General features: G+C 43.1%; 1 protein-coding gene across 1 annotated transcript; it reads left to right on the top strand.

The window, feature by feature from the left end:
• Positions 1-13450: 13450 nt before the first annotated feature.
• TRABD (TraB domain containing) lies at positions 13451-49301 on the top strand. Its single transcript, XM_082256748.1, has 9 exons — positions 13451-13501; positions 16662-16737; positions 19120-19286; positions 20172-20312; positions 26434-26544; positions 44043-44182; positions 44292-44464; positions 44643-44754; positions 48860-49301. Exons 1-9 carry the CDS (start codon positions 13478-13480, stop codon positions 49038-49040), a joined length of 1125 nt encoding a protein of 374 aa, XP_082112874.1. The 5' UTR covers positions 13451-13477; the 3' UTR covers positions 49041-49301.
• The last annotated feature ends 22788 nt before the right edge of the window (positions 49302-72089 follow it).

The following is a 72089-nucleotide window of genomic DNA, read 5'->3' on the forward strand; positions in this document are numbered from 1 at the left end:
TAAGCATCATATAGTTAATATATAACAGAACGTTGATGTCTCGGGCAATGAGACCTCTGCAGAACGATGGTAAGGATCAGAAAAGGGGGACAAAGAGGGAAGAAAGAGAGAGGAAAAAAAGGGGGGGGGGGGCGGGAAAGGGAAGGGAGAAGAGTGGGAGGTAGTCTGAGATCCAGGCGTTGTTAATGGGGAATATTTTGCGCAGTCTGAAAAGAAGGGGATTAGGAGTAATTATTGTACCAATAAGGTCATAGATAGGAAATCAATTTAGGGGAACATCGAAAGTGATGTCAGACTGTCCAGGACACATATATTCATCAATTTTGCCCAAAAGACCTCTTTTTGGAATGTAGACAGTCCAAGATATTTAGTAAGAGGCATCGCAAGTTTTTTGATATTGTAATTATTTTGTCACAATTTTCTTATGAAAATTAAGGAATCAAATAAATTTTTTTTTTTTTTTCACATTTTCTTTTCTTTTAACCAGTCACCGTTCGCCATATTGCAGTTTTACTGCTACAGGGTGGCATCTGTGTGCCCGATTACGTGCGTGTGTATATACGTGATTCCGGACTACCGCTTGCAGATGGTGCGCTGCTTCTGATGTAATAATTCACATGTCCTCTGGCACCCTCCTACCGTCAGTAAAACAAAGAACTGAGATACGCAAACGAGGCTTATCTAATTTTTTTGATCGGGGAAGGGATGTATCTGTGCCAAATACCAACAAAAGAAAGCTCTATTTGTGGGGAAAAAAGACGTTTTTTTTTTTTTTTTGTTTTTTTTGGGGTACGGTGTGGCCTGGTCATGAAGGGGGGTAAATCTTCTGTCAAAACTGTCACCAGTGCAGAGTGTGGTGATTAGGGATACTGACTGTTGACAGTGTTTTAGAATATTATTTTACAATTCTTATTTATTTTTTTTTTTTTTAATGGGCAACATCATCAGAGTAGTTTCAGAATCACCATAGCACCACTATGCTCATCACTGTGATTGCTTGTTACAGGGATGATCACTGTTACACTGATTGTTGGAATTGTCATGAACGGCTTTTGTTAATGACTCATTGTTTACTGTTGTGATGCTGTGATTGGCCCACCGCTATAACATTGTACAGGGTGCTGTGATTGTACCATGTGATCACTGGTGCCCAATCACAGATCACACACAGCTGTAAACGGTAATGTCATGAATGGTTTCCATTCATGATTATTGTTTACTAGTTACCATGTGAGCGCACAGCATTAACGTGATGTGTTGATTGCTCATAAAGGGCCCATACCGAGCACCACAGTCTACTGTGTCTGGTGGACACAGCAGTTGCAGATTGCACCACAGTGTGTCCTAGGGGGCGTGTGCACCGCGACATACGGGTATGTTGCGATGCCTGGGGAAGCCGCCCACCAGCAGTAAATGTACTGCTGGTGGTCGGCAAGTGGTTAAAAAAATAGCCGTTGTCTGTGATGCATATATAGGCTTAATTTGTAAAGCGAACGCACCAGGATAAGGACACTAAAAGTGGGTTCATTTAAGTCCAGTGAGATCTTAAACTTGGTCACATGCCAGAAAATAGATTGCACTAAAGAAGTATGGCCATCACTCTTTTGGTCCTACTTCTGTAGGTCACAGGAGTATACTTAGTTCTGGACTCCTGTATATAGCCGACAGCAGGCTAAAGCCCAGGCTCTGAAGAGATCCCGACTTTAATGTCAGGCTCCACCTAGATGCCTGGACCAGCAGCTGGCTCGGCATCTCAGAGCACCTTCCCCTCCACAGTTCACTGGAGGTGCAGAGCACAGAGTCACTGACAGTCACTGCTCATTTCTTGGTCTTCAAAGAGCCAATCAGCTCTTGGCCTAGAGGCAGCTGGGGACAGAAGCACTAGCGGATTAATGCTGCATCCACCTAGGTCAGTATAAATGTTTTTTTATCCCACAATTTTTCTTATAAGCTGGCCATACATGGATCGAAATTTGGCCAGTCCTTGCTGATCCATGTGTTGCCTCTTTGGTTGAACAGTCAGTCTAGGCCTTTAGTGCTTTCTATTTTGACACCTTTGTAAATGTTTAGGATTGGTAACTATTGGAAATCATATCAAGCAGAAATACTAATTGCTCACAACATAGTAATTCTTTCTACAAAATGCCTTTATCTTAAAACCTACATTTCCAGCCTACTGGTCATTTATTGTAGCCAGAGTGCTGCTTTACAGTTAGGTTTACTGGAAAATGAAACAACCAGAATGGGTGGGGATGGCATGTCATGGTCATTTCCATAAAGTTAACCACAAATAATGATAGTTGTTAATATTCTGCTTCACATTTCTTCCCTTTAGCAAGCCTCTGTGAAGCACAGCGGTGTTAAGTTAACCACTTTAGGACTGGAAGGATTTGCCTCTTTAATGACCAGGCCATTTTTTGCGATTCGGCACTACGTTTCTTTAAATGAAAATTGGGCAGTTGTTTCTTGCTGTACCTTAAAAAAAAAAAAAAAAATCGATGTCCTTTTTTTCCCCACAATTAGAGCTTTCTTTTGCTGGTATTTGGTCACCTGTGCGATATATATTTTTCAGAAAAGTGCAACATTTCTGAAAAAAACAATATTTTTCACATTCCTGTGTATATATAACATCCCCACCCCTAAAAAATGTAAAAATCTAAATGTTTCATCCTTTTAGGCCAATTTGTATTCTGCTACATATTTTTGGGGGGAAAAAAAAAATCACAATAAGCGTATTTTAATTGGTTTGCGCAAAAGTTATTGCGTATACAAACTAGGGGAAAGATTTATGTCATTTTTATTTACTGCAACATTGCGGTGGACAGATCAATCCCCTAACTGACATTTTTCACACTTTTGGGGGGGACCAGTGACATTACTACAGTAATCATTGCTAGAAATATGCACTGTTACTGTATTAATGACATTGGCAGGGAAGGGGGTTAACCTAGGGGTGATCAAAGGGTTAAGTGTGAGCCTAGGGGAGTGTTTACTAACAGTATGGGGGATGGGCTTGTGAAACGATCAAAGAAACCTGTGATCCTACATAGCAGGATCACAGGCGCTCTGTGATCATTTAAGAGAGAACCGTGTACAACAGCTGACCATCTTTCTCTCTCTCTCAGCAGGGAGCCGCCGGCCCCATGCATCGGCATCCCCACTCACCCCCCAGCACCATGCGCGCGACCGACGTAGGGCTACGTCGGGTCGCGCAGGAGAGCCAGCCTGACGCAGTCAATTTTGCTATACTTTGGCCAAAGCATGCTGTTGGTTTCCAGCTGTTTGTAAAATAAAAGGAGTTTTCTGATTTGTTACAGTTGACCATAAGGCTCCATTCACATATGCTTCTGCAGGTTTTTACCAGCGTATTACAAGCATTTTACAGCTTCGGGTGGTTTTGTTTAGGCAATAGAAAGCACTAGGGGGAGGAGAGGAAATTAGGGGTGGAGGGCTGCTATTTGAGCAGAAAACACTCGTAAATTGCTTAAGTCAGGTGTTTCTAGGTGTTTCTATTGAAGTCTATGGGACCAAAAACACTTGTAATCTTCCAGAAAGAATGTAATGTACTTTTTGAGTGACAGGTGTTTTGCTTTAGTAGACGGAACACTCCTATGTGAACAGGGGTCATTAAATGAATGAGTTTTGGCTTGTTGAACGTTTTAGAGCTACAAGCTTTAAGCAGAAAATTGCTTAGGTGTGAACGGGACCTAAGATCATTTTATTACCTACTTATGTAAGGTCAGTTGAAGCGGATCTTAAAGCAGGGTTTAAGTTTCGCTCTTCTTTTTTTTTTTTTTGTTTATTAAAAAAAAAGTGTAGCTGCTGACTTAATAAACATGGGCTCACCTGTCCCATGATCCAGTGATGTGGCCTCATTCCTCTCTCTCGCGCCTCTCCCAGGCGCCGGCATCACAAGTGTGGGCACCCGGCTGTGACAGCTTGTGGCTTCACAGCCGGGTGCACACTGTGCATGCGCGAATCGCACTGCGCCTTCATAGTGGCCGTGAAAACGAGCGGAAGTGGAAGCGGGTACCTGTCAAAACTAGGTACCTGCCCCCCCCCCCAAAAAAAATGACATGTCATTTGAGGCACTTTTGCGTGGAACTATGCTTTAAGTCCACAATACTTTACCTCCCCTTCAGTAGTCCAGTGTCTGCAAGGTCCTATGCCAGCGCCTGCATCTTCTGGGTGCCAGGTGTTCGACCATCTCTGTTACGTGAAGTTTATTGGGAAAAGGGTTTTAAACCTTCTCTATGCTATTTAAAGCAAAAAAAATCTTTGGCTTTAAAATGCATTTTTATTTTTAACCACTTGTCTACGGGGTACTTAAACCCCCGTCCTGCCCAGGCCAATTTTCAGCTTTCAGCGCTGTCGCAATTTGAATGACGATTGTGCAACACTGTACCCAAAGGAAATTTGTATCATTTTTTTCACACACATGGCGCTTTCTTTTGGTAATATTTAATCACTACTGGGGGTTTTATTTTTGCTAAACAAAAAAAAAAAGTTTGTTATAAAACTTTATTTCTCTTACGTCCTCCGACAGTCGCCGCCTCTTCATATTCGTCACATATGGGGTATTAGACTTTGCTCCGAAGGAGTAGCTAGGCAACAGAATATGTTAACATTAAAGCGGAGTTCCACCCATTTTTAATAGGTTGGAATACATAGATCTTTGTAATCCCCTTTAAAATGGCTTTTACCAATGGAAACTTTTTTTTTTTTTTTTTGCTAGTAAATACCTTAATTTCGGATTTATTCCTCCTCTCCTCACTTCCTGGTCCGATCGGCGATGACGTCATTCGGCGATCCGCAGTGTCTGCTGGGATGTATTCTATTCCAGAAATCTCAGTAGCTGTATCTGTACTGAGCCGTGCCTGCCCCGCCTCCGCCCCGCCTCCTCTCATTCAGTTGCATTGTATGAATGTATTAAGGCCGTTCTCTGCCCCGCCTCCACCCCGCCTCCTCTCATTGAGTTGTATTGAGAGGAGGCGGGGCGGAGGCTGGGCAGAGAACAGCCTTAATACATTCATACAATGCAATTCATTGAGAGGAGGCGGGGCGGAGGCGGGGCAGGCACGGCTCAGTACAGATACAGCTACTGAGATTTCTGGAATAGAATACATCCCAGCAGACACTGCGGATCGCCGAATGACGTCATCGCCGATCGGACCAGGAAGTGAGGAGAGGAGGAATAAATCCGAAATTAAGGTATTTACTAGCAAAAAAAAAAAAAAAAAGTTTCCATTGGTAAAAGCCATTTTAAAGGGGATTACAAAGATCTAAAGTTCCAAAAATGGGTGGAACTCCACTTTAAAGCTTTTAACATATCCCACCCTCAAGGGGTGGTCCCCTCAGTCAATACCCTCCTACTTCCTGCAACCATATCTCAGTTTCAATGTCTAGCTTGTCAGGAGTGGCTGGCTCTCTCTGTGCTGGGGCTTTGTGCCCCAGACTCTTTCTTCTTTTTTTATTTTTTGTTTGAGTTTTCTCTCTACCTTTACTTAGCTGTTCTTTTTGTCAGCGTTAGTTAGTTCTTCGGATGAAGAGGATCATGCAGGCTGGGTCTCGGGCTGATCCCCCTGGTCGCAGGTCGTGGGTCAGTGGCTTCCCAGCCTGCCATCGAGCGTTCAGCCAGGTAACGCTTCTGGCACAGTGAACGACCCATCCCTGTTCGGTGCAGGGATGATTGGTGAGGTGGCTACCTCACTGGACGCTGTGCGGTTTCTTAACCCCCATTCTGTGCGTCTTGTATGCGACTCTCCCTGCCTCATGTGCAGCGGCTTGTTTGCCTGTGCGGGTCCCCCACGCCATTGTGAGGTAAGTGTATCTATGTGGGGACCTGTCTGTCTGGGGGGGTGTCAGTCTGGGACTGTGTAACCTGCCTCTGTTCACACTGTTTGTCTCCCTATCACTCGGCTGCATGCTGTGGGCTGCAAGGGGGGGGGGGGGAGCTGTGTGACACTGTGTGTGTCAGCCTTGTCAGTGTGAGAAGCTGTGTGCTGTGGGGCATGTTTTGGGCATGTTTGGGCACTATACAGCGATCGCTGCGGCGATCTGACATGTTTTTTTATAATGACATGTGTGCATTACTGTACTGTGGAGCGATGGTTTCGGCGCCAAACGGCGCCATTTTGCCTACACTCGCTCCGGTTGCATGTTCTACATGCATGGCGGCCATTTTCTTGTAGCCTCCCATAGGCTTTCATAGAGCGCCCTGGCAGCATCACTTCCTCTTCTCCAGGAACACCGATCGAGGCAGCAGCAGCGGCGAGGGTCTCCTCAGGTTATATCCTTCCTATCCATTGCCTGTGTCAGTTTTATTGTCCCTGTGGGGGTCTCATTGTGCTTGTGTGTGGTGCGGTGGGCCGCGCTCGCCGGGCAGTTAACCCTTTATTATCCGGCATCTGTAATAGGGGCAATGGATTCTCAGGAGGGCAAATTTCCTACCGCCTTGGTGGAAAGCCAGGGGACCGCTGTTTCCCCCCCAGGGGGGGATTTAGCCACTATTGTGGCTGGCCTTGCTGCTCAGGTGCAGATGCTGGTGGCTGCTCAATCTACTAAAAGACCCAGAGTTTTTCTTTCCTCTGATTCTGAGGGTGAAGGTGATGGGGCTGTTGTGGCGGGGGCCTCCTTATCGGGGTCCCGCTCCTCCCTGGATCTAGTGGGGTCCGAGGTGGAGGCTGAAGTTGAAGGGGTTGATAATTCTCCCCCTGGCTCGCCTGAAGAGCTTGCAATCATGGACGAATTGATTGCTTCCATAAAACAAACGCTGCGTTTGCAGGATGAAGTGTGTCCCCCCGCTGCCTTGGCGGCTTATGGGACGCAGAGAAAACGCAGGACGCCGCAGGTTTTTCCCTGCAATGATTTTCAGCGCGCTGTTAAGGAACAATGGCGCAATCTGCGCAAACCTTTTGCTGTACCAAGTAGGTTCAAGCTGCGTTATCCTTTCTCGCCTTCCACTGATGAAAGGTGGTGTGTGCCACCCCCAGTGGATCACGCAATTGCGGTTTTAAACAAATCCACTGCGATTCCTGCAGAGGATTCCCCTGTGTTCCGTGATGCCACGGATAGGAGATTGGAGTCTCTTGCCCGTCATACTTATTCTGTTACGGGTTCTATGCTTAAGGCTCTGTTTGCCTCTCTCATGGCGGCCCAGGCGGTCGCAAGTTGGACGCAGATGCTTAGGCGCGTCCTAGTGGCCGATTCGGCCTCGCCGGCGACCCTGGATATGGTGGATCAAATCCACCAGGGTGTCATGTATCTGTGTGATGCGGACTTGGACCTAGTCCCGTTGGCTGCACGTGTGCACAGCGTGGCGGTGTTGTCTCGCCGCCTGGTTTGGTGGAAATGTTGGTCGGTGGACCAGTCTTCACGTAAGACCTTAGCCAATCTGCCTTATGATGGGTCTCGCCTTTTTGGGGAGTCCTTGGATGTGTTGATTAAGGGGATCACCGGAGGTAAGAGCACTCTCTTGCCCCATTTCCCCAAGGCTAAGGGGGCTTCTGGGAAGAAGCATGCTAATTTTCGGCCCCCGCAGGGGTCCTTTCGTGCCTTTCGGTCGCACTACAAGGGCAAACCGTTCAAAGGTCAAGGCTCTCAGAAGAAGCCCTGGTCTGGAAAACAGAAGTCCGGTCAATCCGGATCTGCAGCCCATAACAGTGCGGCCTGAAGGGGTGCCCTCACCCAGTTTTGGGGTGGGGGGACGCTTGCTCGGTTTTCTTCAGCCCTGGTTGGCCCGCGTGCGGGACAGATGGGTTCAGGAGATCGTTCGATCTGGTTACAAGATCGAGTTTCTCTCTCGGCCGGAGAGCAGATTTTTTCCCTCAAATCTTCAACTGTCTCCAGAGCGTTTACGGGACCTGCACCTGGCAGTGCGGGACCTGAGGGCTCAGGGAGTGGTAGTTCCGGTGCCTCATCGGGACAGATTTTGGGGGTTTTATTCCAATCTGTTCACCGTGCCCAGAAAGGAGGGCAAGGTTCGTCCAATTCTGGACTTGAAGGCTCTGAACCGCTCTGTGCGGGTTCGCAAGTTCCGCATGGAATCCCTGCGGTCGGTGGTGGCTGCCCTGGTTCCGGGGGAATTCATGGCCTCCATCGATTTGAAGGATGCGTATCTTCACATCCCCATTTTCGAGGGTCACCAGAGGTATCTTCGATTTGCCATTGCGGAGGATCACTACCAGTTCGTGGCGTTGCCTTTTGGTCTCGCCTCGGCTCTGCGGGTCTTCACCAAGGTGCTTGCACCGGTTCTGGCATTATTGAGGGCCCAGGGCATTTCTGTCCTGGGGTATCTGGACGACATTCTGGTTCGGTCTGCGACCAGCCAGGGTCTGGAGAAGGACCTGTCTGTCACGATGCAAACTCTGCAGGAGTTTGGTTGGACGATAAATTTTCCAAAGTCGACACTGAGTCCGTCGGTTCGTCTTCCCTACCTGGGAATGATTCTGGATTCGGTGCAGGCGAAGGTCTTCCTGCCGGAAGACAAACTCAGAACTCTTCAGGAGGAAGTCAGGTCCCTCAGGGACGTTCCGCTCTCGTCTCTGCGGACGTGCATGAGATGTCTGGGATTGATGGTCTCGGCCTCCTGTGGTGGCTCTAGTCCCCGATGGTGTCCGGGGGCAAGTCGTTTCGTCCTATCTTGTGGACGGTGATCACCATGGATGCCAGCCTGTCGGGCTGGGGTGGTGTTCTGGGCGTTCTGTCCGCCCAGGGAACTTGGTAGGAGGGGGAGTCTTCCCTTCCGATCAACATTCTGGAATTGCGTGCTATAAATCTCTGTCTTCATCGCTGGACGGACCGGCTGCAGGGCTGCCCGGTTCGGGTGCAGACGGACAATGCCACGGCGGTGGCCTACATCAACCACCAAGGGGGCACCAGGAGCGCCCGAGCAGCTCGAGAAGTGGCCGACATTCTGTCTTGGGCCGAGACTCATGTCCCGGCGATAACGGCGGTTCACATTCCGGGGGTGGAGAACTGGCAGGCGGACTATCTGAGTCACCAGACCCTGGATCAGGGGGAATGGTCTCTCCACCCGGCTGTCTTCCAGATGTTGTGCGCGAAGTGGGGTCTTCCAGATGTGGACCTGTTTGCGTCTCGTCTCAACTACAAGGTTCGTGGCAAGGACGCGCGACCCTCGGGCAGACGCGTCGGACGCGTTAGTGGCCCCGTGGCATCAGTACAGGCTGATGTACGCGTTTCCACCGATTTAGTTGCTGTCCAGGTTCCTTCGCAGGTTACACTCGGAACGCAGCACGGTGATTCTTGTGGCACCGGACTGGCCTCGCCGGTCCTGGTACGCAGACCTCGTGAATCTGGCGGTCGACGCCTCGTGGCGTCTGCCTCTTCGAGACGATCTCCTGTCTCAAGGACCGATATACCATCCTGCTTTACAGTCGCTGGCTTTGACGGCCTGGCTGTTGAGACCGAGGTCCTGAAGGAGAAGGGTCTCTCCCCAGAGGTCGTTCATACTTTGATCAACGCGAGGAAGTCTTCCTCGGGGAAGGTTTATTACCGTACTTGGAAGGCCTATTTTGCCTGGTGTGAGTCCAGGGGGTTTTCACCCCGCACGTACTCGGTTTCCCGAGTGCTGTCCTTCCTTCAAACGGGTGTCGATCAGCGTTTGGCGCTGGCTACGATAAAGGGTCAGGTGTCTGCGCTGGCCGTTCTGTTTCAACGTCCCGTGGCTTCCAACTCCTTGGTTGGCACTTTTGTTCAGGGAGTGCGGCATCTGGTTCCTCCTAGGAGGGATCCTCTGCCCCCTTGGGACTTGAATCTCGTTCTATCTGTGTTACAACGTGCTCCTTTTGAACAGATCAGGGAGATCTCGTTGTCTATGTTGTCCAAAAAGGTCGCCTTTTTGGTTGCGATCACTTCGGCTCGCAGAGTGTCGGAGCTGGCGGCTTTGTCCTGCAAGTCTCCGTATCTGGTTGTTCATTTGGATAAGGTGGTCTTGCGACCTAATCCTTCTTTTCTTCCGAAGCGAGTTTCGGAATTCCATCTTAATGAGGATATTGTCTTGCCTTCGCTGTGCGCGAAGCCTAAACATCCAAAGGAGGTGAGATTACATTCTTTGGATGTTGTTCGGGCGATAAGGGTTTACCTTAAATCGACTGAGTCTTTTCGAAAGACTGACTCCTTGTTTGTTCTTCCAGAGGGTCCTCGGAAGGGCATGGCAGCGTCGGCCTCTACCATCGCCAAATGGATCAGGCAGACCATTGAACAGGCCTATGCTTTGCAGGGGAAGGTTCCCCCTGTGCCTGTGAAGGCGCACTCTACTAGATCTGAGTACGTCTTGGGCCTGTCGTCATGGGGCTTCTGTAGCCCAGGTGTGTAAGGCGGCGACTTGGTCGACCATGCACACTTTCACAAGATTCTACAAAGTAGATGTTCAGGCATCGGCGGATGCTTCCTTTGGCCGCAAGGTTCTTAGTGCGGCAATTCCCTAGGGTCCCTTGTTGGGGACCTCTGGCTGTTGGGATAAGTTTTTTATCCCCTGGTTATTTGTCTTTTCCTGGGTTGTTGCTCCTGTTGAGCAATTATTTTTCCTGTAGCCCAGTTGGTTTCCTTCCTTTGGTAAGGTTCCTTTCTTTGATGCGGAGACTGCGTTGCCTTTCGGCGCGGATGCGTTTCCCACCCCTCATGTTTGCACTGCTTTGGGACGTCCCCATATGTGACGAATATGAAGAGGCGGCGACTGTCGGAGGACGTAAGAGAAAACAGAATTTTTGTAAAATCTTACCTGTAAAATTCCTTTCTGAGTCCTCCGACAGTCGCCGCCCCCGCCCCTCTTTTGGGGTTTGGTTGTATACTCTACTGCTATTCCACTGAAACTGAGATATGGTTGCAGGAAGTAGGGTATTGACTGAGGGGACCACCCCTTGAGGGTGGGATATGTTAAAAGCTTTAATGTTAACATATTCTGTTGCCTAGCTACTCCTTCGGAGCAAAGTCTAATACTCCATATGTGACGAATATGAAGAGGCGGCGACTGTCGGAGGACTCAGAGAAAGGAATTTTACAGGTAAGATTTTACAAAAATTCTGTTTTTTCTCCTTCATTGATATGCGCTTATGAGGCTGCATTGGTGAGTGGCACTGGTGGGTGCTGATGGGTGGCACTGAAGGATACCAATAGGTGGCACTGATGGGCACTGGTAGGTGACACCTATAGGCGGTACTGATTGACAGCACTGGTAGGCAGCAGTGGTGGACACAGATGAGGTGGCAGTGGTTCTCTCTGTGTTGGAGACTGACGTCACTCTGACAGAAGCTGTTGATCGTCCTTTTTTTTTCTCATGCTGACAAGCCAATTACGGGCTCTGTTTACATCACACGATCAGGTGTCATTGGCTGACAGCTGATCACGTGGTAAGGGGCTGGGATCGGCCCCTTACTCTGATCTATTATCAGCCCAGTCTCGTTCACGGGTGGATGTACATGGACGCCCTCCTGGCAATTTAGGCCCATGCTGTAGCAGTCTTTCGGCTATAGCTTGGGCAGGAAGAAGTTAATAAAATATCTCATATCTCTATTAAAAAGACTGTGTTAAGAATGCCCTTTACATTTGTAATTGCTGGGGAGAATGCCCTTTACATTGGTGGGGAGAATTCCCTTTTATATTGACCTGAGAAGAGAAGAATTGGGGCTGCTCTGTGCAAAACCGTTGCACAAAGAAGGTAAGTAAAACCTATTAATAAAAAATAAACTTTTGGCACAGCAACCTTCATTTCTCTTACTGCAGTGGTTGACAAGCATCATAGGCAATGTAGTGTGTCTTTTATTTATACTTATGTTGAGTTCTTTTCTTTTCCTGCCTCTCCCGTGCAAGGCCTTCTTTTACTGGCACGGGAATATACAACTATTGGGCGCATCACTGTGCAGCCGTCCCACTAATTTCTATTGAGACATGCGACTGCATGGACACATCTGCTGAATCCTAATATAACACGCAGGTGGATGCAGGTCCCAAAACGCACCTTATGTGCCTTCGGGGAACCTCACTCACCCGCATTAAATATTGGGACACTGTGGCTGTGCCCAGACAGGACATATTAGGACACAGCGGCTGTGTGTCCTATTCCTTTATATTATGTCCCAGTAGAAATTAATAGGATGCTGGCAACGAGATGCACGAAACAGCTGTGCATCCCCATGCCGGTATAAGAAGACCCTGCACTGGGGACACGTCTGCACCCCATGTGAATGGGGCCTAAATATGGAATGCAAAATATTTTTAATATTGTATTTACATTTCCTGCCTGCATATGTGGTTCTGAGGTCCTTTTTTATATTTGACTGCTTTGCTAAAAGGAACCTGTATTCTGGGATAAATAGGTTAAATTCATATTGCACTATAGCTGAATGAATCAAAGAACTGACACGTCTCCCTGCCTTCCAATTACAGGTGCATATGGAGATTTATTTAAAGCTGAGCTACAAGAAACCTAAAAAACGATCTCTTGCTAGTGAAGCTGGTTAAATGCTTGAAAATTAATGGCCTGCCTACCACTATAATAAACATGTAATGAGGAAAACATGAAAGGGGGGGGGGCGAATTATACTGATTTTTTTTTTTTTTTTTTGCTTCAAATCACTGAGCCAAAATGAATATATAGATTCCCCCCCCCCCCCCCCCCCCACTGATCCGGGCGCTCACTTTCTGATAAAATATGGGATCCAAGCTGTTTGAAAAAAAAAAAAAAGGCACAGTTACAGCTGTAATGCCAAAAATCGACTGCCTCGCTGTCCCTCTGCAGACTCGCCTGCTCCAAAGGTCTGGTACCTTGTTTTTGGTTGAATGACCACCCCTCTATCTGAATGAGCAGGGCATCATGGGGGGGAGACACACCACATATTGATTTGATTTCGATTTTTTTTTTTTTTTTTTTTCACTCACTTTTGCATTTTTTTATTAATAAAATTAAACCATTAAAAAAAAAAAAAAAAAAAAAAAATATATATATATATATTAGTGTGTGTGTATATATTTCTGAAAGTATTCTTACTTTACATTTTTTCACACCTGCCCAAAGCTTTTGCACAGTACTGTATATAAAATGAATACAATGTGCTCCTACGATACTATGTTTAAATAGTATACTCTATTATGTAATAACAAATTCTAGCGCTCGCTACTTGCTTTTTACACTTTTTCTATCTAACTGAAAATTGGTTGGACTTGATGGAATTTTTTTTTTTTTTTTTTTTTTTTTGTCCAACCTAACTACGTAATTATGAAAATCATAGTGAGTCCTTCCTCTATATCTGTTGGTATTGTGTATATGCTGGAATAGCAAAAGTTCAGATTACACAGACTGTTCACAGCATAGTAGAAAGTTAGCTTGGTGGGAATACGGGAGTAGGCTTGACACAGGACTTTCTAGCTGCGGTAGGTCTGTTAGTCTTTCAAAAGCATTCCACTGACTTTTTTGTTCCTTTAATTCTCCAGGTTTTTTTTTGCTGGAACTAATTCTATAATGCAGGAAGGCCGACCACAGGAGGTAAGAGTCGCGGTGTCTGGAATATGTACAGAATATAGTGTGCACAGTATCGAGCTAAAATGGCCCTGCTAGTAAGGCTCCTGGAACTCTACAGAGACCAAGGCTGATTTGAAGATGAGCAATTACCTTTGGCATGTAGTCATGCCTTGGATTTTAAGAAACACTTGGGTATCTCATTCTGGGAGTACCATTTTGAGATATGCTAGAGAATGGTTATGTTGAGTTTCTTAAAGGCCCCCACCTGACCTTGGAAAGGTCAGAAGTTTGCTCATTAGGCTGGGAATCACCTGTAGGGGAACAGGAATGTGTTTTCCAGGTGTAAAACGCTTCTAGGATTTACTTAAATACTGGCTTCACTAAAAATGAATGATTTGGGCATCTAATGATGAAATAAAGTAAAATGCTCCCATTTGTGCACTTCTACAGGTTTTGTGTTGGAAAATATTAAGAATGATCTGTTCACTGCTGACCATGTCTGCCATTGAATGCCCTAAAATGCTCAGGATAGCAAGTTTCATTTTGCTGGTGAAGAGCTCTTCTCACGTCTTGTCCAAAAATCCAAGCTAATATATGTCAAAGCTTTCTGAAAAAACTGCAGTGCCACTGTACTTCAAACACAGTGGATTCTATTTACCAAAGGATCTTGCATGCCATATTTAGATCTCGTGACTCATTTGACCTAAAATATCTCATGCAATTTTGAAAAAGTAAATTCATTTTTTACTGCCAAAATAACTAACTCACAGTATATGCCACATTAGATGGACATTAAAATCAGGTTACAAAAATGAGCATGTTTGTTAAGTAAGCAGTGGTCTAGCCACATGTTATTTAACCACTTAAGCCCCGGAGGATTTTCCTGCTAAAAGACCAGGGGGTATTTTGCGATTCGGCACTGCGGGACTTTAACGGACAATTGCGCGGTCGTGCGACGCTGTACCTAAACGATTTTGACGTCCTTTTTTTCCCACAAACAGAGCTTTCTTTTGGTGGTATTTGATCACCTGTGCAATTTTTTGATCACGCGCTATAAACAAAAAAAGAGCGACAATATTGCAAAAATAGCAATATTTTTCACATTTTTTTTTATATGAAATTCCCCCCCAAAAAAATGTAAAAATCAAAATTTTTTAACATTTTTGGCCAATTTGTTTTATCCTACCTATGTTTGGTAAAAAAAATCGCAAAAAGCGTATTTTGATTGGTTTGCGCAAAAGTTATCGCGTTTACTAACAAAGGGAAAGATTTTTGTCGGTTTTTTTTTTTTTTAACGCGTAATGGCGGCGATCTGCGATTTTTTTTTTTTTGCGGTACTGCGACATTGCGGCGGACAGATCGGACCCTTGACTGACATTTTTGACACTTTTGGGGTTACCAGTGACATTTCTACAGTAATCAGTGCTATACATATGCACTGTTACTGTAAAAATACACTGGCAGTGAAGGGGTTAACTTTATTTGGGAGGGAGGGGCTGTGTGTGTCCCTAGGGGCGTGATTCTTACTGTGATTGGCTGTGGCTCTAGCTGTAAGGACACTGATCAACGGATCTACATACTAGATCCGTGTGATCAGTGTCTTTACAGCGAGGAGAATGACAGGCAGCTTGTTTACACAAGCTGCCTGACATTCTCCCTCTCCCCCGACGATCGCCGAGTGGCCGGCGGACATCGGGTCCGCTGGTCACACGCGCGGGGGGGGGTCCGTGACCGCGCCTCCGCGGGCACGCGCTCGCTCCCCAGACCCTCCCAGGCTAGTGACGTTAATTAACGTCACTCTGCCTGGCAGGGGCTGACCGTCGCAGTAATTCTACTTGCGGCGGTCGGAAAGCGGTTAAGAAATGTTTAATTTAAGAAATGTTTCAAAGTATTATCGTAATAGCCAGTTTTTAAGGAGCTGGTGTCCTAACAACCATGACTCATCCCTGCTGTCGGAGGATTCCCAGTTGAAAGCATAATGTAGTAAACGAAAGAGCCAACCTTTTAGAAAAAAAAAACAAAACAAAAAGTGTGAGCTCCATACTAGGCCTTTATCCGAGTATGCAGCCTGACAGGCCAGATGGAGAGGGTGTGGGCGAATAAGCATGTGCCCCCCCCCCCCCGTAATGCGGAGGGTGGGGCTTTGCAAAGCCCCTTGTCCCGATTTTGACAAGGACAAGGGCCTTTTCCCCAAAAACTCTGGCCCAGTGGTTGTGGGGGTTCAGGCGGGTGACTTATCAGAATCTGGGATACCACTTTAACAGGGGGACCCCTAGATCCTGGCTGCCCCCATGTAAATTAGTATGTACCCCAAGAATGCAAGACCTTTTTATTAAAAACTTTTTAAAACCATATCCTCCAAAGTACATCCATCGTCAATCATGAACGCCACCTTCCAAAAAAAAGCCCCCTGGAACGACCAATTTGTTGCTTGGCTCCCGCCAACTGACACGCCCTGCCGCTTATGTAAACAAGGAAGCGGGGTCGACTGTCATGAGTGGGCAGAGGCACCTGGTGACATCATTGGCCGCACATTGTCACATCCATATTTGGTCAGTGACTGTGTCAGGTGTCCTCACCTCCTTGTTGCATCATTGAACAAACATAATGCATCTATGCCAGATCAGTGATGTCACCAGGTGGCCCCGCCTACTCGTGATGTCATTGTTCATGCACCTTTGTTTACATAAGTGGCAAGGGATAGTGGCTTGTCAGTTGGAGCCAAGCAACAGACCTGTCATGGTGAAGTGCCCCCCCCCCCCCCTGTCATTCTTTTGTATACATTCTGCTGTCCACTGGGAATCCTTAACTAGAAGTCCTGAGCTGAACTGTCACATTTAGCAGTAGTAGGAATGCCACTGCTAAATGTTTTGCTGTAGGATGCAAAAAACAATGTTCAATACCAAAAAAAATAGAAAATTAGCTGTGTGGTGTGTTTTTTTTTTTTTTAACGCAGATACTTATGCAGTGTTTAACTGTTAAAACAAAAAGTGCAATAAGCCCAATATCTTCTTGTACTAGATATTGTTTTAGTGACATATTGTTTCTGATAACCAGCTTATGGTTTTACTCTTCTTGTAAGTAATTGTTTTGTTGCTGGCATTTTCCATGTTTAGAGTTTTATTTCTGAATGAATTGGTAATTATAATATTTTGATTTTACTGATGACCTTGAATTTTTGCAGGTTGGTACACAACCAATGGCAGAATCTGGTGTATCAGAGGATGGACCGGCTGATTCTTCTGAATCCCCACACATCTGTGAGTAGTAAGATACCTCCATCTGATGATTACTTACTGCTAATGAAGAAATCCCAAATGAGTAGACCTGTGAGGAAAGACAGAAGGAAGCTACTATTGCTGACTTGTATTTAAAAGATTAAGACTTTATGGCTGTTATTGTGATGTTGGCTTCACTACCTGAAGAATCATGGAGCTGGAAAATGAATGAGAATAGGGTGGACCTCTGGCTGCATGCTTGCATCAGAAACAGGGCCATCTTACCAAATGGGCATGCTGGGCAGTTGCCCGGGGGCCCCATTTGCCCAGGGGGCCCCACCTGACCAGCGACCCAGCCCCAGCCAAGCATTAGTCCTGATTCCCGTGTGCATCCCACCGCCAAACTTAGCAGGTGGCAAGCGCCTGTTGGCCCTCCGCTGCTGTCAGGCCACTTGGGCCAATGAGGGAGAGCCCACAACTGCAGCAATGCCTGTCTGCCTCCACGGGAACAGTCACACACAGGACAGTCAAGTCTGACTCCCGTACGTGTGTGTGTTCACCGGACCCAGCCGCCGAACTTGAAACCTGTCATTAGCCTGGCACTGCTGTACCAACACATATAGCCTTATTGATAATTTTCATTTTTATTCTCGTGGGTGATTGTTTAGGCAGGGCCCCAGTGCACTGCATTGCCCGGGGCCCTTTAATGCTCTTAAGATGGCACTGACCAGAACAGTAACTCATTTAGCATCTTTCAAGGACAACTATGGTTATACTTGTAATTTTTGTTTTTCCTCCATACAGCAAAAAAGTCTTTGCACGATAACCAAAACATTTCATTTGATGTAATTTTATGCTGCCAATGTTTCCTATGTTTAATACTTTTGAATACATTCACCAGAAGCAAGTACAGGAAAAATAAATAGTCTAAATTTGATTTTTTTTTTTTTTTTTTTTTTTTTTTTTTTTTTGCGGAATGTTTCAGATATGATATGTTGAAGCCAGGAGGCAATAGGCAATTTTTTTAGGAAGTCTGCAAGCCCTCATATCTCTCATGGCAGGGCACATGAGCGCAGTTTGTTTTTAAAATGGAAAAAAACATGTTTATCTGTTTCTCAAGTATTAAAAAAGAACTCATTCCCTGCCTATTCCCTACATTTCCTCAATATTTAAGTATGTTTGATGTTTTTTTGTTTAAGCTTGTGCATGTAAATAAGGGGCAAATGGATGACATACTAAATAGCGACCCTATGAATGATGGCAAAGTACCCCTGAAACAGCTAGCATATGTGTGAAGCAGGAAGGAGCCAAGTTAAAAGGGTGCTTAAAAGCATTAAATGTAAAGTCCACCTTTTTGTGACCATAGTTCATGTCGCGCCCATATTTAGGTTATAACATAAAACATGGTGACATTCCTTATCCCACAAAACATCCCCCTTCTCCTTCCCCACACTTGCCTGAATCACTGTGTTGTTCTCCTCCAAAACATTATTCTGTTATCTTTTTAGCATAGCTGTGCATACACAGCCTCGTCGTCCAATCACAGATTTTTATTTTTTATTAGCGGTATCTGTGAAAGGAACACTACAAGCCCCATCTTCCACTGTGGCAGAGATACTCGTAGATCTCAATGGGTCATTGGTTACCACACTTCACTGTAGTCCATTGATTATTTTCCTCCAGCTCCATAATGGTAGGCCTATACCTCTGTACGAACCTAGGGTTGGTGGAAGATTCTGCAGGAGCCTTAACGTTGCACATGCAATGCACTGATCTTGTTTGCACTGCTATGCAGGCTCCAATGTGGAAAAAAAGCAAACATTTTTTTCTTTTATTAATGTGGTACATTAAAGGGAAAGAAACCTAGATGGGCTATCCCTTTTTTAAATGCTTTCAAATAAAACTTTGATTAAAAAAATATATCAAGTGGATCAATGGCAAATGTGCAAATAAACAATTTATACCCAAACGCAGCAATTTAGAAGTAATTAATAAAAATTCACAAATTTCAAAAAATCTATGAATACATACTATGCACTCTTAAAGTAAATAATGTGCACAGGTGCATAAATGAAACCTAAATGGAGGTTTGACTATAGTGAAAAGTCTAACCAAAGATTCAAAGTCCACAAATTTTTCCCAATTTTTCCTGCTGCTGTGAAATCCCCTAACACTCCAGTGTAAATCCACATACTCCCCCCCCCCCCCCCCTTCATGTGTACAAACTTGCCAAAGATGGGAGACTCCTGAGCTATAAGAGGTCAACACCGCATAACTGGAGTAAGCTCATGATTTCTGCAACTCCCACCACCAGATGGCTCCAATACTATCCCAAGGCTCAGTAGATATAAACTTTATTAGCCATTTGCTTATTCTACCAAATCCTTTTTGTTTACTCCTTTTGTTTTTCTCATTCTTGCCTAGCGGATGCTGATGCTTTTAGGATTCTGTGGGAGATGAAATTGAAGAAAAGATCGAAATGTCCATCACTTCCAGAAACCGTGACTGAGCTTAGCACAGAGGATGGAAGTAAAGTGTACATTGTAGGCACTGCTCACTTTAGTGACAGCAGCAAGCAAGATGTGGTAAAGGTAATAGCCAAGCCGGCTTTAACATTGTTGGCCCTTATGTAGATTTATCAGAACCATATTGCAGTTTATGATTTAGGAAAAGATATTTGAATGTTCAGAAGTATAATGCAGCTTATGACAAAACAGTGTTAAAGTGTAACTAAAGGCAAAACGTTTTTAGTTTTGGATAGATTGGAGAGGAATTAGAACACTTGTCAGTTTTTATTGCTGTCTGTGCCCTGTTAATGAGATTCACCCTCTCTATTTGTCCTGTTTACCATTATCTTTGAAAGTCAAATTTAAAAGAAAATTTTGGGTTGTCTTCAGAAAAGTAATAGAAGGGAAATCTTCCGTTGGGGGACACCAGTTCTGGTTACCTGAGGGTCCCCAAAGGATACCCTTAACTACTTGTGGACTGCCCACCGTACATATACTGCGGCAGGGCGGCTGCTCTGTGCTAGATCTGACATTTCCGGGTCTGATGCGCCCTGTTCTGGCTATGGCACAGGAAGGTAAATCTCCCCAATTGAGCACAGATGGCAAAAAATAAACCAGCAAGGGATATGAACCTGTCTTAAGCTGGATACACACTATACAACTTTTGTTGGTAGATTTCCTTAACATTTACCATTAACTATGTAGTGCAAGGGCCTGCCTCATTGCATACAAATTGAAAGTGCTTAGGTCTGACCTCCATATTTTATGGTTTTGGTAAGTCTAAAGGAAAAAATCCAAACAAAATTGTATAGTGTATCTATCCAGCTTTACTCTGTCCAATCAAAGGAAATTTTTTTAAAAAAATTGCCTACGGTTCTACTTTTAAGTGTGACTTCTACAGGAGATCATCTGAAATGTGTTAGTTTCCTCAGACTTTAGGTGTGACAAAAGCTTACTTTTCTCTTTTAGACCATTCAGGAAGTACAACCTGATGTTGTTGTGGTTGAGCTTTGCCAGTATAGAGTATCTATGCTAAAGATGGATGAAGAGACATTATTGAAAGAAGCCAAAGAAATTAATTTTGAGAAGCTTCACCAAGCTATTAAACAGGTATCTTTTTGTTTTACTCATTTCACAGTAAAGTATGCCTATAACCCTATGTGTACCACTCAGGAGACCTTTTTTTTTTTTTTTTTTTTTTTTTTCCTTTTAGAAATCCAAAGAAAGCAGATGACCATACATGTTTTTAGAGTCATTTGTTGATATGTGCAGTTATATATTTTTAAATTTATTACGCTTTTTTTTGAAAAATCACTTTTAGCAGCTATTAATCTGTACTAACAGCCCTGAGTCATGTTCTGAATTGAAAAGTAGAAATAGGTTTACGTAAGAAGGCTGATTCAAGACAGTGATGTAGACCTAACCGCATGTACCAGTGACTAGTGTGCAGTATGAGAGGAGCTGTTGAGAAAAAAAAAAAAAGCGGAGGATTTTTTTCTTCCTTTCTGTGAAAACTGAACGATGATTAGTCAGACATCTCTCAACAGATTAGCCATCCAAAATACTAAAACTGTGCCAGCTGCTATCTTTTTAAGGCAAATCTGTTTTCAAAAGGTATAACTTAAGTTACTAGTTGTTTTGTCACCCCCCCCCACCTCTACTAACTAGTTTGAATGGATTCTCTATTATTACACACAACTTTTAATTAATCCTCTGCACAATGCTATACACCCTTAAAGGATAAGTTCTCCTTCGGGAACATGTTGAATGTTCCCGCTCCTACAGCCACTCAGCGATCAAAGCCCTCTGTGTGACAGCAGTATGGGTTGAAGTTCTCCGTATCAGCTGTCACTTTTTGAAGTTCTGTGAATAAATCAACTATAAGTTCGGACAGCCTTTGCAGCTGTTGACTTGTAGTTCTCAATTAACTACTATGGTGCTGCAGAGCGCTCTGGTAGTTCATTGATTATTTCTATCATTGTGAAGAGGTACAGGCAGACAGCTCACACTGACAAATTTGCAGGAGTCCTGCATGGCATCAGTGATCTGCTGATCGCTAGTGCAATGCTTTCCAGGCTCCTTTTAGTAAAAAAAAAAAAAAAAAAAAAAAAAAAACCCCACACAGAATAAGCATTTAACAATTTAGTTAAAAAAAAAATTGTTAAATGCTTATTCTGTGTGGGGGTTTTTTTTTTTCCTTTTAAAAAAGGAAGGGTCCGCTGTGGTACAGATTTTAAGTCCATTGCTCTAATAACTTTCACACTTCATTAATGATCTACTAGGAAGTTCTGTATCAAATATGTGAATATTTACAACTCATTTTGTCTATGCTACAAGATATAGGGAATTTTATGATATCCATAATATCTTCATTGTTTCTTCCACTACTGAAGACAGTCTTTTCCTTTTTTTTGTTTGTTTTTTAATTTGTGCTTTTGAATACAAATTATTTAATAAAAATTGATTATGCAAAAAAAAAAAAAAAAAAAGTACAGGGTTTATTAAACAAAGTGGCAACTTAAAACAGTAAGAGGAAAAAGCACACATATAGGTAACACTGGTGTGGTGAGCCAGTCTGGTCCCGCTGTGGTGGATTTGGAGCAAAGCCCTCGGCTGTGCTGGTGACTCCTGGGGTCCCTAGGGGAGGCGAAAGTGACGACGGCTCCGAAAGAGTAAGTGGTGGGGGGTGGCCTGTGTGCTCCTTTTATCAGGCCATCGCCCACTGCTTCCTATTTCAGTGCTGAGGTCACTTCTGCTGGGTTCACACTAATGCGGTGCAGGAACCACAGCGATTCCTGTTCGGGTTCCTGCACCGCAACAGAATCACAGGGAGTTTACACTGCGCTCTGTGAAAAGCTGGGGGTGTCAATATAAAGTTGACACCCAAAATTGGTTTGCAGAACGCAGTGCGAACTATGGAATCAGTCGCATGGGTCTGAACACCCATGCGATCCAATTCCAGTGGGAAAAGGGTCCTGCGCCTTTTTTTTTTTTTTTTTGCGAAGATCCAGTGCGAATGGAGTCATACAAAATGTATGGCTCAATTTGCACCGCTCTGAATTTGCATGTCATTTGTACAGGAATCCGGTGCAATTCCTGTACAAATGACATGTGATGCAGTACACTGCATCAGTGTGAACTTAGCCTTACTGTTGTAAGTTGCCACTTTGTTGTTTAAGTCAGTACTTTTAGTTGCCACTTTGTTGTTTAAGCCAGTACTTTTATGCTATACTTAGAAGGCACTGTTTCTCTTTTCATTTATACACTCTCATTTTAGTACATCAGCATTGAATTGGCAGTACAATTAATCATTTATATTTACAATCCAATACAAGTAGAGGTGCACTAAATGAAGATTTTGGTACCAAAAATGCAGGATGCACTTTCCCGAAAATTAGTTTTTAAAAAATATGTATTTTTTTTTACATAATAGTATTTACATTTTGACTTTTTAATTAATATAAAGAATTAAATAAATATTTTATAATTGGCACCTTTTTAGCGCAAGAAAAGCTCCAGAAAAATGTATCTCTTTTAAATTCTATGTATGTCCTCACACTGGTCCATTGCGCTTTCGTTGTGGTGTTTAAAAAATCCTGCTTGCTGCATTTTTGGTCAGTTAAAAAAAAAAAAATGGCACCTAAAACACCCTCCCTCTTGTAATGCATCAATAACGCACCCATGTTACGTTTTTGATGCAGTTTTTTTATCACATGACCTATGAAAAATCAGGGCTTGGTAAATATTTGTCACAGAATTCAAGGGAGTAGGCTAGAAATAATTGAAATACATGTGGAAATGAAAATATATGATTTTAAATCTTAACCCCATGTTTAAGTAGAAGCAGCACCATTTATAAGCCTATTCCCATCAGTATAGGTCAGTGATGGAGAACCTTGGCACCCCAAATGTTTTGGAACTACACTTCCCATAATGCTCAACTACACAGAGTGCATGAGCATCATGGGAAATGTAGTTCCCAAAACATCTGGGGTGCCAAGGTTCGATATTGAGAGCTCAACCTCTACGTGTTACGCCACCAACGCACATGGCTTCATCTGGAGGGAAGCCGAGCCGCAGTGGTGGGGTAAGTGTATATGAAAAGGCAATATTAATGGCCATGTATCCACTTCCGGTTCACGCATGCGGAATTGCACAGAAATTCGCAATTGCACGCAAAAATCCACGCATGCGCAATAAAAAATAGAAACGGCAACCTATAAAGTGTAATGCAATACAAATGGCGCACAAGTGCTGTGCACACACAATGCGCTCCTGAGTTAGCGCATACGGGATTGCTAAAAAATAATAGTTACTACTACAAGAAAGGACTACAAGAAAATTCCTACAAAAAAAGGGGAAATCTTGGTAGCTAAACAGATAAGAGACCATACTCCAATCTGGAGACATAAATATAAACAGGCAAATCATGATTAAACAATAATGATGCTAAGAATCAATAGGTAAAATAAATAAAAATCAAGGTAAGGACTAGAGAATTAACAATTTATAGCATAAAAATGAATGTGGTAAAATTATACATGTCTGTGGAGTGAATCCTAAAACCAAGTAATAAAAATACGAATGTATAAAGTATATAATATTTAAACTACTGTTTGTATTATGTAGTCAAGAGGTGACATTCTGGGCAACTAAATAGACTCGCCATAGATCTATACGTAGCTGGAATGCCAAAGAATGTTGGAATAGAAATATTAATACATGAAGATGGAGAACTAGCATGATAAACTATGTGCTGGTAAAATAATTGTGTAGGTTAGGAGTAACCTTTATCCTGATGTATTATGCAGTAATGGCCATGTTCAACTAAATGCTGATAAATGGTCTGTAGGCTGGCAAATATATGCACATTGGTCTAATAATTAATAAAACAAAATTATATCAAATTCAGTGTTATGGCCTGGATGGAGGGTCTGCATCTCATGTATCCAAAAGGATTCCTGCTGACTCAAAAGTATTAATTTTATTACTTCCCCCTCCAGTGGGGATGGTATTTTTCAATTCCCCAAAACATTTAGGAGAGGGATCTTTATTATGATGGGTGGCATAGTGTTTTTAAATACTTTGTTTAGGGTAACCTTTAATAATGTTTTGGATGTGTTCTCTAATTCTCTTGCACATTGGTCTTTTTGTTCATCCAATATATTGGATCTGGTATGAGCATTGGAGGGCATACCCTATTCCCTCTGTTCTACATGTTATGCAATCTCTTATTTGATATTCATTTTCTGTTGTAGCTTTGAATGTAGTTCTTTTGATCTTTTTATTAGTTGTGATAAATGCAAAACATTGTCTACAAGGAAAAATCCTTTTCCTGAGAGAAAAAAGTAAAATTCTGTTTAGTGGGGGCATCTACTATATTTTTGCAATCTTGTGGGGGCTCTTCTATACATAATCTTTGGTTGTGTAGGTAACCCTTGATTAATGTGCTTGTCTGCTGTCAGGATCGGCCAATGTTTCTTAAATATTTTTTTCTAGTTTCCTGTGTTGTACAGGATAATTGAGATATTCTCATGTGTCTGTCCTGTTATCTAATGAAAGTTTCCTGGTATTTCTTTTGCACAAACCTCTGGGCAGTCATAGATACCAGTTCTTTAAAATCATTCTCCTCTGTACAATTTATTTTAAGCCTCATAATTTGGCCCTTTGGAATATTTAGTAGCCACAGGCACAGTGGCAACTATTAATGGGTATGTATCAGTTTTCTATCTACGGTACTAAAATATGTCTTTGTTTTGAATGTTCCAGCGCTCATTGTTCTGGTTAAATCTAGGAAATGTATCTGTTTTGTATTGTACTTCCAGGGAAAGGTGATGTTCCTATCATTTGAGTCCAAGCTATTAAAGTACGAGAGAAATGTGCTTTTATCTCTTTTCCAAATTATAATGAAATCAATGTATCTTCTGTACATTTTTAGCTCTTTGGGGAGTGGCTTGATAAATTTTACTCTTCTCCCATTCTACCATCAAAATATTAGCCACACTCAGTGCAAAACATGCCCCCAGTGCGATACCTTTGATTTGTTTATAATAAGTATTGTACCAAAAATAATTAAGAGCTAGGCAGTAATCTAAACATTTAACCAAGTATGCTTGTTGTTTCCTCGATTTATCACTTCATTTTTTCAATGCCCATTTTATTGCGTTCATTGCTTCTTGATTTCCTATGATTTTGTGTACAGCTAATTAACATCGGCTGTAGCTAGAATGTATGGTCCTTCTTCTTCTAATCAGATTTCTTCTAAGAGTTGTGTTAGATGCTTCACGTCTCAAATATGCTTTAGTTTTTTGGGCTAGAGGTTGCAAGTTCTAATCATTGTATTGACCCATCCTGGCTCCGACAGATTGGATTTCGATAACAATAGGATGCCCTGGAGGATTTGTATTATTTGTATACATCTTATAGCGCTTAGTGCTTTTTGGGCCTTCTGTCATCAGACGTACGTGGCGCAGGTTTGCAAGGCGGTCACTTGGTCGTTGGTGCACACTTTTACTAAATTCTACGAAGTAGATGTTTTGGCTTCTATGAATGCTTCCATTTGCTGCAAAGTTTTGTAGAATGCTGTACAGAGGGTCTATTCCCTCTTTGGGGGTGTATTGTTCAGGTTAGGCTCATTTGTTTTTTGTTGAGCTCCTGTTTACCTGGTTGGCTATTGTTTTTAGCCTTTTGGATTTTTTGTTGTCTCACCCCTTATATATGGCACTGCTTGGGGACGTCCCTGTGTTTCTAAAAAAATGAAGAGCTGTGTCAGCCAATGAACAAAAACAGAAGATTTGGATTTTTGTACATACCGTAAACCCACCCCTCTACGGAGTTTTAATACTTCTAACACTGCTTGTTACTAAACTGAAGGCCAATAGCAGAGAGAGGAATGTATACCACCTAAGACTGCCCATAGACATAGCCAAGCCTTTTTTCTGCCTATTGTCCTACTCCTGTAGGAGGCAGTATAACCCTGTGGTTCTGAATAATGAAGAGCTGTGCCTGTCAACTCAGAGAAATTAGTTTTACGGTAAGTACAAAAATCCAATTTTTACAGTTGGTACATAAATCCTATTTTTCAGATTACATAAAAATCATAGCTGCTTGTAAGAATGAAGCTTCCATTTTTTTCCTTTTTTTTTTCTTTTTTTTAAAACGTGAATACAGTGTTCTTTGCATTATTGTATATTTCATTATGGATTTCTTTTCCTTTTTGTTCTTGTGCCAGAATGGAGTTATGTCCGGTCTAATGCAAATCCTCTTATTGAAAGTGTCTGCGCACATCACAGAACAGCTGGGAATGGCCCCAGGTGGTGAGTTCAGAGAGGCCTTCAAAGAGGTGAGACATTTAATGATTTTAGTGGTATATAGCAGAACACAGATGGAGGGCTATAGTCGCCTTCTCTTGAAGGCAGTAGACTAAACAAGAGCAGTAATAAACCTATTCCTTTAACTCTTCATTGCCCTCCATAATCTCTCAAATGTTATTTCTTTACTTTATTACTTTGATTAGAAGGCGGGAAACTTCTTTGTAAATTAGAATAAACTATTATGATGCATAAACCTTCTGATAAGTAAAATGATCCATTGTCCTACCCACTCCCTATAAAGTGAAAAGTAATATTATTATTATTATTATTATTATTATTATTATTATTATTATTCATCAATCGTTATTTATTTTATTTTTGTGGTTGTGCTACTTGAAGTTGAACTCTGAGCAATTTTATTTCCCCATGCAGTGGGGCTGTTGGTGTCACTGCATGGGTTAACTGCTGTATTTTTATTTTTTTTTTGTAAGGGTTCGGAGAGCCGAGATATACCCACCTAATCCTCCGATCCTTCCAGTGCAAGACCAGTCCTTGCGGTTCTTGCCAACCGCCACGTTCTTGTGCGGTGAACTGTTCCTGATGTCATCACGTCAATAGACTGTCTATGGACATGAAGACATCAGGAACAGTCGTTCCGCCCACACCCCCCCCCCCTCCCTGCTGGATGTTAGGGACAGCCGTTATCTGGGGGATCAGAGGATTGAGTAAGCATAGACTTTGTTACCCCTAGACAAAAATGAGCAGTCAAACCATGCAGTGTGGGCACAGCCACTATATTTGCCCTACCTGCAACATACACCCCCCCCCCCCCCCTGCATTGGTTCTGCACTGTATGTGATGACACTGGAAAGCCTGATATTTTTGTCTTTTCTCCTTCTCAGCAACCCCCCTCTCCCCAATTTAAGCAGGTGTCTCTTGCTGTAGGGTTCAGCTTTACATCTCTAGATAAATGTCCTGTTTTTTGACTACTATCTTACTATATTGCAATGACTAGAATTAATAGACTTAGCAGCCCAATACCCTTGTTTTTTGGTGGGCATGTTCATTTTCTCTTTTTGTTCATCGACTGATACAGCTCCTGATCTTCATAACCATTGGGTTATATTGCCCCCAACAGGAGTAGAACACTAGTCAGAAAAATAATTAGGTTAAACCTATGGGCAGTCCCAGGGGATATACTCCCTCTCTTTGCTATAGTGCCTAGTTCCTGGCTAGCATCTCAGCTCCGCGCTGGGTCAGCTGCAACATAGCCCCACTCGGCCCGAGTTGCAGCGTTCCTCCTGGCCAACAGCCCCCCTCCCCATTTCAATGGTGAGGGGTTCAGTCTAGAGCGGTGCCTGTCTGGTTCCTGGTATGGGGAGTAGTCCCCTCTCCCCTGGAGAGTTTTGGGGTGGACATGGCCCCTATTTAGAATGGTTGGACCCCCGGGTTCCCCTCCTTCCCGTCAGGCACCCTCTTTCATCTGTTCCCATCCTACCCCCATCCCCCCCTCCACTTATGTTGGGGCTATGTGGGTGGTCTGGTCCACCTCCTGGGATAGGGGCAGGGTGTTATGCTGGCAATGGGGGCCGGGGGGTGTAGCGGCCGCCCCCATGGAAAGAGGGGTTTCGCCGCCAGAGATGTTATCTTCCCCCCCCTAGTGTGAGGGATGCTTTAGAGTGGAGCAGGAACCGCTCTTACCATAGCTAGGGATTTAGCAATCCAAGCAGAAGAGAGATAGAGCTGGTATAGCCTTCTCCCACAAACATGAGATGACACTCTATGCTGTGAGTCTAAGCAAGAACTGTTTATTACATTCCAAGACATACAGTTTTACACACAGCTAAGAGGCACTCCCCTTAGCCTTGCAGAGGGGGGGGGAAGGGGACAAGGACCAACCAATGAGAACTGAAAATTTGTACATTGAAACAGGCAGTCTTAATACACACCCCCTGCGGAGAGATGTCTCCAGCTCAGACCATTGTCTGTGTCATGAATCCACACACTTAGACACAGGAACAGGAGGGGGATGGGCTGTAACATTATATTACATTAACTCAATGCCATGAATCATGCCATCTTCAGTTGTTCAGAGGATGAATAAAGGGAAAATAAAATGCAATAAAATGGCAATGTCCCAAACTCATAGGAAAATGACACGAATGGGTTTACAATCCAGGGACAGGGTGATCCGTCACACATAGTGACAGTTAGTACCGTCGCTGGGGGGGGTGCGCCGCTGGAGGCCCCCCATCCTGCCTGGGCCTGAGGTCTAGGGAACCCTCCGGGGTCCCTGAGAGCCTTGTGGTGCCATGCTGGGCCGCCATTTTGCTGTAGCCTGTGTTTCTATGCATGGCAGCCATGTTTGTGTAATCCAGGCAGCCATTTTGCGGTGGTTTGCCATTAAAAATAGCAGTGAGCATGACAGTGGAGCCCTGTGGGCAGTCATTTCGCCGGTGGGAGCCCCTGCTCATCCCCTGGTGATGACTCCTGGATCTTTTCACTTCCTCATCACTGCATGTGGAGTGCAAATTATCCTGGTGGCTGCAGGGTCTTGTTTCTGCTGGGTGGTGAATCTGGTGGGGTTCTCTTTCTGCTGAGGATCACTTGGTGCTTTTTTGCCTTGTGACTGGGTGGTGCTGCCAAGCGCGGTGGGATTTGTCCCTATGCAGTGTCTTACACTTTTTGTGGGGTCCCCCTAGTGACTCATGAAGTCTTTGGAGCACATCTACCCGCCTGATTCCCTCTCTGAGGCTGCGGAGCCCTCCGGATCCCAACCGTTCATCCATGCACTGACGGCGGTCCTGGAGTCCTTTTTGTGTTCCAGGTGGAGGTGGCTTTCCGGCAACGGGCTAGCGAAAAGCGCCCCCCCACCTCATCTGTCTCATCAGATCCTGAATCTGATTCAGCTGCCGCAGTTGTTGGTCACCCTGCTGGGTCTGCGACCACATACCCGGAATCCTCAGATAGTGAAGATGATTTCTCCACATCTACAACTGTGCACGAAAAGGCACTAATGGAAGCACTGATTGATTGCATCTGTGCGTGAGACCTTGAATGTTCAGGACGTAGCTTCAGCTGTGACGGAGGCACAGGTTCCCTTTGGCATTTACAAGCCATCCAGAGCAGCAAAGGTTTTTTCCTTTCCCCGCCTATTTTGACAGAATTGCATAAAAGGTGGGGACGACCAAAGTATCCTCTTGGGGTCCCTAAGTGTTTTACTAGGCATTACTCCTACAAGGAGTCCCTTTTTTAAAGAAGTGGACTGTTCCATCGGTGGTGGACCCTCTGGTTTCCAGATTGAACAAGCCAACCAGGATTCTGGTTGAAGAGTCCCCTGCCTTTAAGGATCCCACTGACCGCAAGGCGGAGGCTGTGGCCCGCAATATGTACACTCTGGCTGGTTCGGAACTGAGGCCAGTATTTACCATTGCCCTGATGTCACAAACCCTGACCGAGTGGGCTAAGCTTTTACGCTGTGACCTGGAGGGAGAACGGCTCCCCACTGCCTTTGCTGAGCTGGCAGACCAGCTGGTCCAGGGGCTGCAATTTATCTGCGATGCCTCTTTGGATGCGGCTCCCCTAGTGGCTCGGCTCTACCTAGTGGTTTCGGCAGTGGTCCTTCGGTGTGTCTTTTGGCTTAAACGCTGGTCTGCGGACCAGACTTCAAAAAAGGCCTTGACTAATGCCCTTTCAAGGAGATCGCCTGTTTGGAGCTACCCTGGATGACCACATTTAAAGGTCTCACAGGGGGCAAGATTACTTTTCTTCCATAGGCTACTAAGGGCAAGGAACCTCAGACGTGGGCCCCCCTCCTCGGCTCATACGTTTTTTTTTTTTTTTTTTTTTTTTTGTTTTATTTTGTCCCTCAGGGTTGACTGACCAATGGCTCAAAGCTTTCAGGGCCTCTTAGACATGTGGGTCTTGGACTTAGACATGTGGGTCCACGGAGTCATTCTACAAGATCGATTTTCACTCTTGTTCCCCAGCAAGTTTCTTTCCTTCCAGCTTGCGCATGTCCCCGGACCGTTTACAGGCTCTGTTTGGGGCAGTACAAGACCTGTTGATTTAAGGGGTGATTGTCCCAGTTCCCAATTCTGGACATTTTAAGGGTTTTTACTCAAACCTGTTTACAGTTCCCAGGAAGGATGACAAGGTGCATCCAATCCTGGACCTCAAGGCGCTGAACTGCTTTGTGTGGGTGCAGAAATTCAGGATGGAGTCTGTCTACGCGGTGGTGGCATCCCTGCATCATGGGGATTTTCTTGCCTCTCGACATAAAGGATGCTAACCTTCCTGTTCCAATATGTGCCGGTCACCAGCGCTTCCTCCGCTTTGCTGTGGGACAGGAGCATTACCAGTTTATCGTGTTACCCTTTGGTCTCGCCTCTGGTCCTTGGGGCTTCATAAAAGTGTTAGCCCCGGTGCTAGCATTAAGGCAACGGGGGATTGCGGTACTGGGCTACTTGAAAGACCTCCTTCTGCGACGGAGTTTCCTACTGCTCTGGTGGAAAACCTGGAAATCCCCATACGGACTCTTGAGGGAGTTCGGCTGGGTTCGGAATTTTCCGAAGTCTGCTCTGGTTCTTTCCACAAAGCTGGACTATCTGGTTTTGACTCTGGACTAAGCCTTCATCAGAGTGCCCCTTCCTCTGGAAATACTCCAGAAATTTCATGCTGCAATTAGTCTCTTGCTGTCCAGCAGATGGTCATCCCTCTGGACTTACATGCGGGTGCTGGGCCTGATGGTGTCTACCTTTTTGAGGCAGTTCCATTTGCACAGTCCCATACGAGGTCCCTGCAAAGACTCCACAGCCTCAGAAAAATTGGATACGGCTGAGCCAGGGAACGAAGGAGTCCCTGATATGGTGGCTTCGTTCTTCAGTGGGGCAAATCCTTCCTCCCCTTGTATTGGACAGTGATCACCATGGATGCCAGCTTGTCTGGCTGGGGAGGCGTGCTCAGCAAGAATTCTTCTGTGGGGATCTGGACGCTGAAAGAGTCCAGACTACTGATCAATGTCTTAGAACTCAGAGTGATCAGACTGTGCCTAGACCATTGGACGGATCATCTACAGGGATGTCCAGTGTGCATTCAATCGAACAATGCCACGGCCGTGGCTTATGTCAATCGCCAAAGGGGCACAAAAGGTGCCCTGGAGGTAGCCAGCGTTCTAAGGTGGTCAGAATGGTTCGTTCCAGCCCGCTCCGCGGTGCATATTCCCAGGGTGGAAAACTGGCAGGCGGATTACCTCAGTCGGCAGGTGTTGGACCAAGGGGAATGGCTCCTTCATCCGGAGGTGTTTCATCAGTTGTCTCCACTGTGGCATACCTGAGGTGGACCTGTTGGCGTCTCGTCTCCACACAAATGTGCAGAGGTTTGTGGCTCGCCACAGACGATCTGGTGGCCCCCTGGGGTCAATATCGTCTGATATGCCTTTCCTTCCTCTCAAGCTTCTACCAAGATTTCTACACAGGATAGAGTTAGAAGGGGTTCGGTCATAGTGGCTCCGGACTGGGCTTGCCGGCCTTGGCACACCGATCTGGTGCGGCTCCATGAGTAACTTCTGACAAGTTTTCCTGACACATAGAGGTAAAAGGGTGATGGGGAGCTCTAGCACACAAACAATGATTGACAGCCTTGGCTCCATTCCTGTGTGCTGTAAAGGGGGGGTTTGTCCCTTCTTCCAGTCAGTTCTAACTGAGCTATGCAGAGTGTAACTTCATCTTCCTGCCCCCTGCTTTCTGAACACTCAGACAAGTTGTAAAATCTCTGCACTTGAAAAGGGTGTAGTAATCTCTGTCTTTCCTGAGGCTAGCTACTTTCCTGGGTATATTTAAGTAAGAGTTTAAAGCCACCTTTACAATTTTATATGCAAGATGGCTCACTGTATAACAGTGTAACAGAGTTTCCTGTTACAGTTGTGCTCATAAGTTTACATACCCTGGCAGAATTTGATTTCTTGGCCATTTTTCAGAGAATATGAATAACAAAACACAGAAACGTTTCTCTCATTCATGGTTAGTGTTAGGCTAAAGCCATTTATTATCAATCAACTTTACTCTTTTTAAATCATAATGACGACAAAATACCAAAATTACCCTGATCAAAAGTTTACATACCCCAGTTCTTAATACCGTGTATTGCCCCCTTTAACATCAATGATAGCTGAAAGTATTTTGTGGTATTTGTGGATGAGGCTCCTTATCTTCTCAGATGGTAAAGCTGCCCATTCTTCCTGGCAAAAAGTCTCCAGTTCCTGTAAATTCTTGGGCTGTCTTGCATGAACTGCACGTTTTGAGATCTCCCCAGAGTGGCTCAATGATATTGAGGTCAGGAGACTGAGATGGCCACTGCTTTATTCTGCTGTGGGCAATGACCGGTCAACTTGGCCTTGTTTTTAGGATCATTGTAATGTTGGAATGTCATCCCATGCGCAGCTTCCGGGCTGATGAATGTAAATTTCTCTATCGCTCATTGACAGACGTAGTCTTCTTGATTCTCAAGAGCTGGGTTATGTTGTCTCCGCAGGAGTAGGACTAGGCAGAATGACAAAACGTTCTGGCTCCACCCTAGGGGGCAGTCCCTGAGGGTATATCCTCCCTCTCTCTGCTACAGGGAATCAGTTTTTTTCTGTCTAGTCAGGAGTAAGGACATAAGTTCCTTGCTGGGATCTTTTGGTCTTGGCAAGACTTTTTTTCTTTAAGAAAAAGACATTTTTTAGGTAGTTTTCTCCAGTGTTTTTTTCCTGTGAGATCTTCAAGCAAAAATGCCGGACTGGGCGACACTTGTGGTCACCCCAGCCGGCCTACGAGCGCGTGCAGACCAGGCATTGCGCTTGGTCGGCCGCGACATATTCAAGTAAGTATGCGGGGCCGGGCGACGGGCTGGATGTGAGATCCAGTGGTCACCCCGGTTTCTGCCTAAAAGCGCGTGCAGACCAGTGCGCTGAGTCGGCCGCGACGGAGTCCCAGTAAAGGGACTGACTTTGCGAGTTAAAAGCTCGCTTGGACGCCAGGACCAGAGAGTCGAGGCGTCCACAAACCCCCACCTCGGTGGAGAGGGTATTATGAAGAGAGGGTGCCTGTCGGTTCGGTATGGTGAGTAAAACGTTCCCTTTTTTCCTCATTTATGAGGCAGTATATATTATGGGCCCCTCCAGATATGGTCAGTATATATCTGACACTTACAAGTCCCCCTTGTAATACAGCATGTGTTTGTGGGAAGTGGACTTGGTTCAAGAGCTAACACTCTACCCAGCAGACTGTAACATTACAGCAAACATAGGAGGTATAATCCTACCTTATGTGCAGTGTATCTCTGTAGATCCATATGTCACCTCTCAGCAGAGTGCAGGTGGATGTGCTGGGAAGACGATATCGGCGGTCCGCCGCCATTTTGCCGTAGACCGAATGCATGTATGTCCTCAGGTCACGCCGGCCGCCATGTTTTTGGAGTCTTATGTCTCTTCTATGGGGGCGGCCATGTTTTGTGAGCCCAGCTTCCTCGTGGAGGGCTGGGAACGCCGGAAGGCGTACACAGGGGGCGGAGCCACGCCTTCTGCCCGGGAAAAAGCAAACAGCTCCTTCCAGTCTGTGTAAGACAGACGCTGGCTGCAGTTTGTTGGAAACTGCACTGCATCGGTTGGTGAGCCTTGGGGGTCCCTCTCTCTCTCTCTCTGGGATCGAGAAGCAGGTACTCTGAGGGGCGCTATTGCGCTAGGGGGAGACACACAAAAAAAAAAAAAAAAAAAAAAAAAAAAAAGGTTTTTTTTTTTTTGGTTTATTGCTGGCAAAAGTGTCCTGTATTAACATGGACCCTGCCACTCATGTATCTCCTCCGGATCCCCTCGAGGGGTCTGCGGGATCCTCCAGCACCCCATTGACAATTGAATCTTTGTCAGCCATTATGGAAACTTTTGTGTCCCGGGTGGAAGTGGCTTGTCAGGGACAGGGCGCAAGAAAGCGACCCCCGCCTAACCCCTTATTATCTGAAACCTCGGATTCAGACTCTGAGCCTATTTCTGCAGTTGCAGGTACTTCATCTGGTATTGGTGTCTCGGGTCCTGTCTCTTCAGACAGTGAGGAGGATGTTTCGGCATCCGCCATAGCCGAGAGGAAGCGTTGGTAAACGCACTCATTGTATCTGTTCAAGAGACTTTAAGGTTACAGGGTATTCCATCAGAAATAGCTGAAACTGAGATCCCTTTTGGGACTAAAAAGCGCATCAAAGTGGCAAAGGTTTTTCCATTGCCCAAATGTTTTGGCAATCCAATCGATGAAGAATGGCGTCTGCCAAAACGCACTTTTAATATTTCCAAACGCATTGACAGGCGTTATCCGTTTGAGGAAACCCTTATTAAGAAATGGACAGAACCACCTGTGGTGGATTCACCAATTGCTAGATTGAATAAAGCCACGGTTATTCCTTTAGAAGACGCTCCGTCTTTTAAAGATCCAGTGGATCGCAAGATAGAAGCTATGTCTCGCACCATGTTTTCCTTGATTGGATCAGCTTTCAGGCCAATAATTGCTATTGGTCTGGTTTCGCAGGCTGTAACTGAACGGACCAAGTGGTTACGCCGGGACTTAGAAGAAGTCCCTCAGGCGGTATCAGATTTGTTGGAGCAAATGATACAGGGGTTACAGTTTGTATGTGATGCGGCGTTAGACGCCACTCCATTAATGGCGCGAGCATCAGTCTCAGCAGTGGTTCTCAGGCGTACACTGTGGCTAAAAGGTTGGATAGCCGACCAAGGTTCCAAAAAAGCATTGGCTAATATCCCCTTTTCAGGAGAACGTCTATTTGGAGCCAACTTAGATGAGATCATTAAGGATCTCACCGGTGGAAAAAGCACCTTTTTACCGCAAAATTTTAAAGGTAGAGGAACTCGTCAAAGACGAGGGCCTTCTTTTTCTGCTCACAAGAGGTTTTTTCGTCCAGCGGGTGAAAAAACTAAGTCCTCCAAGGTTCCTACAGGAGGCATCAGGGGTCGTTGGTCGGGCAAGCAAAAGCCCGCCCCCTCCAGACCTGAAGATAAACCATCCAAAGCCTGAAGGTGCGCCCCCACCCATAACTGGGGTGGGGGGACGTCTTCGCCGGTTCCCGGATCCATGGCTTTCCAGAATCCCGGACAAATGGGTTTGCGAAGTCATAAAGTCAGGGTACAAGATCGAGTTTCGATCTCTCCCACCGGCGCGATTCTTCCCTTCCAATATCCGACTATCTCCGGATCGTCTAGAAGATCTGCGGAGAGCAGTCACAGATCTACTACAACAAGGAGTGGTAGTCCACGTTCCTTGGACAGAACGGTTTCAAGGGTTTTATTCAAACCTGTTTACAATACCCAGGAAAGAGGGCAAAGTGCGTCCAATTCTGGACTTAAGAGCACTCAATTCTTTCGTCAACATAAGAAGATTCAGAATGGAGTCCATTCGCACGGTAGCAGCCTTCCTGCATCCAGGGGATGTCCTAGCGTCCATAGACATCAAGGACGCCTATCTTCACATTCCCATTTTCGCAGGACATCAGCGTTTTCTACGCTTTTCCGTAGAGGAGAACCACTATCAGTTTGTGGCGTTACCTTTCGGTCTCGCCACGGCTCCGCGGGTCTTCACAAAAGTGTTGGCCCCAATGTTGGCACTTCTGCGCCAAAGAGGTATATCGATTCTAGGTTACCTAGACGATCTTCTGCTTCATGCAGAGTCTCCTCAGACCTTGCTACAAAACATAGAAATTACTATGATTTCTTTACAGGAATTCGGGTGGCTGGTGAACCAGCAAAAGTCTTTTCTGGTTCCCACCCAGAGGCTCGAATATCTGGGTCTAATTCTAGACACAGTCAGGACAAGAGTGTTTCTTCCGGTAGGGAAACTTCGAAAGATTCAATCAGCAGTCCAGTTGTTACTGTCCAACAGCTGGTCTTCCCTTCGGACTTGCATGAGGGTTCTGGGGTTGATGGTGGCTTCATTCGAAGCAGTCCCATTTGCCCAGTCCCATACCCGAATTCTTCAGCAAGAGATTCTCCTCAGATGGAATCGGAATCCGGAATCCCTGGACAATCAGATACGATTGAGCAAACAGACCAGAGAGTCTCTGGTTTGGTGGCTTCGGTCTCCAATGCTCAGCCAGGGAAAGTCATTTCTGCCAATATATTGGACGATAGTGACCACGGATGCCAGTCTATCCGGATGGGGAGGAATTCTCGGTCAATTATCTGCCCAGGGACTTTGGTCCCCGGAAGAATCCAGATTACCGATAAATGTATTGGAACTGAGAGCGATCAGACTTTGTCTGATTCACTGGACCGAGCAGCTCCAGGGCAGCCCGGTTCGGATCCAGTCGGACAATGCCACGGCCGTGGCTTATGTCAATCACCAGGGGGGCACCAAGAGTGTCCGAGCGGCCAAAGAAGTGGCTTGCATTCTTCGCTGGGCGGAACGATTTGTTCCAGCAATCTCTGCGGTGTTCATTCCGGGGGTGGAGAATTGGCAGGCAGATTATCTCAGCCGTCAGACCCTGGATCAGGGGGAATGGTCCCTCCATCCAGACGTTTTCCACCAGTTGTGCCTACGGTGGGGCACCCCGGATGTGGATCTGTTGGCATCACGATTCAACAGGAAAGTTCAGAGATTCGTGGCTCGCTCCCGCGATCCTCTAGCAGAAACCGCAGACGCACTGATCGCCCCGTGGGGGCAATACCAGCTAATATATGCCTTCCCTCCTCTCGCGTTACTGCCAAGACTTCTTCGCAGGGTAGAGGAGGAAGGAATCCCAGTAATCCTGGTAGCTCCGGACTGGCCTCGTCGAGCTTGGTACGCCGACATGGTCAGACTGGTGGCGGACGTCCCGTGGAGACTTCCTCTCAGAGAGGATCTACTGTCTCAGGGACCGATCCTCCATCCTGCTTTACGATCGCTGGCTTTAACGGCCTGGCTATTGAGACCCAGGTGCTGAAGGACAAAGGTTTGTCAGCTTCAGTTATTCCTACTCTAGTTGAAGCAAGGAAAGCGACTTCCAGAAAGATTTATCATCGCACATGGAAGTCCTACATTGCATGGTGTGAACCTTTGGGGTTCCGTCCTCGGTCTTATTCGATTAGTCGAATATTGGCTTTTCTGCAACAAGGGGTTGAGCAGAAACTGGCCTTGAGTACTATCAAGGGTCAGGTCTCAGCATTAGCCATCTTCTTTCAGAAGCCTTTGGCTACTCATTCCTTGGTGCGGAATTTCATCCAGGGGGTGCGACATCTGGCTCCGCCAGTGCACGCGCCGTTACCCCCCTGGGATCTTAATTTAGTGTTGTCGGTTCTTCAGAAACCTCCCTTTGAAGATATTAGGGAGATTCCTCTACCCACGTTGTCCCAGAAGGTGGCCTTCTTGGTGGCTATTACTTCTGCACGCAGGGTGTCAGAACTGGCCGCATTATCTTGTCGTTCACCATATCTGGTGGTTCATAGAGATAAGGTGGTTCTTCGTCCGAATCCATCCTTCCTACCAAAAGTGGTTTCAGAATTTCATCTGAATGAAGAAATTGTATTACCTTCCCTGTGTCCTAAGCCCAGTCATCCTCGGGAGTTTGCTTTACACTCCTTGGATGTGGTCCGGGCGATCAGGGTATACTTGAAAACGACAGACTCGTTTCGCAAGACGGATTCACTTTTTGTGATCCCAGATGGACCCAAAAAGGGGTTGCCTGCATCTGCCGCGACCATTTCCAGATGGATCAGACAGACGGTAGTACAGGCTTATTCTATTAAGGGTCGGGAGCCCCCGTTCCCTGTTAAGGCGCACTCCACTCGGGCACTTAGTGCGTCATGGGCCTTTCGCCATCAGGCGTCAGTGGTCCAGGTGTGCAAGGCGGCTACCTGGTCGTCGGTGCATACCTTCTCTAAACATTATAAAGTTGATGTAATGGCATCGTCTGATGCCTCATTTGGCCGCAAGGTTTTGCAGGCCGCAATTTGAGGAGACCAGTGGTCTACCTCGAGGGTTTTTTCCGTTGGAAAATTTTTTCTTTAGTCTCATTCTTTGTTTATAATGAGCCTTTAAAACTTCTAGTTTGGCACCGGTTGGGCCTACTAGATTGGATTTGATTTTGTCAATCCCACCCCTCATTTGTGGCACTGCTTCTGGATGTCCCAGCTCTTGAGAATCAAGAAGACTACGTCTGTCAATGAGCGATAGAGAAAAATGGATTTTTGTAAGAACTTACCGTAAAATCCTTTTCTCTTAAGCTCATTGACAGACGTAGTACCCGCCCCTCTATCATTGAGTTGGGTTGGGTTAATTTCTCTGTACTGCTTTAAACAGAACTGATTCCCTGTAGCAGAGAGAGGGAGGATATACCCTCAGGGACTGCCCCCTAGGGTGGAGCCAGAACGTTTTGTCATTCTGCCTAGTCCTACTCCTGCGGAGACAACATAACCCAGCTCTTGAGAATCAAGAAGACTACGTCTGTCAATGAGCTTAAGAGAAAAGGATTTTACGGTAAGTTCTTACAAAAATCCATTTTTTCTTCCAGTATTTTTTGATAACCTACTGCATTCATCTTGCCATCAATTCTAAACATACTGCATTCATCTTGCCATCAATTCTGACCACATTTCCTGTACCTTTTTTTTTTTTTTTTTTTTTTTTTTTTTTTTTTTTTTTTGTAGCTCACACATCCCCAAAACATTAGCGATCCACCTCTGCGTTTCAAAGTAGGAATGGTGTACATTTCATGATAGGCCTTGTTAACTCCTCTCCAAAAGTAGCGTTTATGGTTGAGGCCAAATGGCTCAATTTTGGTCTCATCCCTCCAAATGACTTAGCACCAGAAGGTTTGAGGCTTGTCTCTGTGCTGTTGGGCGTATTGTAAGCAGGATACTTTGTGGCATTTGCGTAGTAATGGTTTTCTTCTGGCGACTTGACCATGCAGCCCATCTTTCTTTAAGTGCCTCCTTATTGTGCATCTTGAAACAGCCACACCATGTTATCAGAGAGTCCTGTATTTAACTTGAAGTTTGTTTGTGGGTTTTTTTTTTTTTTTTTTTGCATCCCAAACTATTTTCCTGGCAGTTGTGGCTGAAATTTTAGTTGGTCTGGTTTCAACAGAACCCCTCATCTTCCACTTCTTGATTAGAGTTTGAACACTGCTGATTGGCATTCTCAATTCCTTGGATATCTTTTTATATCCCTTTCCTGTTTTATACAGTTACACTACATTTTCCCGCAGATCCTTTGACAATTCTTTTTGCTTTCCCCATGACTCAGAATCCAGGAACGTTAGTACAGCACTGGATGAAAGATGAAAGGGTCTGTCAGGAGTCATACTCATTAGCCTTTTATATACACACACACACACACACACACACACACACACACACACACACACACACACACACTAATTAAAAGCAAACCGATCACAGGCGAGGATGGTTACCTTTTTAATAGCCATTCAAACCCCTCTGTCAGCTTGTGTGCATGTTATCAGGCCAAAATCACCAGGGTATGTAAACTTTTGATCAGGGTCTTTTGAGTACTTTCTGTTGTCATTATGATTTAAAAAGAGTAAACACAGTTGATTGATAATAAATGGCTTCAGCCAAACATTAACAATGAGTGAAAGTTTGTGTTATTCCTGTTCTCGGAAAAATGGCCAAGAAATCTTGAATTCTGGCACGGTATGTAAACTTATGAGCACAACTACGTTTTTTTTTTTTTTTTTTTTCCTTGGCTGTTTGCATGGTACTGCAGCTTGATGGAGTTATCACAAAAATTTGCAGCTGGCTTATATACAGCATGCTGCAGCCACGTGGATTTGCCTAAAAACGATGCAGCATCCTAGTCTAGCTAGCTACATGTTTCTACTGCTTTTTGGGTTTACTGCAACAATTTGAGCACTATAGCTTTATCTTTAAAGCACTGCAGTTACTTGGTTACTACAGTTCCTATTATTGCTTTCACATTAGCTTATGGGTTACATTTGTCTTTTTTGGTTGCCTTAAGTGCTGGTTCACACTGTTCTGACTTGGTCGCCTGACAAGTAGTGGACTGTGCTGTGCAATTGGAACTGTTCTAATAGGAGCAACTCAAGTCCCTCCGACTTAGAAAAAGGTTCCTGCACTACTTCGGGGCGACATCGGAGCGACTTGCATTGACTTCCATTATGTGAAGTCGTTGCAAGCCGCGCCAAAGTCGCGGTGCATGGGCGACGGCATAACTCGCCTGAAGTCGTGTCGCCCTAATGTGAACCGGCACTTATAGTTTGTCTATGTGGTAACATTATTGCTAATTTTATGTCTTTTTTGTTTAGAAAGGGAGGGTTTCTGGATTATAGTACAACCCCAATTCCAAAAAAGTTGGGGCACTGTGTGAAATGTACATAAAGAATGCAATGATTTGCAAATCTCAAACCCATATTTTGTTCCCGACAGAAAATTGAAAACCTATCCCAAATGTTTAAAGACTTGCCTACAAGACACTTTTTTTTACCCCCCTTCCTGCCCAGGCAAATTTTCAGCCTTTAGAGCTGTCACACTTTGAATGACAATTGTGCAGTTATGCAACAATGTACCCACATGATCTTTTTTTATCATATTTTTTTTTTCCACACAAAAAAAAAAGCTTTATTTTGGTTGTATTTAATCACCACTGTGTGTGGGTTATTTTGCTGATCAAACAAAAAAGACCAGAAAAAAAACAAACCACATTTTTTATAGTTTGGTTATAAAATTTTGTAAACGGATAATTTTTTTTCTCCTTCGCTGATGAAGCTGCAGTAGTAGGTGGCACTGGTAGGACTGCACTGATAATCAATAGGGATGTAACGATATCAAAATCTCACGGTACGATACAATTTCGATATTGACCTCACGGTACGATATTTATTGCGATATTGTGGAAAAGCTCATGGTATTGTTAAATAGCTCATGATAGTGTTTGTGATGATAATAGCGAAAAAATACCGACATTTATTCTGCTTTTGCCAGTCAACAGGCAATTTATTGTTGTATTTATGGATCCATGACAACATAAAACACTGATCACATAGTGCTTTTAAAGTGCAAGTTGTAGTCAGGAACATCAATATTCTGTATAGTAATATTTGGTTGCATAACTGATTCTTCTGTGCAATGTTCAAGTTAAGAAGCAGCTAGAACAATTGTAAACAAACAATAGGCAATTCCCTTTAAGTGCAAACAAAGATCAAGTTAAGTCAGGTTTAAATGTGCAAGGCAAATAAAGGCAGCCTTTTAAAACTGGTATTTAGGAACATAACTTAAACTTAAATAAAATAGTCAGTCAAAAAGCCTTTAAAAAAAAACACTGACCTATCATTTGGCTTATGTTCACGTTTTTCATCAGAAAGATCAAAATATCTACATTGCAAGAAAAAAAAAACAGTAAAAAAAATCCTTAAACTCTGGTCTATGTAGTTAACAATGATTTGTTCCGCGGGACTGTGTTTATTCCTCTTGCTTTTTGACGGACACCTGTCCTTTTAATATTGTAACCCAACCACGACGATATCGAGACACGACCACGACGATACGATATCGCGATATCTTCGATATCGTTACATCCCTAATAATCAATGCCCTGGTTATGTCCCGATGTACCTTTAACATATGCTGTCCGCATGAGGAAAGAAAAGTCAATAACCAGCCTCTGTTTATATCCTGTGAACAGCTGTCATTGGTTGACAGCTGATCACATGATAAAGGGCCACTGTGGTTGGCCCTTTACCTTGATCTGTGTACAGCTGAGTCCAAAAGACTCGACAATCACAGAGCGTGCTGATCAAGGGAGGACGTCCATGTACACCCTTCTGGCAAAGCAAGCCTGCGCTGTAGCCATCTTTTAGCTATAGTGCTTGCAGAAAGTTGTTAAACTGAGAAAATGTACTATTTTTAATAAGTTAAAAAAAATTAGCCAATTTTAAAAATTGGCAGCATCACACCCCAAAAGTTAGGACAGGGCAACAAAAAGCTGGCAAAGTGAGTGGTACTAACCAGGAAGAGCTGGAAGAACATTTTGCAACTAATTGGGTAATTGGTGACAGGTCAGTAATATGATTTGTAAGATGCTCTTTTTAAACCTAGTCAGTGTCTCAGAAGTGAAGCTGAGCAGAAGTTCACCAATCTGTGAAAAGCTGCGCATAAAAATTGGCAAACCATGTCAGAATAATGCTCCTCGACATAAACTTGCCAAAGACTTCAAATATCTTATCTACAATGCATAATCTAAAAATATTCTGCGAATCTGGAGAAATCTCTGTGCACAAGGGTCCAGGCTGAAATCACAATATTCGATTTCTGTGATCCCGGGTCCTAAGATGGCACTGCATTTAAAAATGGGCATGATTCTGTGATAGACACCACTGCATGGGCTCAGGAATACTTCCAAAAATCACTGTCTGTGAACACAATTCACTGTGCCATCCAAAAAATGCAAGGTAAAGCTCTATCATGCCGAGAAGAAGCTATATCTGAACTTGATCCAGAAACGCTGCTGTTTTAAAATGGTCTGTTGCTGAGTGGAAAACTGTTCTGTGGTCAGATGAATCAAAATTGAAAATTTTTTGGCAACCATAGGCTAGATAGATGGACGTTCTGGCATGTTGCCAATGCTCTATTAAAATGCCTGCATCTTGGATGGCATGGGGTGCATTCGTGCATATTGAATGGGCAGCCTGGGAAGACACTGTCAATGCTGAAAGATGTACATTGTAGAGCACATCTTCTCCCATCCAGCCAACATCTTTTTCAGGGGAGGCCTTGCATATTTCAGCAGGACATTGCTAAACCACATACTGCATATATGACAACAGCATGACTTCGTAGTAGAAGAGTCCAGGTGCTTAAGTGGCCTGCCTGCAGTTCAGACCTTTCAACAGTTGAAAATATTAGGTGCATCTTGAAATGAACAATACGACAAAGAAGACCCAGAACTGTTGCGCAGTTAGAATCCTATGTCAGGCAAGAATGGGACAACATTCCTCTCCTAAAACTCCAGCAACTGGTCTTCTCAGTTCCCGGAGTGATAAAGGAAAAAGATGCTACACCATGGTAAACGTGGTCCTATCCTAACTTTTTTGAGACCTGTTGCTGCCATCCGTTTCAAAATTCCCTATTTTTTTCTTTGTCTTAAAATGGTACATTTTTCAGTTTAAACATTTGGTATGTTTTCTATTGTGAATATAAAATGGGTTTATGAGATTTGCAAATCATTGCATTCTGTTTTTATGCTGATTTTACTTGGTGTCCTAACTTTTTTGGAATAGGGTTGTAAATTTTGTCTGTTAGCGAACATGTCCACAAATATTCTTCACCCACATTTAAAAAAAAATTGTATACCATATACGGCAATGTAAATGTATGTTTGTTTATTTTATTTCCATTTTATGAGCTGTTCTTTGCAAAAATGTCTGAGATTCACTATTTCTTTCCACATACTTTTTTTTTTTTTTTATAACCTTGCAGTAATATATACAGTATATTGTATTGTCACATAAAATAAGCATTATGTTGCACATCTTGCAGGCCAGCAAAGTGCCTTTTTGCAAGTTTCACCTTGGAGATAGACCTATTCCTGTAACATTCAAGAGAGCGATTGCTGCACTTTCATTCTGGCAAAAGGTGAAGCTTGCCTGGGGCTTGTGCTCCTTGTCTGACCCAATAAGGTGAGGTGTCTTTTTGTGTGTATTTTTGGCCAGTTCAAGGACTGTCTCTCGCCATTTTTAAATTCAACTAAGAAATTGTACAAATATATTTTTATTGTTTCTACTTCAGTGAAGATGATGTGGAGAAATGTAAGCAGAAAGATTTATTGGAACAGATGATGGCAGAAATGATTGGCGAATTTCCTGACCTCCATCGCACCATAGTCTCTGAGAGAGATATTTACCTAACCTACATGCTGAAGCAAGCAGCTAAAAAAACAGAACTACCTCGTGCCTCTGAGAGTATGACCCTTTTATTATATAAAAAAAACAATTGCCATAGCCATGTTGTGTGACTAAATGATAACATATTCCCTTCTCTATTCAAAATAACATGATTTTGCATTGCAGGGATAGTGTTGTTGTCATGGAGGATTCTGGAAGCGAAGTAACATGTAAATTTTAATATTTCTCTTCGCAGATGAACCTCAAAGAAGCATACCAACCATCGTCGTTGGAGTGGTTGGGATGGGACATGTACCTGGTATAGAGAAGAATTGGAGTACTGACGTAAACATTCAAGAAATCATGAGGTAAATATGTATTTTCTAAACTATAGACTCACTTTTATGTAGCATTTTTGATGCCTGCATCACACCTCAAGTCAAACCAGTTACCTCTAATTATTATCCTATGACCAGATTGCTTACTGTTAAAAAACATAGCTTCCCTGATGCCAGAAACGAAAGGAAACTTTTTCTTCCGGACTCTAGCTCTCATATAATAAGGGGACCCTCTTGTTCACTTTTCGTTTCCACTCCCCGTGTCCACAATAGTGCCTTGTATTTTTGTCCACAAAATACTAGAAGTTCTGTGAATGAACAAGGGGGGGGGGGGGGAAATGTTGCCTTTTACCCTCTGCCACATTCTCCTTCTTGTAAAAGTATACTGTTTTTACAGAATACAAGACCTATTGAGATGATCAAGGGGAAGGTAAAGGGAGTACAAACAATAGAGTGTTGCCTGTAGTTTCCAACATCAAAGAAGCTGTGATTTTTACAGTAAACCTCTGCGTTCCACACCTAGAATAATCACCGGCGATAACTTGTTTCGCTTGTGTGCAAAAAAAAAAAAAATATATATATATATATATATATATATATATATATATATATATATATATATATATATATATATATATATATATATATATATATATATATATATATATAATTATTATTATTTATTTTCCCCCCTGGAGTTTCACTTTAACCTCTTCAGCTCAGGAAGGTTTACCCCTCTACTTGACCAGGCTATTTTTTTTGCAATATGGCACTGCATCACTTTAACTGATAATTGTGTGGGCATGCGACACTGTACCCAAATAAAATGTATGCCCCATGTTTTTTGATTAAAAAAAAAATTGTAAGCGTGTATTGATTGGTTTGCGCAAAAGTTAGAGTCTACAAACTATGGGATATTTTTATGGAATTTTTATTTATTTTCTACTATTAATGGCGGCGATCAGCGATTTTTAGCAGGACTGGGACATTGTAGCAGACAAATTGGACACTGACACTTTTGACCCTTTTTTTTTGGGGACCAGTGACACTAATACTTTGATCAGTGCTAAAAATATGCACTGTAACTGTACTAATGACACTGGCTGGGAAGGGGTTACCATCAGGAGCGATCAAAGAGTTAAATGTGTTCACATTTAGAGATAGGGGGGGGAGACAGATCTACGTACCTGCTTAGCAGAAACGCAAGATCTCCATCTTCCCTTCTTTATATAGGCATAACGCCATTCTGCCTCTCCTGAGAATGATCGCGGGGTGTCGGCGAACAGACCCAGTGCACAAAATCACGTACAGGTATGTGATTTCGCGCAGGAGGGCTGCCCTGCTGCAGTATATCTGCCTGGGGTGGTCCAGAAAAGATTAAGAGGCAACTGTAGCTCCAGGTAGTGTAAAGGATATGTATTGCATACAACAGCTATTGTAGGGGTCCTTTCACAAGGGCAGTCCGATCAGGTAAATGTTTCAGCCAGACTCTCTATTTACCCCTATGGAGCGGCGGATGTCAGCTGACACCCTCTGCTATCCAATCTGATCTTGTCCACCAAATCCAGATGGATGGTGACCCTATTTCCCATCCGTCTGGAGGATCGGATAAGATCGGGTGAAAACGGACAGGAGAGGAGGACTCTGTCTCCGTTCCGCACAGTGAGCGGAGATGGACCTGTCATCCGCCTGCTCATCGGGTATCAGCGGAGTGATCCCCTGCTGAGCAAAGCGGAGTCCGCCAAGTGAACCGCTCGTGTGAAAGGACCCTTAGTGAATCTTTTTATCTTCTCCTTTTTTTTTTTTTTTTCTCTTTCTTTGGAACATGCTGATGTTTCCTAGCGAATCGGCCTGGCTTAGATTTTAAATAGGATGTTTTGTATCTGTAGTTCTGATGATAAACTGTATCCGATACCTGTTCTGCACAAGGCTGATGGAAGCCCTTCTGACTGGCGTTATTTGAAAGAAAGACATGATGCAAATTTTATATGGGAGGGGAAATTTCTTACAATTCATGTAGTTATTAGAGAAGTTTATTCTCTAATCTATATCCTACATTTGAGCATGGAATGCTACTTTTAAGGATAAATGCACCTTAAAGCACTCCTTGAGCATATGACAAAGGCTCTGCTGTTCATTTACAGCTCGTGCCAAAAGTCTTCACTATCCTGGCTGTGACTATGCAGTGGTGCCCCATAGATTTCCATGGGCCTGTGTCCCTATGCAGGAGATGGTTTTTAGGGTTGTAATGAGCAGACTTGGCCAGGACATCGAAGATTTGCAGAGCTGGATGTAAACAGTGGGGCCACGGCTATCTGATAGCAAAGCCCCGTACACAAGTACCGAATGTCGGCCGAACGATCGGCCGTCTTTTGTCCGGTGCTGTCCTGTCGGTTGAAAAGTGCTAAAGACTGCACACGAATTTTGTCGGCCAACAACAGCCGACTGCAGAAGTGATGCCATGTGATGGTTAACTTTCCGTGTGTTTTTCTTCTCTGAGCATGCCCAGTCTTGCTCATCTGCTGTTAGTTGGCCGAATTCTGTACTGACTGGCGAACAATCGGCCGTTCTGGTGAGGGCCAACAAAAATTTTATAGCCTGCACACCCGATTCTGTTCGGCCGAAAAGTCACAGTCAGTTGTCGGAAGCATCATACTAACAAGCCGACAATCGGCCGATCGTTCGGCGGCCGAATATTTATGGCCGACAATTGCTACGTGTGTACGGGCCTTTAATCTGCATCTGTAAAGGGGGAGGGTGTAAAGACTGTTGGGTAAAGACTGGGGAAGGGAGTCAAAGAAAAAAAGTGCCCTTTCTTTTAAAGTGCTTATCCTTTAAAAGGTAACTCCTCTTTCATGGAAAAAATAATATAGAAAAAAAAACAGCATATACAATCGTTACACAAGCCATATTGACATAAAATTTTTTTAAAAAAATAAATTAAATTACCTGTCCTTTTTTCAATTTGCAGCACTGTATTTTCTGTAAAACTCAATGAATTATGACAACCTGGAGGCGTTCCATATGCAGTGGGTGTACAGATTACCCCCAGAAATGTAATTTCCTGCTTGGGTCAAGAACTCTGCACTGAGATACAATTCAGGTTTTAGGCATCCTCTGTAACAATAAATGTAATTTTTACTTGAGATACTCACTAAGGTTAGGTCCAAATCTATGCGTTCCCTGCATGCCGCGTTTGCGTGGTCACAGCAGCCCTTTCATTTAAATGGGCTGCTGTACCTGCAGAAAACACAGGGAAAAGGTCCATGCACCTTTTCAAAATGGTACCTGCAGGGAACCCATGTGGTTTTTATGCACCTGAAAACATGCTGCGTTTTCAGATATGTGGGAGTGGCACCCCCAATGCGTGTGCCAAAGAGCAGCACCTTTTGCTTGCGGTTGCGGTAATTTTGTACCTTCGATTGTAAGCTCCTTGAGGGCAGGGACTGATGTGAATGTACAATGTATATGTGAAGCGCTGCATAAATTGACAGCGCTATACAGTATAAGTACCTGAAATAAAATAAATTTGTACAATTTTACACACATTCCCGCACCTGCAGAAGTGTGAACCTAGTCTAAGGGGTAATCTCTACTAAAGGGATGCTGACCCTGCAGCTCAGAAAGACAGTGCACCAGCTGATTATAATAACTATTCACTCCCATTCAGAAACCGAAATCTGCAGAGAGAATGCTTAGACCCCTGCAAAGTACACTAATCCAGGGGATTTTTTGTTTTCTTTTAACAAAAGTGGAGTTACTCTTTTTTTTAAAGATGCTTTTCAATAGTTTTAAAAACCGATTTATAAAGGGAATTTAGGCTTCCAAGCATGCACGCACTTCTTAACAAAATTGTTTACTTCAAAACATTTCAGCTTACACATTTTAGTTCTATTTATGGTAACATTGTTACCATAGCAGCCTCAAGATCCTAATGTGGATGGGTGGGGAGTGGAGTATTTTCAAATGTAGGTTCTTAGTTGGCAGCCCCTTACTTGTACCCGTGGAAGCTATATTTACTAAACAGCTCTCTGTGTCTGTTCTTAACCCTTTTTTGTAAAACTTTACAAGCTTTTGGTTTTATAGACCAGTTTAGTAGATGCAATCCTAAAACCTTTTTTCTTTTTTTTTACAGTGTGCCGCCTCCTTCAAAACTGAGTAGAATTATTACTTTAGCTGCAAAAGTGACATTTTTTGGACTAGTAAGTTATGGTTGTTTTTGTGTAAGTAGAAGAACTGTCCGATTTATCCTTTCAGTGCCAGCCACAAAGTATTGCCTTCAAAGACTGAACCAAATGAGAATGTGGGATTTTTAAATTGAACCATCTTATTTATATACTACAGAGCTATTCATTTATTGTGTCCATCGCTGGTCACATGCGGCTGTCCAGAACTTGTCTGTGAAATACCTGTTTGAAGTGAAAGCGCCATAAAAGTCAACTTTGTGTACATCAGATGGCAGCTACTGCAGGTTCTGAAGAAACCATACTATGCCTGTGACAATAGGGTTTTCTAATGAACACAGGCTATTCCAGCAGAGTGAATAATGGAACTATAGTAGCCATTGTTAAAATATTGTGGGGGAAAAGATGCCTCAATGTATCAATGAGGCTTAAAAAAAAAAAAAAATAAAATGGGAAATCATTCACTAAAGGTAAACTGTGACAAAATGTGTAACTCATGATAAAACCTCAGTTTGAATAGGGTTGGAAAGGGTTTGGACAAGCCCCTTTGTTTTTTTCATTTATGTGCCTGTTGGAGATATTTCACCTCCCTTCTTATCCTGATGGCTAACATCAGTAGGACAGGAAGTGAAGGACGTGATCGTGATAATAGAAAAGTATCACATCTAACCCTTCCCTACTTTATTTAAAACGTAAGAATGGCTAGAGTTACCATTTAACAAAAGCCACAGGACTTGAAATGGGCTTTATGTATGAGGAAAATTACTGAATGCATGATTAGACTGCTGGATGGCTGTTACTTCAGTCTGTACACCTTGTGTTGCCTGTATCCAGGCTTAAAAATGGACATTTATCGAAATATCTGTTGCCTACACCGACCAATCTGATTACTCCAGTACAGCTTTGAAAATTCTATTAGGGACACACTTCTTCAGACACTTGGATAAATGAGATTTAGAAAAGTCAGCACTTTAAAAGAGCCACTAAAAAGAAGACAGGCATGATAAATAACAGATTCCACTGTTGCAGAATCCATGGCATTTCAATATGCCTTATTTTTTGGTCTGTATACATGTCCTATGAAATTACAGCTTGCGTCACTTTGTCATATTCACCTTCCTAACCCATTTTCTGGAACACCCTTGTGCAGAATTTTCTTTTATTTTGTTTTGCCTTCTATACTTCACCCAGCACACACAACCTTGTATGATAAATCATTTGCACCACCTTATCGGTTTAGAGGAAATAAGACTCTTCTGTTTTGCTATTATTTTATTTGCACACGTATTTCTAGATTAGGATTAGTGGACACACACAGCTTAAACTAAATTTTGTTTTTTTGAGTAGTTGGTAGTTTTACATGAATGTACACTTACTCTTGCACAGGACCATGGGTTTGGATGAAAACAGGAAGTCTGATGTACATTGATGGCTCTTTTTGCTTTTAATACAGATGTCATTTAAAATTTACACTTACTCTAAATCAGTAGGAGATATGTCCTCATTACCAAATCACTTTTTGTTTAACAGACCCACTGTGATAGACTTGAAGTTCGGCAAAATCTATCTGCAATGCACAAACAGAGCAGCACTACTATAGCACATTGATCAGTTTATTTACATTTTAGTTTTTTTGGGGGGGTTTTCAACTGCATAGCTTACCTTTTTTTAAGTCTGCAATTAACTTTTTTAAATAGAGGTACATTCATGATACTAACTGAAACAGTGGATTATGGTATTCTTTTTGGTGGCTGCTTGTTTAAGCCAATATGCTGAAAGATATAGGTACTTCGTAAAATTACCTACTAAAAACGCCAATCTGATTTTTTTTTTTTTTTTTTTTTCTTGATTGGGTTCTATGAACTGTTGCACACGGTTTCTAACTTAACTCTGTAAATGAAGCCAACCTATAGTTCATAGACCTTGTAAATTCTCTGACTGTCAATAGCAGAGCTACCCTCAAAACTTGCTTGGATCCCTTCCCAAGAGCAATGGTAGTATTTAACTAATGTGAACTTGCTGAAAGTGTATGCAAGATTAAAATCCAATTAAAAGGCCATTGTCCAAAATCCCGACTCAGTTTTTGTAAAGGAGTTAATAATAAGCTCTCAACTGTGTATGTTTGCTGTGTTTCTGCTTTAGGCAAGGCATTTTCCCAGGCTCCAATATCAATTCAGAGGGACTGCTTAACCCACTGGTTGAAGAAAGCTGATTTGCTGCTATTGGTAGCCTTGACTTAGGTCTTCCTTAAGACTCATTGGTTAAATGAGAGTCCTCCGCATGGATTGGAACTTTATTATACATATTTTTTAAATGTGGTTAGTATCCATTTTATATGAAATGGGTTTTTGTGCCCCTTTTGTTGCTAACCTAGATAACTACAGAAATGTACATCGGTGGTTCTGTTTAAATCCTATGCACAATTTTAAGAGAAGGTGAAGTTTACTAATGTTTAAAGGAAGCCTGGTATGAGAGAAATATGTGGGCTGCCCTTAAAGATCTCCTGGAAATGCTACTTTTCTGTCACACACATCCAACATAAAGCAAGTATGCTGCCAGTGAAATGAGAACTACCAATGAATACCTTTTTCAGGTTTAGTGATGGAGTATTGAAGTGATCATTTCAAGTAGGATCCCAATGGCAGGCCACATCCCCCCCCCCCCCCCCCCATGGCAGATTTCTGCATTTCTGTTCTTTTTTAATTTCGATTAGTGGGTTTCAGGTTTTTATAATATCTGATTTTCTAGTATTGTGCAACTCTCTCCCCAACATCAATTTAATTTGCTTTAAGTGTTCTCAGTTATCCAAATTGTTGCTTCTGAACCAATAAACAAGTATGGAAAAAAAAACAGAATTAAAGTAAAAACTATTTTTTTTTTTTTTTCATTTTACAATCGGTTTCAGATTTTTAGAGCAAAAAAAAAAAAAAAAAATCTTAGGAAGACGCTTGGCTATGGAAGTTACAGTTTATTTACTTCTGTCTTTTTTGCTAGTGTAAGCTTTTGCTGCCACTTTATACTTTTAGATCCTAATAAATGTTGTTAAAAAGCCGTAAAAATAACATTGATACTGTAACCATTTTATAACTGTATTCCTACCCAGGGAATACCATGTACGCGTCTTCTGTGCATGGAATAATGTTGCATTTTGTATTTTCTCTAACCTGTCTCTGTTGCATACCAAATATTTTAAAATTGTACATTTTAAGCTATTAGTAACTGTTTTTGAATAATTAACTTTTTGGACATCAGTTTTGTGTCTCAGGAATTTAACATTGTCTTACTTTAAGGGGTGCCTTGTCTTCCTTTTTGTTTCATTAATATATAGTGTCTTTTGTGTCATTTGTCATTAATTTAAAGAATATTTAAAGTGAACCTATCAGTTGATTTAACTAACAGTAGTGGCAAATTGCAGTAAGTATTGATAATAATACTTTGTCATATACTTTCTCAACATCTGAAAACCCCTTTTAAAGGTACTTGCTAGTACATTATGACCTTAATTCTTTTTGGAGTATCAAGAACCGTTTTTGTAGGCACTTTCTAGTACATCAGGGCCAAATGCTCACTGGTTTTACCAAGAACTATTTTTATAGGTACTTACTAGTGCTTCATGGTCCACATGCTCAATCTCATAACCAGGATAAGCCAAAATCGCAATTCTTACCGATTTATTTCTAACTCTCTGTGGTATTATGGCATGATCTGTAATTTGTAAAATTATTATAGCTAAATCTAGCAAAATTTACTATTAAAATTAAAAATTTAGACTGCCTCCTTATTTCTTCATTTTGAGTTTTGTTTTCTTGGGTATTTATAATTCCTTAAATTTGATTGAAATATAAGTTGTGCTTTTCCCCCATTACTTGAAACGTTGAGCTGAACCCTCATCACACTTTCAGCTTTTTTTTTTTTTTTGGACCTTGTTATATGTTTTTTCTTTGGGGATAATCTTGTTTGAGAATCCAAAATTGTCCATGGAAATTTGAGAAAGTCTTGTCATAACAACTGATTTATTTTTAGCTGTACAGTATTTGTCATTTTAGCAAATGTTTGCTGAATGATTTTGTTTATATTGGAAGCTAAAGCCTCTGTACTAAATGCTTGAATGGAATGGGCAGGGTTAGCACTGTACTGAGCAAGAGCTATTAAGCATGAGCAGCAAGCTTAGAATTCCTCTGCCCGCTCCCTGCTCAGCTGAGACATGAAGTAAGGAGGAAAACTTTTAGCCCAGCAAGCTCCATGTAGCATGTTCACTGTCTGCAGACAGTTCACATCCCATATGCCAGGTCTGAAAACCATTGGATGCTCACTTCCAACATTGTAGGAGTTAAAACAAACAATTTTTGCATCCTAGCAACACAGGACATTTTGGTTGTTAAATGCTTTTTTTTTTTTTTTTCAGCCAGGCTTCTGGGGAAGCCCAAATGGCCTACAGGTATAACAATAAATTTAATACTATTTTAACAATAACATTTTACAAAGCTGCACAGTTTAATATCTATTTGGGCCCCTTGACTGCAGAGCCTAATTGCTAGGTTTTTAGCAATTATTAATCGCCTGACTGGTTCACTTTAAAGATTTTACTTAAAGGGTTATTTCACCTTTACCAAAAACTGCCTATGCAGATGAGGGACGTCTGTAGATGAAAACCAACTGTGCAGCTTTGGCTATAATCGAATAATGCCCTTGCTGTAGGTGTAGGCCATTTATGTACCTCATGAAGCCTGACCTGAAAACTCTTAGGACGTTGCAAAACGAGGCCTAGCTATTATTGTTGACCATCACAGGATCGAGCCCTTTCTGATTCCAACCTTCTCATATGTGTTTTCTCTCCTCTGTTGCAGTAACTCTAAGGTCAGAGTCTAAAAGATTACTCCTGAGATAGTGAAAAAGTGAATGGTAATAGCTAGGGCTCGCTTAGCAACATCCTGGGAGTTTTCAGGTCAGGCTCCATGAGGTATGTAAAAGGCCTACACCTAAAGCAAGGGCATTGGTCAACTGTAGTTAAAGCTACAGTTCATTATCTACAAATGCCCCTTGTATGCATTGACAGCTTTTTTTTTTTGGTAAAGGCAAACTAACCCTTTAATAAGAGGTTACTTGAATCATATTGTTTACTATCTATCTACTTTCTAGGCTATATAGTTTTTTTTTTTTTTTTGTTTCAAATAATACAGTTGTGAGCTGCATATTGCTGAAATAAAAATTGTTTGCTGTTGTAATTTGGGAGGGTAGATCAAGCTAGTTGGGTAATTTTCTTTTGCTTATCCTCCAGAAACCCAGACCACAACCCCACCCTAATTCCACAATTATAAACTCCTAGTAGAAATTCACTGTGAGAATTCCTATTTATTTTAAGGGAAAGGCCAGGCACCCACCATTTAAGTCTGATAGTGGATGATCTTTCCATAGTATGGAATAGAGACTCCACTGTGAATTCCCGGCTGGAAGAATCTTCAAGAGGAGGTTATCTGTCTCCCAGTGGCTCGCACAATTAGGAGCTATGAGCAGTCAAGATTTGGATGGATGCAGATGGAGAACAGGTTTTCTAGAAAGGACTGATATTACAGTTTAGTTCCAACCTATGTTAAAGAATTATCCAAAAATCTTGTCCTAAAAGAATATAACACTCATTTTGCCATGTTCGCTTCTGTTTTAGATCTGTATTTGCCATAATGCTGCATATTTGACCAGCTAGGACACCAGCCTTTTGAGGGCTTAAAAGTTCAGTTGAGAGCTAAGGCTACGTTCACATCTAGGCATTGCTATTTTATAGGCTTTTTTTTATAGGCGTTTTTACAAGCGTTTAACAGGTGTTTTTTGCAGGTGTTTGGAGGAAGGCATTGACATCTAACAAAAATGTCTGTAATCTGCCCAAAAAAAAAGCTCATGTACTTTTTGGGGCATTGGGCGTTTTTTGCTCAAGGCGTCGGAACGCTCAGATGTGAACAGGGGCCATTAAAATGAATAGGATTTGTCTTGTTGGGCGTTTTTATTGAGCTGATCCTTAGAGCAGGAAAACACCCCAAAACTCCTACATGTGAACGTAGCCTAACATAAGAACATTGGCAACTGTGACTGTTATTACCAGAGGCATGCCTTGAATGTAGAATACACTGCCTGTGCACTGCAGAAAAAACAGATTTCTGTGATCAAGGCTTTAATAATGTTAACTGAACATTTAATTACTTGAGCTTACTGTGCAGAAATGGTTACTTCAGTAGATTTTTGTTTCCTTTTAAATCTGCAAGCCTTTAGTCAGATACTCTATGCAACACTTCACAAAAAGTTCCTTCGTTTTTTTTATTAGCCAGAATAGCGTTTTTCAATATTTCTGTTTCAGGAAACTTGCACTAGTTGTACAGTATGTGCTACAATTGCTGACCACCTTCTGAAAATTCTTGTTGCCTGGTTGTGCAGGAACACTCATGCAGGAAGTAAAGTCAAAGTCTGAACTGCATATTTGTTTTGTCTTAGACCCAGATAGCATCAAGACAGCTAGGGAAATGGCTTTTTCAAAAAATAGCAATGGCTCACTGATTTCTGAAAAAGCTTGTTAGCTTGAGTATAGGGCTAATGAGTTCTTACAGAGCCTCTATAAAGTAACCTATCGTGTAGTTATGTACTGTGGTTTGACCACGACCCTTGCTCAGTGACGTGTTGAATCTTATGGTTGTAAACTTCAAACATGAAAATTGAACAAAGCGTATCTATCTCTACTGTGTACTAACCTGAATCCAAAGCACAGAGTCAGGTTTTTCTCTGACCTCTCCTCTCTCTATCTGCCTAACTTAATCCTAATACATTAAGGCTGGGTTCACACTGAATACCGATGCGGCTCACAGCAGGGGGACACCAGTGTGTCCCTGTTCTCCGTTTCAGTGATGAATCGGGCCTGAATTTTTGCCTGAATTCGGACCTGAAACTGAGCCAAAGACGCACAGGGCATCTGTGCAATGCGCTTCGTGACGGCCCCGGAGATGTATGAACCGGCTCCATTGAGAGGCAGTCACAATCTCCTGTCATGCAAATTGGATGCGGCGAAACCAGCATCCATTTTGCACAAGTGTGAACCCAGCCTTAAAGGAGTTGTTCGGTTCTCACTACACGTATGCCCTAGGCGTGTGCAGCTCAACATACAGCTAAACCTTTAATCCTATAATAACCAGTCCTTTTGTAACTTAAGGCTTTATTCCAGTGAAAGAATGGTGGTCACATGAAACAGGTTACAAGTCGGATATGCAAATAGGATTGTGAATAGTCAGGTGAAACTGTGAATAAACAGATAAAAGCATATAATCAGTATACAAACATAAACAATATATGCATTGAGTATATAACTAACAGCTCTGAGCATACCAGCGATGCCTCCAAGAGGTTTCAGGAATCTTCCCACAGCAACCTCAGATGTTGTCTGCTCTTCCATGAGAGAGGTCTAAAATGGAGATTTTCTCAGAGAGGGGTGGAACTAATACTCAGTAATAGAGAGCAAGAAATACCATAAAGTACTGTCCAACAATTGTCTTTGTCACAGTGGCATCTTGTGGACAATATTGGTATTACAACTTCCACTAACATTAATTATTTCTAAGCTGGAGGCATGACAGGAGTTGTAAAGTCAGGAAGGTTTTTTATCTTAATGCATTCTATTCATTAAAATCATTCTGTGTGTAGCAGCACCCCTAATACTCACCTGTGCCCCTTCTCTGTCCAGCGAAGTCCATGAGTCCCTCTGCCATCCTGGGACTCTCCCTCCTGATTGTGTGTGTGTGTGTGTGTGTGTGTGTGTGTGTGTGTATGTATGTGTGTGTGTATGTATATATATATATATATATATATATATATATATATATATATATATATATATATATATATAATCTCTCTATCTCACAAGAGTGAGTACACCTCACGTTTTGTGATTCTTTTCATGTGACAACACTGATGAAATAACACTTTGCTACAATGTACAATGGTGAGTGTACAGCTTGTATAACAGTGTAAATTTGCAGTCCCCTCAAAATAACTCCACACACAGCCATAAAGGCTGCCCTTTGCAAAGCCAACTGCACAGAGGAGGTAAGTGTAACATGTTTATTTTTATTGGAAAAAAAACAGAGACTTTACAATCACTTTAATCTACTGTGAATTCTTTGCTTCATACGTGTAACTAGAGTTAGCTTTTTTAAAAAAATTTGAGCGTATTTATGACTACAGTATTTTGCTTAAAACTATAATTTTAATGTTTTTAAGATACTGTTCTACTCTCCTAAGAGATGTTTTAGCAGGTTGTTATTTTCCTGCTAAAATAGTCTTTCTTTTTTTCTCATTTAATTAGAATGTATTTTTGTAAATCTAATGGAAATGTGACTGTTAATACCATAAGAAAATGGGGTCCTTTTTTTAAATGTAATGCATTAAAGGAGTTGTGAAATCAGAAGGTTTTTTTATCTAAATGCTTTCTTTGCATTAAGATAAAGAAAACCTGGGTGTAGCAGCCTCCCCAGCACCCCCTAATACTTACCTGAGGTCCTTATCTGTTGAGCGATGTCCTTGAGTCCCTCGGCCGTCGGGGACTCTCCCTTCTGATTGGCTAGGACACAGCCATGGCGCCATTTGCTCCTGCGGCTGTCAATCAATGTCAGAGAATCAGAGGTGAGAGGGGCCGGGGCTGAACGGCAGCTCCACGTCTCAATGGACACATGGAGCTGCAGCTCGACTCGGGTGCCCCCCCATAGCAAGTTGCTTGCTATGGGGGCACTCGCCAGGAGGGAGGGGCTAGGAGCAGCAATAAGGGACCCGAGAGGAGATTCTGGGCTGCTCTGTGCAAAACCAACTGCACAGAGGAGGTAAGTTATAGTGTGTGTGTGTGTGTGTGTGTGTGTGTGTGTGTGTGTGTGTGTGTGTGTGTGTGTGTGTGTGTGTTTTTTTTTTTTTACGAGACTTTACAATCACTTTAAGATCTGTTAAAACAGAACTCCACAGTTACATTTTACTGTTTGAATTGGGATTTATGAACTTTGTTCTGGCAAAATATTTGTAATCCTGTTCAGCTGCTTTATCATTTGCACTTCTTTGACACAATGCAAAATCAGCAGGGCCTACTGCTAAGTTTACAACTTCCGGTGTCACCTGCCTGCTCATTAAAATATGTAATGAGCGCCATCCCGCTGCTGTTGTCCTCCCTATTTTTTCTCCCCTTATGAACTGCCTAAACACCAGTGCTTGAAAACTGACTGAACTGTGCAATACAGCTGCATTATAGTGCATGACTTCCCGCATTCAGACTTTTGAGTGTGCTGAAAATTTTGGGGAAAAATATGAGGTTAGATTTCAGGCAGGTAAAGAAGCGGTGATTTAGGCCCCTTACACGCATGGAGGCCGTCAGGCGGACTCAGTTTTTCTCAGCAGGGGATCAATCTGCCGATCCCCCGCTGAGCAGGCGGTTGACAGCTGTGTCTCCGCGCTGTGTGCGGAGACACAGCTGTCAGGTCCCCATTCTTCTCTATGGGGGAATCGGATGGGAACGAACCGTCTGTCCGTTCTCTTCCGATCCGAAGGCGGACTGAAAATTCGGGTTTCCATCCGTACGGTTTTGACGGATCGGATGTCAGCGGACATGTCTCCGCTGACATCCGATGCCCCACAGGGATGCATGGGGCATAGAGATGCATGGGGCGTCCGTTCAGATCCGCCTGTCAGTTTTTTTGGCGGATCTGAACGACTCCCTGTGTGAAAGGGCCTTTACATTTATATATTTTTGTAAATGAATGCATAATTGATTTTGAGGATTTTGTTTGCCTAAATTTTATACTAGATATACATTTATACACTTAATTTTTTATGTAAGTGTTTGCTTTCAGCACAGTGAAAAAAGTATTTAGTCGAGGGCAGTAATATGCATTTTTTTAAAGCAGTCACATGATGTCCTTTTTAGTTGAAAAAACTTTGATCTTTCCTCTTCAAGATTGATCAACTGCTAGCATTCGAAAAAAGTGTAAATTCAGGAACCTACACCATGGAGGAAACCATGGAAGGCTTGGGATTACTGACCAATTCCTAAAAAGTTGTCTAGCTCTCTCAATTCAGTACTTTGTTATTAACATGAAAAAAAGATGCAGTCCTGGCTTTTTGATAACCATGAAAGCCAGGCAACTAGGCAGTGTGGCCCTCAATATTCCCCCTCCGTGCTCCTTCTTTAAAAAAAAAAAAAAAAACCTCCACCCAAAGCTGTGTAGTGCAATGAAAAGGAACAGATGAAAAAAAAGTCCTAACCGGTGCAATACCTAACTAATATATCTTTCCTTTTTTTAAGTCTTTTGAACATATTTACAATACCTGTCCTATTCATGGAACATTTAGAGCAATCACAATTATTTCAGTGGGTGGTGGAGGCATATATGTAAAGTTTTCCTACAAAGGTAAAACGTATTCACTACTAAACTTTTTCCAAACCTTAATGTTCCGCTTTAACAAAGAACTTTTCTTTTAAATTTTAGCTTTGCCAAATGGTTTTGGAAAGGCTGACAAGGAACAGATGTGCAAGTGGTTTAATGTATAAACTTGCTTTAATGAAGGCAACTGATTTAATGTATAAACTCATATTAGTGTTCTAAGCCCTAGGAGTTAAAAGCGAATTCTGAGATCTAAAAAATAAATCTTTAGACTGGGTTCACACTTATGCGATCCCAGACATCGCATGTAATTTGCACCACATCGCTGTGCACATCACATGCAATGGCTGTGTGATGGGAATTCAGCCATACAGTTTGTAGGACTGAAATGACATCCCATTCTCACCAAAATGGTGCAGGACCCCTTTTTTTTTTTTTTTTTTTATCCGCACTGGAGTCAGATCGCTTGGCTCTTAAGACACATGCAAAACCAATTCCACAGTTTGCACTGCATTCTGCAAAACCGTTTGGGGGGGTGTCATTACTTTACATTGACACCCGCAGTGGTTCGCAGACACCCGCAGTGGTTCGCAGATGTCAGCGTGAACTACCTGCAGTTCAAATGCGATGCACAAACCCGCTTAGGAATCACAGGGGTTCCTACATCGCACCACTGTCGGCCGAGCCTTATACTCACCTAGGTGCATGCAGCATCCAATGCTGCATCTGTTCCCCGCTGGCTCTGCAGTGAGAACTAAGCAATCAAACACAGCTGATCGCTCAGTTCTCCCCTCTGCTCTAAGCTTTAGCCCACGTTCACATTGGTCTGATTTGACATGTTAAATCGCATGTCAAATTGGAGCCAATTGCCGGCAATGGCACCCTCCAAAGTGCGGCGCTGCACTGATTCCCAAAAGTGGTTTCGGCAATACTTTTGGTGACTTGGGGGGGGCAATTTCAATAGACATCTGTGGAGGAATCCACACAGATGTCTGTGAAATTGCCCCTGAAGTCATGAAGTCATCATGTGAGTTCAGCTGAACTCACGTGATTTTAAACCCGCTTCAGTGTGAACCTCGGCTTAGTCGGCTGTCTGCTCAAAACTGGTCACAGGAGTGCAGAATGAACTTAACTCATATGATCCATAAAAGTATGGCCAAAAAAGCTTTTATGAATATGCCATATGTCAAGTGTTTGGGGGTGGTATATGCATACACCTTTTTATCCTGCTCTATGCTGGAAAAGTATAGACCTACTTTACAATGAACTGCATACATATGTTTTGCTCCTGTTCTGCAGAGTATGCACAAAGTTGAAAAAATTGATGCACAGTTTTGTGTATATTTCTGTTGTAGCAGTCAAATGCATTTTTGGAAGAACACCATTCCCAATTTACCCTCCATTATGGCAACATGAGAAGGGGGGAAGTGTGTGACAGTTATTGCAGGGGTTTCATCTGCATCTTCCTTTCTTATGGCATTGATTTTGTTTCGAACGATTGTTCCTTCTGACCGTGCTAACTGCAGTTGGTGCTTTTTTGATGGTGACCCTTATCTGGCTGCTTTTTCAAGGCTCCTTTTTAGACAGGTGGGTGCCAAATCATTTATGCATTAGATATCAGAGCCCTTTAAACTCTGTCCCCATTTCTGGTTTTGTAAAGTTGACAAGCTGGTATTTCTGGTACTTTACAAAATGTACAGTACACATTAAGAAAGCTTTTTGTGTTCACTAGTCAGATAGTAGGTCCATAGTAAGCCATTGATAGCAGACCAATGGGATCTTCTGAAAATGCTTTTCTTTGCTACAGCACAATATACCAAAAACAAAGTTTTTTTTTTTTTTTTTTTTGTCTTAATTCAAATGTCAACTGCTTTGATATAGATATCTGGGAAGTTTAGTATGACTGTATATTTCTCTAATTTACCTTTTTAGAGTGTGTCTTCAGGGAGACCTGTCAGGATAGAGCTTTATATCCCACTGATGGACAAAAGTTGCAGTAAGTTCGAATCTTCTTGAAGCATTAGAATGACTTAGGCTGGCCATACATTATACAATTTTCTTACAATTTTTTTGAAATGTACCTTCAACAATGTAGTACAAAGGTCTACCTAATTGGATGCAAGTGAAAGTGTTTAGCTTTGACCTTATATTATGTGGTTTGTGGTAAATCTTAACAGAAAATTGTACAATAAAATTGAACCTGTATGGCCAGCCTAAATCTATCTCTGGGTAGGTTTGCACCCCCTATTTCAGACACAAACGTGGAAGCGATGTGTTTTGATGCTATTTTTTTTTTTTTTTTGGCATATAGTAAAGTATGACAGTTCTGTTCATGGAGTGCGACTTTACACTCTCTGGCACTCAAGCATCATCAAAGTCCAATAAAGTGTTGCAGGAACTTTAGTGTCCAAAGTCTCGGATTAGGGTTACGAGCTAGGGTTAGCAGTAATGGTTAGGGTTAGCACGCTAACCATAGTGATTACTGCTAGCCCTTAACCCTGGCATTTAACCTTAACTCTAACATATGATTTTGAACATGTATAGGTTCCTGCGCTACTTTGATGCGACTGGAGTGCCAAAGAGTGTAAAGTCGCCTTCAAAGTTGCACTCCATGAACAGAAGTCCTACTTTCCTATTAGCCAAAAAGAAATGCAAAACGCATCAAAAATGCAAAAGGCACTGCAAAACATGCCATAAAAAAAGAGAAATGGCAACCTGCATAGATGTGAACCTAGCCATAGACTTCCATTAGGAGCATCTGCTCTCCCAATCAGGGCTGTATTGCTGTGCAGTGTTCTAAGGCCCCAGGTGCCCAACCTGCAACCCTCTGGCATAGATCGTGTAGCCCTCAAAACCCCTACAGGCAATAGTTTCTCTACCTAGGTACTTACTGATCGGTAAATTAAAAATATTCTTTAGACTGGATTTTAGAAGTTAAATGGTTTTGGTTTTTGTTTTACATTAAACTTTTTTTTTTTTTTCGTTCTGTTTTATCCAGCTTTTTTTTCTGTGCTGTCCATTTTTTTTTTTTTTTTCACACTGTTTTTCTTTAATGTATTATGCTAAGACTATCAGAGGACACACAAATCTTTAAAAGCAATGTACGGAGTACAAATGTGGAAGCATTGTGGGGCTGCCATCACAATCACTATTCTGTATCCGGAAGAAGGTTCCGAGTTTCCAACAAATTTATATAGCATGTTTGCGGTCCTTGCCAACTTTATATAATATTACACTCCCTGAATATGTGCAGTCCTTTGATGTCAGGAGCCCCACTGGATATCCCCTTTATCAAAAAAGTTGACAAGCCACCCTGTAAAACATTTTCTAATGTTTATTCAGCATCAGGCCCTTGAAAGGAAAATGTGAATAGTAGTGGTCCTTTCCTAGATGAGAGAGAGATAGATATATATAGATATATATATATATATAGGTGTGTGTGTGTGTATATGTATATATATATATATATATATATATATATATATATATATATATATATATAATATAATTTTTTCTTTAATAGTTTGGTACCCAGTAAATTCCTTTCTCTATCGCTCATTGACAGACGTAGTCTTCTTGATTCTCAAGAGCTGGGTTATGTTGTCTCCGCAGGAGTAGGACTAGGCAGAATGACAAAACGTTCTGGCTCCACCCTAGGGGGCAGTCCCTGAGGGTATATCCTCCCTCTCTCTGCTACAGGGAATCAGTTTTTTTCTGTCTAGTCAGGAGTAAGGACCTAAGTTCCTTGCTGGGATCTTTTGGTCCTGGCAAGACTTTTTTTCTTTAAGAAAAAGACATTTTTTAGGTAGTTTTCTCCAGTGTTTTTTTCCTGTGAGATCTTCAAGCAAAAATGCCGGACTGGGCGACACTTGTGGTCACCCCAGCCGGCCTACGAGCGCGTGCAGACCAGGCATTGCGCTTGGTCGGCCGCGACATATTCAAGTAAGTATGCGGGGCCGGGCGACGGGCTGGACGTGAGATCCAGTGGTCACCCCGGTTTCTGCCTAAAAGCGCGTGCAGACCAGTGCGCTGAGTCGGCCGCGACGGAGTCCCAGTAAAGGGACTGACTTTGCGAGTTAAAAGCTCGCTTGGACGCCAGGACCAGAGAGTCGAGGCGTCCACAAACCCCCACCTCGGTGGAGAGGGTATTATGAAGAGAGGGTGCCTGTCGGTTCGGTATGGTGAGTAAAACGTTCCCTTTTTTTCCTCATTTATGAGGCAGTATATATTATGGGCCCCTCCATATATGATCAGTATATATCTGACACTTACAAGTCCCCCTTGTAATACAGCATGTGTTTGTGGGAAGTGGACTTGGTTCAAGAGCTAACACTCGACCCAGCAGACTGTAACATTACAGCAAACATAGGAGGTATAATCCTACCTTATGTGCAGTGTATCTCTGTAGATCCATATGTCACCTCTCAGCAGAGTGCAGGTGGATGTGCTGGGAAGACGATATCGGCGGTCCGCCGCCATTTTGCCGTAGACCGAATGTATGTATGTCCTCAGGTCACGCCGGCCGCCATGTTTTTGGAGTCTTATGTCTCTTCTATGGGGGCGGCCATGTTTTGTGAGCCCAGCTTCCTCGTGGAGGGCTGGGAACGCCCGAAGGCGTACACAGGGGGCGGAGCCACGCCTTCTGCCCGGGAAAAAGCAAACAGCTCCTTCCAGTCTGTGTAAGACAGACGCTGGCTGCAGTTTGTTGGAAACTGCACTGCATCGGTTGGTGAGCCTTGGGGGTCCCTCTCTCTCTCTCTGGGATCGAGAAGCAGGTACTCTGAGGGGCGCTATTGCGCTAGGGGGAGACACACAAAAAAAAAAAAAAAAAAGGAGTTTTTTTGTTTATTGCTGGCAAAAAGTGTCCTGTATTAACATGGACCCTGCCACTCATGTATCTCCTCCGGATCCCCTCGAGGGGTCTGCGGGATCCTCCAGCACCCCATTGACAATTGAATCTTTGTCAGCCATTATGGAAACTTTTGTGTCCCAGGTGGAAGTGGCTTGTCAGGGACAGGGCGCAAGAAAGCGACCCCCGCCTAACCCCTTATTATCTGAAACCTCGGATTCAGACTCTGAGCCTATTTCTGCAGTTGCAGGTACTTCATCTGGTATTGGTGTCTCGGGTCCTGTCTCTTCAGACAGTGAGGAGGATGTTTCGGCATCTGCCATAGCCCGAGAGGAAGCGTTGGTAAACGCACTCATTGTATCTGTTCAAGAGACTTTAAGGTTACAGGGTATTCCATCAGAAATAGCTGAAACTGAGATCCCTTTTGGGGACTAAAAAGCGCATCAAAGTGGCAAAGGTTTTTCCATTGCCCAAATGTTTTGGCAATCCAATCGATGAAGAATGGCGTCTGCCAAAACGCACTTTTAATATTTCCAAACGCATTGACAGGCGTTATCCGTTTGAGGAAACCCTTATTAAGAAATGGACAGAACCACCTGTGGTGGATTCACCAATTGCTAGATTGAATAAAGCCACGGTTATTCCTTTAGAAGACGCTCCGTCTTTTAAAGATCCAGTGGATCGCAAGATAGAAGCTATGTCTCGCACCATGTTTTCCTTGATTGGATCAGCTTTCAGGCCAATAATTGCTATTGGTCTGGTTTCGCAGGCTGTAACTGAATGGACCAAGTGGTTACGCCGGGACTTAGAAGAAGTCCCTCAGGCGGTATCAGATTTGTTGGAGCAAATGATACAGGGGTTACAGTTTGTATGTGATGCGGCGTTAGACGCCACTCCATTAATGGCGCGAGCATCAGTCTCAGCAGTGGTTCTCAGGCGTACACTGTGGCTAAAAGGTTGGATAGCCGACCAAGGTTCCAAAAAAGCATTGGCTAATATCCCCTTTTCAGGAGAACGTCTATTTGGAGCCAACTTAGATGAGATCATTAAGGATCTCACCGGTGGAAAAAGCACCTTTTTACCGCAAAATTTTAAAGGTAGAGGAACTCGTCAAAGACGAGGGCCTTCTTTTTCTGCTCACAAGAGGTTTTTTCGTCCAGCGGGTGAAAAAACGAAGTCCTCCAAGGTTCCTACAGGAGGCGTCAGGGGTCGTTGGTCGGGCAAGCAAAAGCCCGCCCCCTCCAGACCTGAAGATAAACCATCCAAAGCCTGAAGGTGCGCCCCCACCCATAACTGGGGTGGGGGGACGTCTTCGCCGGTTCCCGCCATGGCTTTCCAGAATCCCGGACAAATGGGTTTGCGAAGTCATAAAGTCAGGGTACAAGATCGAGTTTCGATCTCTCCCACCGGCGCGATTCTTCCCTTCCAATATCCGACTATCTCCGGATCGTCTAGAAGATCTGCGGAGAGCAGTCACAGATCTACTACAACAAGGAGTGGTAGTCCACGTTCCTTGGACAGAACGGTTTCAAGGGTTTTATTCAAACCTGTTTACAATACCCAGGAAAGAGGGCAAAGTGCGTCCAATTCTGGACTTAAGAGCACTCAATTCTTTCGTCAACATAAGAAGATTCAGAATGGAGTCCATTCGCACGGTAGCAGCCTTCCTGCATCCAGGGGATGTCCTAGCGTCCATAGACATCAAGGACGCCTATCTTCACATTCCCATTTTCGCAGGACATCAGCGTTTTCTACGCTTTTCCGTAGAGGAGAACCACTATCAGTTTGTGGCGTTACCTTTCGGTCTCGCCACGGCTCCGCGGGTCTTCACAAAAGTGTTGGCCCCAATGTTGGCACTTCTGCGCCAAAGAGGTATATCGATTCTAGGTTACCTAGACGATCTTCTGCTTCATGCAGAGTCTCCTCAGACCTTGCTACAAAACATAGAAATTACTATGATTTCTTTACAGGAATTCGGGTGGCTGGTGAACCAGCAAAAGTCTTTTCTGGTTCCCACCCAGAGGCTCGAATATCTGGGTCTAATTCTAGACACAGTCAGGACAAGAGTGTTTCTTCCGGTAGGGAAACTTCGAAAGATTCAATCAGCAGTCCAGTTGTTACTGTCCAACAACTGGTCTTCCCTTCGGACTTGCATGAGGGTTCTGGGGTTGATGGTGGCTTCCTTCGAAGCAGTCCCATTTGCCCAGTCCCATACCCGAATTCTTCAGCAAGAGATTCTCCTCAGATGGAATCGGAATCCGGAATCCCTGGACAATCAGATACGATTGAGCAAACAGACCAGAGAGTCTCTGGTTTGGTGGCTTCGGTCTCCAATGCTCAGCCAGGGAAAGTCATTTCTGCCAATATATTGGACGATAGTGACCACGGATGCCAGTCTATCCGGATGGGGAGGAATTCTCGGTCAATTATCTGCCCAGGGACTTTGGTCCCCGGAAGAATCCAGATTACCGATAAATGTATTGGAACTGAGAGCGATCAGACTTTGTCTGATTCACTGGACCGAGCAGCTCCAGGGCAGCCCGGTTCGGATCCAGTCGGACAATGCCACGGCCGTGGCTTATGTCAATCACCAGGGGGGCACCAAGAGTGTCCGAGCGGCCAAGGAAGTGGCTTGCATTCTTCGCTGGGCGGAACGATTTGTTCCAGCAATCTCTGCGGTGTTCATTCCGGGGGTGGAGAATTGGCAGGCAGATTATCTCAGCCGTCAGACCCTGGATCAGGGGGAATGGTCCCTCCATCCAGACGTTTTCCACCAATTGTGCCTACGGCCCGCGATCCTCTAGCAGAAACCGCAGACGCACTGATCGCCCCGTGGGGGCAATACCAGCTAATATATGCCTTCCCTCCTCTCGCGTTACTGCCAAGACTTCTTCGCAGGGTAGAGGAGGAAGGAATCCCAGTAATCCTGGTAGCTCCGGACTGGCCTCGTCGAGCTTGGTACGCCGACATGGTCAGACTGGTGGCGGACGTCCCGTGGAGACTTCCTCTCAGAGAGGATCTACTGTCTCAGGGACCGATCTTCCATCCTGCTTTACGATCGCTGGCTTTAACGGCCTGGCTATTGAGACCCAGGTGCTGAAGGACAAAGGTTTGTCAGCTTCAGTTATTCCTACTCTAGTTGAAGCAAGGAAAGCGACTTCCAGAAAGATTTATCATCGCACATGGAAGTCCTACATTGCATGGTGTGAACCTTTGGGGTTCCGTCCTCGGTCTTATTCGATTAGTCGAATATTGGCTTTTCTGCAACAAGGGGTTGAGCAGAAACTGGCCTTGAGTACTATCAAGGGTCAGGTCTCAGCATTAGCCATCTTCTTCAGAAGCCTTTGGCTACTCATTCCTTGGTGCGGAATTTCATCCAGGGGGTGCGACATCTGGCTCCGCCAGTGCACGCGCCGTTACCCCCCTGGGATCTTAATTTAGTGTTGTCGGTTCTTCAGAAACCTCCCTTTGAAGATATTAGGGAGATTCCTCTACCCACGTTGTCCCAGAAGGTGGCCTTCTTGGTGGCTATTACTTCTGCACGCAGGGTGTCAGAACTGGCCGCATTATCTTGTCGTTCACCATATCTGGTGGTTCATAGAGATAAGGTGGTTCTTCGTCCGTATCCATCCTTCCTACCAAAAGTGGTTTCAGAATTTCATCTGAATGAAGAAATTGTATTACCTTCCCTGTGTCCTAAGCCCAGTCATCCTCGGGAATTTGCTTTGCACTCCTTGGATGTGGTCCGGGCGATCAGGGTATACTTGGAAACGACAGACTCGTTTCGCAAGACGGATTCACTTTTTGTGATCCCAGATGGACCCAAAAAGGGGTTGCCTGCATCTGCCGCGACCATTTCCAGATGGATCAGACAGACGGTAGTGCAGGCTTATTCTATTAAGGGTCGGGAGCCCCCGTTCCCTGTTAAGGCGCACTCCACTCGGGCACTTAGTGCGTCATGGGCCTTTCGCCATCAGGCGTCAGTGGTCCAGGTGTGCAAGGCGGCTACCTGGTCGTCGGTGCATACCTTCTCAAAACATTATAAGGTTGATGTAATGGCATCGTCTGATGCCTCATTTGGCCGCAAGGTTTTGCAGGCCGCAATTTGAGGAGACCAGTGGTCTACCTCGAGGGTTTTTTTCCGTTGGAAAATTTTTTCTTTAGTCTCATTCTTTGTTTATAATGAGCCTTTAAAACTTCTAGTTTGGCACCGGTTGGGCCTACTAGATTGGATTTGATTTTGTCAATCCCACCCCTCATTTGTGGCACTGCTTCTGGATGTCCCAGCTCTTGAGAATCAAGAAGACTACGTCTGTCAATGAGCGATAGAGAAAAATGGATTTTTGTAAGAACTTACCGTAAAATCCTTTTCTCTTAAGCTCATTGACAGACGTAGTACCCGCCCCTCTATCATTGAGTTGGGTTGGGTTAATTTCTCTGTACTGCTTTAAACAGAACTGATTCCCTGTAGCAGAGAGAGGGAGGATATACCCTCAGGGACTGCCCCCTAGGGTGGAGCCAGAACGTTTTGTCATTCTGCCTAGTCCTACTCCTGCGGAGACAACATAACCCAGCTCTTGAGAATCAAGAAGACTACGTCTGTCAATGAGCTTAAGAGAAAAGGATTTTACGGTAAGTTCTTACAAAAATCCATTTTTCTAGGAATCCTGCAGGACAGCACTTTTACTGAAATATTTTGGCTTTCGTTTTTCAAAAACTGTGTTAGACAGTCGCTACGCCTCTAACCTCTGTAGGCTTTGGGTTACCTATGGGTCTGCCTTCTTGCATTGCCATAGTGCAGGATTTTGTATAGCAGACATAACCACAACCTCACTTTCCATTGTATGTGGTATTCGCATAATGCTTTCCATACACACGGCAATATTCAGGGGATTTCAAACAGCTTTTAAGTGCAAAAACAACTAAATGCATCAAGCCTAACCAACAATTTAAGTGAACCTGTGCTCAGACTATAGATCATAAAGACTTTTATATATTCAAGCAGTTAAACAAATGTATTCCATCCATGACCTCTCTAGCTGTTCTACTCTAAAGTAATTTGCTCTCAAAGTTAACCTCAAAAAAAAAAAATCAACAGGTGGTTGAGACCACCTCCCTAAACTGCAAATGCAGCTGTATAGGGTTATACACATTCAGCTGCCATGATGCTTTGCATCGTAGCAAAAAATTATCCCCAATGTCGTGTTTTGGTGGGCAGCCACTCTGCTCGCCCTCTGCTCCCTTACCCAGTCATGGAGTGCTTTGTATTATTGGGTGTGAAAAAGCAGCATCAATAATGTCAGAGCATCTGGAGTATAGCCATTGCTGTATTTCCAGTGCTTCATGAAAGAGTACCTTGTAAATAACACCTTGTTGGACTTAACCTGTTGTAAGCCAGCACATTTTAAAAGTTAACTAAATTCCTGGAGTTCAGCTTTAAAGATGGATTTCTCCACAAAGCCTATAGCTACAGAAGTGCTTGTTTAGAATGTAAATGCCTTAATGTGCATAGTCTGGGCACAGGTTCGCTTTGTCATTTCACGGTGTTGATAGAAATTGTATATCATATGTTAGTCTTGTAAAGTGTTTGATATTTCCTGAAAGTAGCTGTTTGGCTTGATTACTGTTTTCCTTGCTGAATTTAGAACTACAAATGAGCATATGAAGTGTTATTTTGTAGTCACTAATTGATTTCCTAACTAGGTTTCTACATTGGTTAACATGAATATATTATTACTTTTACATTTTTTTTAAGCAAACTGTTTAGAAGACCTTTTTGAAACCTTTTAGATATGTAGTCCCTGCATTTCTTAAAATTTTGAAACAAAGCTTTTTTTTTTTTTTTTTTGCCCTTGTAAAAGGTGTACATTTGCAATGTGGCATTTGTATACATATATGTAATAGCAGTGTGCCTTTTAAAGGTTTTAGGGGAACATTGTGATTTGTATTAATAAAATAAAGAATTACAACAGCAAGACTCTGTTATTGGTTTTTATTCATTTGGTCTTTTCTACAATCAATATATGAAAAATTGCAACGATCAAATCTATGCTAAATTGGTATATAATTTAATACGTGCCAGAGGACTACAATATATACCCTCCCTTTTTATAAGTGAGACGTCAAGACTGGGGTAAGTTTGAGATGAAAAGCATAACTTGAAAACTTGTTGAGTTAGGCTTTTCCTTTTTTTTTTTTTTTTTTTTTTTTTTTTTTTTTTTAGTCAAATTCATTTTTATTATGAAAAACAGCATTTGTAAAAATAAAACCACGTTTTTTGACAAGGGTGTTGATTTGCTAAACCTGGAAAGTGAAAAATCTGGTGCAGCGCTGCATAGAAGCCAATCGGCTTCCAGGGTTTTTGTGAAAAAATTGAACAAGCTAGAGTTAGAAGCTTATTGGCTGCCATGCAACGCTGCACCAGATTTTGCATTCTCCAGTTTTAGTAAATCAACCCCAAGGTGTCTTTAAGGAACATGTTCAGACCACCTGTATAATAAAGCCTTGCATTCTGGAAAAAGAATGCTAGATATTTGGACAAGCTGCAGAGAAAGCAACCCACTGTGAGAACAGTACTCCAGCTGGACGTGTAGAGCTGGCCATAGATGGCTGCAAAATCGGCCGGTTCAGTAAGGCAGTTTCTGCTCAGCATATGTTGATCTACTGATTGGCTTCTCTTAAATAGGAATATTGGAAATTTTTCATTTGATTAACGCTGCAGCACTGACCAGTGTATTCTGACAGTGGAGGCATCCCTACTCTCTCCGAATTGAAAATATCATATTCCTGATGTGTGACTGCTCTACCATGTACTTGTATGAAAAAGTATCTTGTTCTCAGTATTGCTCCATTTGTGTGAAACCCCAGGTGTTCCTGCCAATCTGTCTGCTTTTCTATCAAAAACTGACCGCACTAGGCATGAGAACACAGCATGGTCAGTTCTCTAGCTGTGCTGGGAACTCGGCCTGCTCTCCTCTAATGATTAGCATTCTGCTGACAACCCCCCCTCCCCCCCTGCACAGCCATTCACCAGTTTTAGTAAATCAACCCCAAGGTGTCTTTATGGAACATGTGTGCTATTGTTTCTCCTCCCTGAGCTTCTTATGCAGCTAAGAACAAAGGGTATGCGAGCAAAGGTATTTACAATGTTTTTATGTGTATACTGTATATAAATGTTTTTTTTGCCTTTTTTTTTAATTTCTTTTTTAAACTGAATTAGTGGTTTTGCAAGGTGAGGGGTAGTCATTCATCTGTCCACTGCCTGATACAAAAAAAAAAATCCATTTATGGCCAGCCTAAATCTCAGTACAGGACATTATGGACTTACTATACTATATGGGATGAATGAAGGTAAGAATTTTACCAGTCACTGCATCCTACACAGATGGCACACACTTCATTAGTGCTAGTTTATTTTTACAGTACATATAATCAAATTTTGTTTATGGCTGGAATATGGTTTTAATGATTATGGTCTTTGTTATATTTGTATTGCAATAAATGGGAAAGAACAATTGGTGTGGTTGGGCCTGCATTTTAAAAAAGCTACAGCAGCCCTAAATGTCAAGGTGCCAGTTCAACTAAACGACCACACCTTGGCAAGTACACCCCGTGTGCATAACTTTTTCAACCTATTTGAGCAACCATTCAATCTTTAGTCAATCTTCATTCAATCATTATTTAATAAAAATTATCAATAGATGTAATTTTGTATTGTGGGAAAAGTACACCCATGACCTCCAAAAGCTGGTGTTGCTCCCTTTTATCAGAAATGACTCCTTTTTGTATAAATGGCCACCAGTCTAAAGGGCCATACACACTATAAGATTTTCTGAAGACTTTTTTCCTTTAGACTTACCAAAACCATATAATATGAGGTCAAACCTAAACCCTTTCAATTTGTATGCAATCTGGCAGGCCCTTGCACTACATAGAAAA

This window comes from Pelophylax lessonae (genome assembly GCF_965119305.1).
Source record: "Pelophylax lessonae genome assembly, chromosome: 4".
Taxonomy (NCBI): Eukaryota; Metazoa; Chordata; class Amphibia; order Anura; family Ranidae; genus Pelophylax; species Pelophylax lessonae.

What these genes read in the sequence shown, in the direction of transcription:
- TRABD (XM_082256748.1), top strand. Translation starts at nt 13,478, where the DNA reads ATGCAGGAAGGCCGACCACAGGAG. An exon ending in GCAAGCAAGATGTGGTAAAG is followed by an intron (nt 19,287 to 20,171) that starts GTAATAGCCAAG and finishes TTTCTCTTTTAG; the next exon opens with ACCATTCAGGAAGTACAACC. An exon ending in ACTACCTCGTGCCTCTGAGA is followed by an intron (nt 44,465 to 44,642) that starts GTATGACCCTTT and finishes TTCTCTTCGCAG; the next exon opens with ATGAACCTCAAAGAAGCATA.